This window comes from Anser brachyrhynchus, assembly GCF_964034855.1.
Source record: "Anser brachyrhynchus genome assembly, chromosome: 3".
Classification (NCBI taxonomy): domain Eukaryota; kingdom Metazoa; phylum Chordata; class Aves; order Anseriformes; family Anatidae; genus Anser; species Anser brachyrhynchus.
Window position 1 is genome coordinate 35,603,772 of NC_137696.1, and position 72,089 is coordinate 35,675,860.

Here is a 72,089-nt window from a genome sequence, read left to right on the forward strand (position 1 = left end):
CCCTGAGCGGTGCAGGGAACAGGGGAATGGGGGCTGTGGTCAGTCCCTGACACTTTGCCTCCACTGGCCCTTTACGGTCACTCTCTGCCCCTGCTCCAAGTAGGGTCCCTCCCACAGGATGCCATCCTTCCCAAATTGATCCTGCATAGGCTTCCCACTGGCAGCAGCCCTTCAAGAATTGCTCCCACACAGCTCCATACTACAGGGTCCATCCCCCAGAAGCAGACTGCTCCAGCACGGGTCCCCCACGGGCGGCAGCTCTCCCCAGACCCCCTGCTCCTGTGTGGCCTCCTCTCCACGGGCTGCAGCTCCGGCCCGGGGCCTGCTCCTGCGGGGGCTCTCCATGGGCCGCAGCCTCCTCCAGGCCACATCCACCTGCTCCACCGGGGGCTCCTCCACGGCCTGCAGCGTGGAGATCTGCTCCGTGTGGGACCCATGGCCTGCAGGGGGACAGCCTGCTCCACCAGGGGCCTCTCCACAGGCCGCAGGGGAACTGCTGCTCTGGTGCCTCAAAGCACCTCCTGCCCTCCTTCTGCACTGACCTGGGGGTCTGCAGGGCTGGTTCTCACTCCTCGCTCTCCCAGCTGCTGTTGTGCAACAGTCTTTTTTCCCCTTTCTTAAATATGCTCTCACAGAGGTGCAAACATCGCTTATTGGCTCAGCTCTGGCCAGCAGCAGGTCCTTTTGGAGCCAGCTGAAACTGGCCCTTATCTAACATGGGGCAGCTGCTGGACTCTTCTCAGAAATCACCCCTGCAGCCCCCCACTGCCAAGACCTTGCACATAAACCTGCTATGCTGGTATATCATTAAGCTATCAAGACTGAATCTGAATAGTAAGACAAGTTGCACAGTACTAAAAACAATAATATCAGTATGTTGAATTCAAATGGCATGAGCTGCATTTTAGTCCTGTTGTATGCATCTATATACCATATCTATACATATAGTAGCAGTGGAGTGGATGTTCTCCTTACAGAGCTAAAGTGGTGACACCAACAAGTGCCACAGTTGTGCTTCTAGTTGTACCTGACTTAAGGGATACAAAATGCAGCAGGAAAAGAGCTACATAAACATAAGCTCTACCACACCATGCTGAAGCCTTGAAGCAGCAGGCTATTCTTTCACTGAAGGACTGCATGCTATACAGCCAATTTCATCTTTCATCCTAAGGAAATCATTTTATCTGATCAGCCTAACAGTACATGCTCTAGTCCTCAGTCTAAGCTTGAATGCACATAAATGAGAGATTAACGGTATTTACAAAGCAGCTTTTATTGATCAGTTGGAAAAGAAACTGACAATTCAAGCCACTACTGGCATTTGGAAAGTTACCTTCCCCTGAATAGCTCAAGTGCTGAAGTCTAAATCCTTGGTCCAGTCACTAATGTACAAGTGTTCAGTTGTGTCTAAAAACACCTGGGACACAAAACTACAGGAGCGATAATTGAAAGCATAGTATAAATATTTTGGGGTCATTCCTAGTGACTAGGACCTTCAGATTTCTTTGAAGAACAGCATCAAAATTAATTTTAAATATGGGGGCAGAATCAATACTACAGGCACAAATAGGTTTAATCTTTGAGAAAGTTCAGAATTTGAAACAAGCTTTTCACTCAGCTGTTTTGCTTCTTTTCTCCTGCTCTCCCATCTCTACTACCCTTTGATTTTTCATCTTTCATGTCTCCTTAGTGACAGTTCCAGTAAAACATTCATTTGTTCAGGAAGCTTCACTGAAATGAACCCACTACCATTGTGACAGCTTCCAGCAGCAAACCTTTCTGTAGAAAACTGCTGATTTGGTCATCAGCTGACTCATGCATTCCCTCTGTCAGAAGGGAAGCTGCAGATTGAACAAGTTCTTGATTAGTTGTATCACAAACAGGGCAGCTTTTATTTTTATTTTATTTTTAGTCATAACACTTTCCCCATCTAAAGGGAGTAACAATCTGAAGAGATAAACATGTGAATGAAACTTCATGCACAGCAACTCTTTAATTATTGAGAAATATGATTGTGCTTCATCTCTCTTCAGGAGTTTGAATGTCTCCAAACAAGACTGGACAAGATTTAAATATATTACAAGGGAAGAACATCTTAATTTGGCCCTAGGGATAGCCTGGGTGACTTAAATAATTTGTTTCTAAAAATCTACAAAAAGAGGAGTTCAGCAAAACAAAGTGCAAAAACTGCCCGATTATTAAAGTTGTTAGGTCAGTTTTCTGATCTTTCATGCTGTTTTATTTACAGCCGTAACTGCTTTCCCTTTCATGGAGCAACATCTGATTCATGTTTGCAGTAGCAACAGCTAGCTATTCCTGGCCAGTAAGCCTCTTCCAAATGGGCATGAAAGAGCTCCGGATGGCACAGAAATTACTTGCTGATGTGCTTCTAATTAGTTATGGCAGCTTATTCTAAAGCTAAAGCACTGAACAAAACGAAAAGAAAACTAGAAGAGGTGAAAGGAGGGGTGAGAAAAGAGGAAATATTAGGGACAAATAAGGAGTTTTGAAGATGGTTCCAAATGACTAGGAGCTTGAAAAACAACCATGCCAAGAGGTCCTGCTCCAATTATTTCTGTTGTGATGCGTATATTTTATAGAGTGAATCCGTACTAAGTTGCAGAATCATCACAGAATGCCTGACATTGGGAGGGATTTCTGGAGGTCATTTAATTGTATACTAAGAAGAAATAATTCCCTGAATGATGTCTTTGTTTATAATGCACAGGTGCATCTACAAACCAGCTGACCTTCCCAGACAATACACTCTTATCATTCATTAGTAATTTGAGGAAACAGTCTGACATGTTGCTGGCCCAGGCAAATTAGTCCTTTCACATATGGGATTCAAGTTTTGCTCTGCCTGTACAGCACCTGAGGAATCACTCCTAACACCCAGGCTCTGCACAGCGCCCCCTTGTGATGGGGTTTTAAAAGCACATATCAGCATGTGTGAAAGTCATTCCTTGCCACTGAACTTTCTGTCTGTAAACATTCCCAGGCACTCTGAATTTATTACTGTGCAGACAGCTAGACAGTTCTACCGAATGCACATGGGTTTGCTCCAGAGGCAACTGATCAGTAACTTAACCTGGCTGACCTTGCACAGGAAAAGTTGAGGAGAGCTTCCATTAGCTGAACTAAGGGAGCAGTAACAGAAAACCTAGGGGATTTGGGACAGAAGGGTCTCTTGAATTGTTAGATCTGCCAAGATTACATGCCTGCTTAAAGTTAGATGGGTGAGCATACTGAAGTTGAGTGTACCTTAGAACTCTGCTCTTCCAATGCCAGAAGACCAACTCATGCCAAAAACCACTATCATCCCTGCCCCAGTACTCTGCTTAGGATCCCACAGCATACTTGTATACCAGCTGTTTTGCTATGACATCCAAATAATGTTATGATCCAGATTTGTTCTGATGTCAAAGCACCTCTTCATTTCCTTTCCATTGGTGTGATCACCAAAGTCATGAGTTCTGGCCTTGCTCCTCTTGTCTAACTAGATCTATGCAAGCTACCTTTTCTGTCACTTCTGATGGGTGTAACACTTTAGGAGCAGAAATTCACTCACTCACACTGACCTATGAAGTCACAGACCTGTGATTTCAACCTCCTTAGTATGCAGACATTTGACTACCCACTTGACCCAGGTCCACTGTCAGAACTTAAACAATAGTCACATTGTTTAAACAAGCAGTATTACACTACCACTAGGCAAATGTTCAGTAGATTTTTAGCTCAGTGGTATTAAGTAGATTTGTCTGATTTCAGGGCTTCTGATTCTACTTGAATTATCATTGAAGGCCTAAAGATATAACTCCCTTAAGCACTTCAGAAATATTACAAACAAAACAGATCAATCTATCAGCACCTTAGTCAAATCTGACTATCATCATCCAACCAACTCTACCCAAGAAAACCAGCAGCCAGTGCTGGGACCTTGAACAGAACACATCACTCTGAGTCTGTATTTTCTCCAATTTAAAACTGCTTTTCTGATCTACCCTTGATCTCTCTGCTTTATTTCTTCTCTTTTAACAATCTTCAGAATAAAAGTAAAGGCAGCCCCAGAAGCTTCAAGCAGTTTTATTTTCATTCACTCCTCATCTTCATTTTCCTGACACAACCGACAGTAGATTTGGGCTAACGGCTGTATACTCCTAGGTTATTCTCAGATGCACAAAACAGAAGAACACCCAGAAAAGCAGGGAGGTGAAGATGCCAGTCTACACAGCCACAATGCACAGAGCCTTCAGAACTGAGGATCTCTATATTCTCTTTAAATTTCAGAAAAAGGCAAGGACAGGAAAGACATAAAAGACAACCATAAAGTGATATAAGGACAAATTAAGTTGTCAACAAACTACAGAAGGAGCAGGTGACAGTTAAAGAGAGCATAAAATCAGAGTTTAATACCTTAAAAATATGTATAGTAAATGAAAGAAAACTCATAGCCTCAGAAGATAGGACAGAAAGAAATAGCCAGAAATGAAGAAAGGTAGAGACGAGTCCAGGTATCTCTTAAAGATACTTAAGAGATGGAACAAAGACAGCAGCAGGTTACTTTAAGGTAAACACCTCGTAGGTCCTCACTGCAGACATTCAAGAGATTACATACAATATCAGTGAGAGTGAACGTGGCAAAGAAAAAAAATGTGACAGGCAAAGGGCTAAGAGGATCAATATGGGATGCTTTTGTTTATTGCACCAACTTCTACTTGTCTTTGGAATCACCATGCCCAGAGTAAGAAAGAGTACTTGGCACACATTAAACCACAGCATTGGCCCCTCTGAACTGGTAAAAAAAAAACTAGAAATACTACAACAAGAAATCTTCCCAAACATCCATTTTAAAGTAGTCTTACATACAAGCATTCATTCTAGATGAAGGAGAATGAAAGACACTTTAACCTTATTCCACCTCATTTTCTGAAATGCTCTACCAGCTGTCAGAAGTATAGACTGAACAGTCTGACTTTACAGCCAGTAGCTCTATGGAGTGGTGACATTTGAAGCAAATCAAGCACAGACTCTGCTGGTTAGCTGCCTGCAGGCTTTCTTAGCCGTGATGCACTGCATGCATTCTCCAGTAGAGCCCTTCCCAGAGGTTTTTGCCCAAATTCAAAGAAGATCCAAAGAGAGCAGCTGCTATAAGAGTCAACTTGCTACACTTTCATTCTTTTTTTTTTCCTCCCCTCTAGTTTGCCAAGTGGGACAGAATGTGTTTGTTTTGGCAGAAATAGGTTAGCCATTGGGTCTTAGAGTTACACGGATAATTCCTCTCTTCCTCCCAAAACACTGCATTGCTTGTTTAGCTGGTTAACACAATCATATCAGCTTAGAGGATGGTTACCAAGTACTGCACTCACGACCAAGCAGTAAGAATTAATTGATCAGGTAAAACCAGAGGGGTTGAAAACTAACATAATGCAATCTATCAAGAAGCAAAACTATTTGTAAACCATTTGCTTTAACTTTTTGTGTTTAACACTTGATCTTGTTTAATTATCCGTCCCCCAGACCTCCTTAAGATTCTGGACATCCCTTTACCACCTTTGAAATCATGACACTGACTTAAAGACTGCAAGATCTTAAGAAGAAATCAAAATGTATTTGCTTTCAGCTTCTGCTTTCTCCTCTTTGAGCCAACATGCCAGCCCTGTCTTCACATTTTCCTCTCCTATAGCCAAGGACAGCAACTGCATTTCATTTACTTGGTTTTGAAATGTAGGAAATAACATTTAATCACATGCCTCCAGCTGTCAGATCTTTAAGAAATAAAAGAAATAATATAAAAAGTGATGGACATGGTATTCATCCGGTGCCCAACCTTTACTGTTTCCCCCAGCCTCCATTTTGCAGCTTAATGAATAATAACTACCACTCTTCCTATCTTGGTGACATATACTCATAAGTTCATCTATAAACCCTATAAGTTCATAGAGCAGAGAGAAGTTCTACTATCCTAATTGTACAGCTGGGGAGCTCCCACATACAGAAAATTGCTTTGCTGAACTGGATGAGATTTCTGTACATGATTAAATGCTTTGCTGACCAGTGCCATAAATGATATACCACTGAAAAAATGTGTCTTTTGAGAAGTTTGGTTTCCTGCATTTCTGGCAGAAGTCTTCACCTCCCAGTTAGGCACCTTCCTAGGAATGATATTGGACATAATGAAAATCTCATGTCAAACGTTGAGATTCCCTGACAAGAGCAAAGATGTTCACTGATCTGGTAAAACATCTACTTAGAGAATTAAAATTACAGTCCTGGCAAGATGTATGCCAAGGGAGGACATGGCACCTGGAGTTACAGACTGCTCTCAGGAGCAGGCCACTTCCATGGGGAAGAATTAACAGTCTCAGCATATTTTGTATCCTGTTTCAGCAAACACAGATTACGCCTGCTAATTACTTCCAAACAGAAGTTATATGTTGAATATCAACACTTAAGTTTCTCGTTATGGTCTCAGGTATATTACACAGCTATAATTTTAACGGAAGCTAAAAGATTTTTTTGTGGCTCAGCAGACCCATTGCTTAAAATATTCTGGAAGTAAAAAGTACTGCCATGGGCTGTAGCCCTTGATTTTTCCCCTCTGCCTCTTACAGGAAAAGCACCTGTCTTTGCTTGTGAACCTTGCGAATCAAGATGTCAGGACCTGGATTCCTCAAGAAGTTAACCAGCACCATGTGTTATTTGCAGCCTTCTGTCATGTCTGGTCACACAGCACATTTGCCCACTGCCATCTTCCACAGCAACCTACTACCACTGCGCCAGAGAGGCAGAATGAAACGTAATCAGTGAATACAAAATGATACCCTGTTTAAACCTACCTGTGCATTCTTCTTCCTCTGAGACTAAATATCCAGGTGAAGCTACAGCACAAAAGCAGAATTACAAAGTTCTTCATATACCTCCTGGGTTTCAAACTCTTGCTGCCATCACTGATTCTCCCTGCCTGTCCCACCAGACCACTTGCTTGCTCATCTCTAGTATCCACTCCCCCAGAGGGTTAGGACCTGCTTTCTGCAGCCTCCAGTCTCCTTGAGGAAACAGGTTTAGTTCTTGAAGGGTCTGTTTTCCATATAGGGTGAGGCATTGGTACAAATTTTGTATCTCAAAAAAAAAAAAAAAATCAATACATGTAACTAAGATCTTTGAGGTATATAAGTTTAATAGACAAATGGAGTGCGCTTGGCTACCTAGATGTTGAGTACTTTAAATATTGACCTGCAGAGTTAATCAGTATGAACTGATCGTAGATCAAGAAGGAAGTTAAATAGAGAAATGGACTGTGAAATGCACATTACTTTGAGGTGAGGCTGAAAGCTGTGAGCCTTATGTCTCCAAATGCAGCTCCAGGAGACTCCTCTGTCCAGCAGTCTCTCTGGGCACGTCTGACAGATGCTTGGTTCCAGTCACTAGTTGGGCCCCTATCGATCAGCCTGGCTTTTCATGCACTGCTCAGTACAAGTCTTCCAGCCACACAGCTCTGCCCACCTGAAAGAATCTGTAGCTGCCATTCATCCTTGCAGTGCAACACATAACCTGACCAACCTGACCAACCAAGGTCTGGGAGCTTATCTGCCTCAACTCCCGATCTCTTTGCATGGTAGGAAGCCAAACAAAAACAAAGTCATTAGCAGAGTCTCTTGAATATTCCCCATAGCTGCATTTGTCAACCTTCTCAGGTACAAACCAAAACATTCTCCTCCCTTCCCCTTCCCTCCCCCTAGTCTCTTGTATTTAGTTCAAAAAGAATAAAAACATATCAACTATGACAGCAAAATGTCTGAATGAAATACCTACTGCCACATTTTACCTTATGTACTTGGAAAGTTTTGCCACTCCCAAGCTCTGTACTGGATATTTTTTCTTTGGTCTAGGGTTATTACAATGTTTTCAGCATGGCTTAATTGCATATCTGCAAGGTCATGGCCCACAAATTCAGATGCATTTCTCCCCTCAGAGAAATTCCCTTCCTTGATCAGTTAGGTAGAGAACAAAGAACTCAAAGGCTAGAAAAATGATGCCAGCTAAGAGGGTTGGAGAACGTGATTTAACAAGTCTTCACCATCTTTGTTTCTGACAGCTGACCCAGCAGATGAGACTTGTGGAAGTGTACATATTCCTTGGTGGTTGGATGCTAATGCTTCATGGCAGAAACTGTCTCCACATAATTAGAATACAGGCATATGTGAGCTAGGAAACATCCAGTGGACTAATTAATTGTGGCAGGAAGCACATGCTTCTCCATTTTCTAGTAATTAACTGGCACTGAATCAATTTCTTTTTAAACAACCCAATTTTTTAATTAAAAAAGGTGTTCATAGAAATTCCACGATCAACATCAACTACAACAGAAGTAGTCTTCCAGAAGTGCAGAATGTTGTCAAAGTCTCAAGTAAGTCTGAATGTAATATAAGCAGACAACTGCTGCTTCCTTTACAGATTAAAAAGGGACTACAGATATTTTGCAGATTCCAGGCCAAGAGGTGGGAAATGGTCAGAGTTCAGATTTGAAGGAACTTGTGATTTAGGTTGTTCAGAAATAGGAATTACTTTGATAAGCAGCAGTTACAAATGATTTATTATCCAGATATAGGAAATATCTGGTACAACACATACTGTGCTGGATAAAAAAAAAGTTCAAGTCAGAAATTTTTTCTATAAAGAAACTTGCCCATAAATGCTTGCAGGGAATGCTAACACAATCTCACGGATGGATGGTTGGAAACTATTAGGACTGGCCACTAGGAAATTGCTACCTTCTAAGCCACTTTATTTTTCAATAGTTTTCTCACATAAACCTCTACAGGTAGGAGGAAATAGGACACACAGTAACAATAAGAATAGTGTTATATCAATAAAAGTAATATTTTGCCCACTGTTAGAATTCATCCTTGTTTACCAGCTGCCTCTTTATAAATCATGAGTCATGCTCCTGCTTGCCAAGATCTGACATAACCAGATGGCTTCCTAGTTTCTATAACTACTTGAACTCTGGAAAGAATGCCTGGGAGGAGGGAGAAGGTAGCTTAAAGCTGCTTTTCCTCCTTTCTGCAATTCTCCAGTGCACACACCCAGAGGGATCCTCCGCTTTGACAGAGGTTTGCACACTCACTTGTTGCAGCTGTTGAGAAAAGCCTCAGAGGGCTTAACTCAAGGCTTTGTAAGCTTTGTATTTGCTTTTAAAATGCATTAAGAAAAGGCCACAGCTAAAATCCACATGGGTCCTCTTGTGTAATTGTTGTGTAATTAACCAAGCCTCCCAGAGGAAAGCTGCTGACTTCAGCTTCAAGGTACATCCACAAAGATACGTTCAAGACAGAGGCAGAACAAATATTCACAGATATTGCTGTAAAATCCTTCAGCAGAGCAGTATACCTACATTTTGGGAAACTAGGGTTGTCATTATGTTCTGCTTATTATCACCCAAGTTGATTTAAACACATCTATCTGACTTCAGAGTCGCAACAAAAAGAGCATCCTTCCTTGCATCTCCCTTAATTCTCATTTTTCCAATCGGTAAGAGGTTTCCCCATATATGCAAAGCTTCTTGAAACACAAATAGAAGTCCCTCTGAGAACATTAAGTACTGGCAGCTTTGGGGCAGGTATTGCAGCACTGAACAGACAATCCCCCAAACCTCCTTTGTTTCCCCCATTCATCGCCCTTCCTAAGCAGCCCATCCTGAGAGGGCAGAAGGGACAGAGTCCTGGTCCAGCCCTGCAAACCCCTAACATAGATGTGTTGTGCACAGACTCTTCCTCAAGGACTTGACTCAAGCCATCTCAGACCTAGAAACACTGCTACGCTGGCAGTCAGGAGTACGTAGCTTCAGTGCCCCATACATGCCACCAGTCTGCTTGCAGACTGGAGCAAGACTTGATGCTTGCAGGGTTTTCTTGGTGGCACAAAAAAAATATCATGTCATCTCAACTTGGCTGAGGGTGCAAAACTGAGTGGTATAAAGCAGGTCCTTTAGTTTCCTAACTTACATATGCAAGCCCTCTACACAGGCACTATTTTCAGGAAAGGATCTGAACATTTTATTATAGTTTATCCATGCAGAACACTCGAGTACATTCATCCATTTCTATTTACATATGAGTAGGAAAAAAGCGTTGAACTGAGATGCATTCTTTGCAAAATAAATGTGGAACAATCCGTTCTGGCAAGCCTGTGATACAAAGCTTGGCTGCCTTCTCAAACAGCATCTCCCTGTGGCGGGAGAGACAAAAAAAGCCATGCAGAAAAATGCATGCCCTGCCCTCCTCTTCTTTTCTCCTGACACAATGCTGCTCTAGACATTGGGGGAGGAGAAGTAAAGGCATTTCTCATGCCGTAGGAGAAGAGAAACTTCCTCGACTCTGACATCCAGATTGATGTAATATGGTCAGGTGGAGCTGAGTAGGTGAGCATGTCAGCAATTTTGCTACAAAGAAAGATTTGAGAAAGATGAGAAGCATCAGGATGATGAAGCCTTGAATGGCCATTGATTAGACTGCTCCTGAATTTGAGAAGCAGAATGGTTTCAGAACAATACAACTGTCAGCATTACAGTGGCTTCCCTTTCAGCCCTCACTGGTTTGCTATTGTAGAAATAAATTGACATATTTGCATGTGAAAGGTTTTTATATTATCTATGGGCTCAGGATGGATTAAGAACTAGCAGGGTTGGAAGAAGGAAAAGAATAGACTTCTCTCCAATAACAAAACAATTCCACCCCTCCCTTGTCCTCTTCCTCCTCACCTAAAAGAGGAGAGACAACACCTTCTTCCCAGGTATCAAGGTACAGAGGGGAAAAGCTTTTCTTTTTCCTCCAATGCTCACTCACAGGGATTTTCATTTTGTACAAACATTGAGAAGAAGAGCATAAGATAACAAAGCTCCCATTCAGCAAGTACTCATAGCTTTGGATTTTGCCCACTGGTCAAGCTGGGCTGAACAAAATACTATTTCTTCAGTGTTCTGCTATTTCTACATCACACACACTCATTTTTTTTCAACTCAAGGATGCATGTGCAGGAGAGGTTAGCTCATATGCTATCTCTAACTACTTGCCTCAAACTAGGGATTTAGGACAAAAAACACCTTTGCTCTCTTTCCACACCATACATAACAGCTCAACCTGATGAGCAGGGAAAGCAAGTCCCTTATTTAACAAAGGCATCAGCCACTCTTCTTGAAAGGATATCAGGGTCCATTCTGAGTCTAGACACAGATTATAACCAATACCTCTTTTCTTCCCCTCCCCAAACTGGTGATTTTATAAGGAAAAGCAGACCTGTACACTAAGGAGAGAGAAGCTATCAATAACAGTGAAGGTTTCCTACATTTTAAGCTTTCTAATTCTTAAGCCAACAACAAAAGTTTCTGGCATAAGATGAGAAAAGACAGCACAGACCCATTTTGCAACATTGGGGAGTTAACTAGCTGCAAAGAACTGGGACATCCCCTGAAGAAGGGGACCGGGCTTACTATGTTAGCTTGACAGAACAATAAGACTTTTAGAAACAAACATAAATCTCCAAACAAATCCCACTAAGATAACATTGAATAAAAGTGTAACAGGCCCCTAGAAAAAGCAAGAACTACTCACTGTGTCACGCTAAGAAGCTCCTATGGAGCATTTTTTGATTTTCTCAGTTAGGTGAGAACTGCAGGCTAGGGAGAAAGTAGCAGAAAACAGAGTTCCTGAAAAACCCACCTATTCTTGATCTTCATCTAAACTAATACTTTTCTTAATTATCCCCTCCCAGAGAGATAAAAGGAAGTAGGGAGCTAACTCTCCCCTCCTATATACTGACTTCATGATTACTCCTTATTCACCTTTCAGATGCAAAGGTGCTAACAAACATGCACTTTCCAGGTGCATTTGAATCACAAGCCATTAGCAACCTCTCTAAAAGCTCCTAGGATAATGATAATACAAACAAATCCAGGCAGAGGTTACTGTCAAAAACACAACAGATTGATGATGGAAATAGATAACCCTTATAATAACTCTGTGTTCTGTTATTTCAAAAAATTATTCATTAAAATATGGTGTTTATTGCTCCAGATCCTGTACCATCACCCTTTATTATCTAAGTCAAGCTGTGTACCCTTAGCTAAAAGCACTGTCTTCCACATGTTTTATTTCTCCTGGTAGCCAGCCATGGTGAACTATACATGCAAACAATATTTACTCGGCGACTTGGGGATTTATTTTTCTTTTGTCAGAAATGCTGTGCTTTGTACTGCATGGTTCTGCCTTGAGTGCCCAGCTCCTGCTTAGCTGCAGCCACAGACCACTTGCAGCCAGCTATTGTAATGGCTTGTGACTAATGTTGCTTGAACCAAATATCTGAAAGACACCATGCTGCAGGGGCTACATAAGGCTGTTTCTTCCTCTTTTCAGGAAGATCTTTTTCCATCATGTTAAAGCACACTTGGAAGATTCAGGTGAAAAATGTCAAAACAGTGAGTAGAGAAAGAGGAGGATTTTTTCATTTTTTTTTTAAAGGGGTCTTTTACATCTTGTTTGAAATAACAATTATTCCTACCTATCATCAATAGTACACAAGCCTTTTCTAACGTTTTAGAATAACTAAGACTGGCCCAAATTAACATATTTTGCCTTTTACATGGGCAACACTCTCAAGAAAGGCATGGTCTGTGCTTTGTCCTGTCAAATTATTAAGGCTGATGGTTTGAGAACCTGGCTTAGCCATTTATACAGCACCAATTCTTCAAATGATTCAATACCAGAAACTGGTATTCACCTATCCAACTTCACATAACTAAAAAAAGCACACTCATAGTTTGAAGCCTCTTTCTTGATGGACAGAAAGAGCCATCTCCAAGAGAAAATCCCCCCATTGTAAGTCTAACTGCCTTATGACAACACCCATCTTTCCAATGACTGCAAAGAACAGAGAAACTTCATCTCCACTGACTGCAGTAACCATATGTGCTTCATCTTCCCGGATGAATATTGCAGATATAAAGTAGGACCTGTAGCCTGACCAGGAAAGAGATGTCTTTAAAAACACAGCACCCAGCACTCTATTGAAAGCTGAAAAGGCTGTCTGAAGTATCTTTATTACTGTTTGTCAAATTTTCAATACTTTTGAAGCGTATCCAGCCACCTTGCTGAGGAACCTAATTTCAGTCTACGTTGCAGGTACCTGAGTACCCATACATCTAGAAGAGTGTCCCACTTCAGCAAGGTATGGGCTATCAGTGTGCCAAAGTTTAAGTATTTAAGTTAAATAGACACTCTCTGTTGATCTTCATAGATAACACTCCCAATACCCATACACCCAGACAGCTGCAGCACTTGTTTCAGCACTACTTCACTATCTAGCTAAAATGCAGACAGATTTGTGTTAAGCATACTAGAGCCCGTTTGAAGTTATATAAAGAAAATTTTTGGAACTGACCTAAGAGTTTCAGATCTGACCTTAAGCTGAACCTTCATAGCTCCCTGAACCCAAGCCTTTTAGCAAATTTGGAAACAAACGTCCTTCCATTCCAAGCTTCAGGCTTTTATGTTCCTTTTCTTTCAATTAATCTGAAATCAGAGTCTTTCACATGCAATTGGTGCTTCTCATACAAGCAGTACTGTAACCTTGTGCAAAGGGTACTTTAAAGATCTTGTAGTGTGTGCTTTCCTCATTAAGACAACTCTGGAGAAGGAATTAATTATTTCATAGTGTCTCATTCAACAGCAAGTGACCTGTTTACACAATGAACCCCAGGGACCAATAACTTGCAATTCAAGCTTCACTTATGATAATAAGTTCCATATTTCCTGGAATGAACAGCAAAATCATACATCACTTGCAATCTCACCTGTGTCTTTTAAAAATATATGTTTGTTTGTTTGTTTGTTTGTTTCAGTAATACCCTGAAGAAATTAATGCCATGCATTTCTAACTTCATCAAGGAATATTTCTTCTCCTCCAGGCAATTTTTCACATTTCAAGTCCTTGGGTTACGGACTGGGATAGAAGGAGCAGGTACTCAGACTTCCTTATTGGTTTTATGACATTCCACAAATAAACTAGTATGTTTGATGAAGAAGCTTGATATGAGCTATATGAATTTTGAGTGTATAAAAGAGACTGAACTTGTGATCTGCATCTGTGATGCTTCCCAGCATGAGAGTGAACAGCTCTGTTTTGTGTTTGCTGATGTTCACTCATGTCTAAGTCCAGCCTTTTAGCCAAAGGCACAAGTCTCTCTCCATGGGCGTACAAGCCTGCAAAAGTTACCCTGATAACTGGTATTGTACATTGCATTCCCCTGCAATGTGGTTGTTTTCCTCAAGTTTGACTACTCTGAACATGAAACAAACTTAGAAAGTTCATCTTAGTCCTGGCCCATGGGTCCTGCACAGCTCTACATGTCTAGCACTGGGAAAGGGTTCCCGAGAAGAAACAAGTGTTTCTGTCAGTCAGTTTGAAACCATGCCAGGGCTTTTGTATACTAAAAGGGAAACAGAAAAAAGCCAAAGTAGCAAAGTGACATTTGCTTCAGTACTGCTTGTTTTCAAAGGAAATCGTGTTGGGATAAAGACTGAAAGTGCCTTTCATACAAACACTGGGCCCTGAATTTCCAGAAAACAAGGTACCTCACAAGCCATCTGGCAAAGAAAATCTGAAGTGAAGAAAAGAGCAAAACAGCACTGAATGTTTAGGTTCACCTTCTAATAGGTATAAGCACAAGAAAAAACAAACAAACAAACAAAAAAAAACAAACTCATACACACAAAAATCAACCAACCAAACAAAAACAAACGAACAAAAAAACACCCTCAACTGAATCTTGCCCACAGAGACAGGAAATAATGATGGATAGTATTGACCCTAAACTAGGTCAGCCGCAAGGCTGTAAGTGTCAAGTAACTGTAGGGTTAGACATAACAGGAGACTGAAGTAGTGAATGAAGATTCTTGCCTTCTTTATTCCTTTAGTAATAAGTATCTGTCCCTGGACACAGCAGTTTAAAACTGGCACTAAATAAATTCTTAGCTATATGTCTAGTCTTATTTAGATTGACAAGGAAAGGTCAAAGTGCAATATGTGGTCTTCCATCCCGCAAAGATGCTGCTATTGATAACCATTCCTAGCAACTGACAAGCATGGAGTAGGGCCCCACAGATTCAATTCCCTGGGAAGAGCAAGACTGCACAGAGCTATAGGGTTCAGCTTCTCCCCTCACTCCCTCTCAGCAGCATGACAGTTTAACAGAGCAACCAAGCTGAAATAAGAGTAAATGTGTGTGTAATCAAATTGTCAAAACAGAAGGCAGTGTATTGCCACAGCTACATAATACAGACAACACGTTTGAAGCAACGGTACTTGCACAGAACAGGAGAGAAGGTGAGAGGTATGTATGCTCTGGGGAATGAGTTTGTAGGCTTAATAGCTCTGCAGGACATTCCTGTGTTATTATTAACTATTACATCTCTATTTGTAGAGTGTTGGTTTGATATACCAACAAAGTGAAGTATAAACTTTTCTCATAGAGCCTTGAACCTACATGTCTAATTCCTTCTCTTGGAAAGAGCACTTTGAGGGTTAAGAGTTTATTTCACTCTCCATGTGTATTTTTTGGTTTCTCTGATGAAATTGTTGGTGGATAATCTGATTAAAAGGCACTGTCGTGTCCTCCTCCAGCCACTGCATCACTAAACCTAACACTCTATAACAAAATGTTTGGTAGCAGTTTTCTCTCTCTTTGCTTCCACATGGCCTTTTTTTTTTTTTTTTTTTTTAATTGAATTATCCTTATCTCAACTCATTTTATCCCACCCCTTTTCTTTTGAAGAGGGGGAGTGAGAGTGGTGTAGTGGAGTTTAGTTGGCTATTGGTATGAAAGCACCATGCCAAGGAAGGTGGCATACTTTGTTCTAGTAAAGGAATTTTATCCAGAAATGGAAATAAATCTAGTAATTTAGTCTTGTAAAGGAAACTGTGTAGTTTCCATTACAAGATAAAAGCAGCTGCCATCAGCACATTTTCTTCCATATCAGCACTCTGATGATAAATTCACAGTGGTTCACTGAGATCTGGGCCTGGGTCACTTTTTAGAGATGCAATGAGCAGTGTCTAATATGCTCATTATGGTAACTGTTATCAGACATATTTCTGCATCTTTGCATAGAATGGCATTACAGCCAGTATTATGTTTGTGTGCACGTGAGTCGGGCAGTTGCCAGCCAAACATCCTTAATGTGCATGTATCTTCCTTTGGGTTGGAAGGACCCACACCGATCCCCTCTCTGCTCCAACAGCTTCAGTAGCCTCAGAAGTCTTTTGCTCAGTGCACCTCTCCCCTCATGAGACCCTCATTAAGGTGTACACCTGCAGTGGCTTCAGGCCAGCCTTCTGCTCTGCAGTCGTTAGCTCATTCCAGTGCACTGTGATTGTACAGGTACACAGCAGATGCCATTATCAGAGGTGGCATTTACCAGCAATTAAAACACAATAGCTGTAGAGCTTATCAAGGCATTTCCTTTTCAGAGAATTGCTTGGTTCATTTCCATATTCATGAGCAGAAATAGCCGCAATCCCTGTTGACAAACATTGACACCTAACCTAATGCAGTAGTTACTTTGTACCTTGGGTTATTAATATTATTTTTTTAAAGCTTCCCAAACTTTTCATTTGCACTATGAAATTATGTTTCACAATATTTCAGACATATTTCTTCTTGGGGAAATAAGCATCTGCCACTTATTTGCCCCATAACAGTCCTCTCCTGTACAAGCAAAGAGGGGCTAAGTAATGCACCTGTAAATCCAGCCTTTTGGTATTTATTTGGTATTTGCTGGGAGTGAGGGGTATGCACCTGGGATTTGCTTGCTTTTTTGACACCTCATCACAGATGTTGTGTAACACCACATGTGTTTTCCTCCCCCTCAGTAATCAGCACAGCTGAGAGAGGTCTATTTAACTCTTAATCAGAACATCCTTTGAAGCAGATTTTGTATATTCCATAGCCTTATGGATGTAGTAATTTCCACCGCATCAGTCTTCAATGAGAAATGGTGTCTCTGGGGGAAGTCAGAGCTCTTGTACTACCATGCACAAAAATAGCACTTACTGCTCCTCCGGAAAAGTTTTAACACCTGAAATCCACCACTAGAACTCAGCTTGCACTATCTGGTGGAAATCTAACTCCCATTACACATGGGCAAGAACTCAAGCAACATAGTCCATGTTTTCCTTTATCAGCTATAGGCCATTATGTCTATTGGGTGCAAATTGCTTTTATTCTTATATTTATTACTAAGTGCATCTAAGAATGAATGACAACCAAGCTGCTCTTTCAGAACAGAGAATCCCATTCAGTGATTCTGAGATAACTGGAAATGAAAACAGGAATCTTCAGGTCCCTTGGACTTCATGGCTGGGCTGGGAATGGAGACAGGGCTAAGAAAAAGACTCCTCACTGTTTTTAATTAAAGCCTTAAAGACTCCCCTAGGTCCAGCTGGCTCCACCAAATTGTCATCCTCTGCTTCTCAACAGCGTATCACTGCTGCATCATTTATGGAGGTGTATTTGCTTAAGAATCGTCCTCATTAAAATTCAATTACAATGAAACCATATAATCCCTCATTGTAATAACGTGATAAAAAGTCCTTAACTGCCACACAGAGTGCCCATTTAGCAAGGAAATTAGCTCAGCAAAGAACACGGTCCTAATTTAGCAATTAGGGTGCAGTTTGTATCAGGCTATTTCAATAAGATTGGAAGGCAATTTACAAGGTAGTTTTGATCATTGCAAACTATTAAAGGCGTGTCAATGGTGACCAGAATTTCTAGTGCATGTATGGGAAGAGAATGATGTCTTGCATTTCTACAAGTCAAAAAGCTATCATGAACAGGATATTCTATTTATGGTCATATTTGCTAAACCAATATGCTTTTGCAAAAGAGGATATATATTACAAGAACATGTTACAAGATGAACTGTATTTGTATGGTACAACTCTCATTGACTTCCTTGATTTTTGGAAAGGAAATTTTATGGTCAAATTCTCCTGATAGTATCTTAGAAACATCCAGTGGGATGTAAGCTTTCATAACAGTTTCCTAAAGGAAGTGCCATGGATTCAATTTGGTTGTTCCTGGATCTGAGAATTACTTTCCATCTGCTCTAGGTGACTTTCCCAGATTTTCTTATCGAAAGGAGAAGATCACACATCCAAGACCATGAACTCCATTCATACAAACTAGCAGACAGTCAATGTGATATTCCCTGTCTTCTCTGGAGCTTTTATCATCAGGATTCGTGGTTTAAAAAATAAAAAATCTCTGCAGCTTGCTCTCGGTACCCATTACACTCTCAGCTGAAGTAGCTTTTAATTACTGTGATATATTGGAAGCAATAGATCATTTCAAATCAAAGCTAAAAGTTCTTCTAGAAATGAAGTTAATGATGTGCTCCCAAAGTTTTCAGCACATTGAGGCCTACTAGTACCCTTTGCCAGTGTAGTGGAGTAATAAGTTTCAAAAAAACATTTCTCAAGAGAACTTCAGGACTACATCCACAACTTGGGGAAGTTTCAAGATTCCCCAGTCAAAATTGGTGGGCAAAAGTCTAAGGAAAAGGAATGCTGTCCTGGCATTTAGGCTCTAACCCACAATACAGCCAATATTTATCTGGAGTGGGATTTGATGTGATCAAGACAAACTGATTTTACAGTGTCTTTTCACTAAGTCCTTACATTAAGGCTATTCAGAAGTTGGACTCTTCCCTTATCTTCCCTTTTATAATGTTTCATTGATGATTGTAGTGGGTTTACGTGGCAAGGTTTTGGTAGCAGGGGGCCATAGGGGTGGCTTCTGTGAGAAGGATCTAGAAGCTGCCCCATGTTTGGTAAAGGCCCCACTGCTGACCAGAGCTGAGCCAATAAGTGATGTTGTTTTGCGCCTCTGTGAAAGCATATTTAAGACAGGGAAAAAAACAAACAAACAAACAAACAAACAAAAAAATGCTGCACCACACAGCAGCTGGGAGAGTGAGAGGAGTGAGGAACAGCCTTGTAGGCGCCAAGGTCAGTGAAGAAGGAGGGGGAGAGGTGCTCCAGGAGCTGGAGCAGAAGTTCCCTGTGGCCTGTGGTGAGGACCATGGTGAAACAGGTTGTCCCCCTGCAGCCCATGGAGTACCATGGTGGAGCAGGATTCCACCCTGCAGCCTGCGGAGACCACGGTGGAGCAGGTGGACCTGCACCGACGGAGGCTGCGGCCTGTGGAAGACCCTTGCCAGAGCAGATTCCGGGCCGGACCTGTAGCCCGTGGAGAGGAGACCACGCAGGAGCAGGTGACCTGGCAGGAGCTGCTACCCATGGGGGATCCAGGTTGGAGCAGTTCTCTCTTGAGGGATGGACCCCAGGGTATGGACCCATACCTGGAGCAGTTCTCAAAGAGCTGCTGCCAGTGGGCAGCCCATGCCGGATCAGTTCAGCAAGGACTGCATCCTGTGGGAGGGACCCCACAGCACAGGGGACGAGAGTGACCGAGAAGTGCTATAGACTGACCATAAACCCCATTCCCCCGTTCCCCTGTGCTGCTCGGGGGGAGGAGGTGGAAGAGGGTGGATGGCGGGGAAGGTGCTTTTGGTTTCTTTCCTTTGTTTCTCACTTCTCTAGCTTGTTAGTAATAGGTAATAAATCTTACTATCTCCCTACACTGAGTCTGTTTTGCCCGTCATAATAATTACTGTGCAATCTCCTCGTCCTTATCTCAACCCTTGAGCCCTTTTCATCCTATTTTCTCCCCATTCCTCTTTGAGGAGGGGGAGTGAGAGAGCGGTTGTGCTGGAGCTCAGCTGCCCACCCGCGTAAAACCACCACAAGGATGTGCAGAAACCCATTGACAGCAGCCAGGCAACAGAACAAAGCTCATTCTCATTGTAGCTGTTTCTAACCTCAGCTCACTTCAACCCCATAGCACTGCAGGGAAGGTGGAATGAGAGGGCTTCAGGAATGAGGATACAAATCTGATGACATTCCAAGTGGTTTCTCTTCATGTGCCTTCTAGCCATCTTCAGTCTATATTTAGACCTTCACTTTGGTCTCTTGCTGTTTATTGTGTTATTAAGTGTTAATGGTTCCTTTAGAAGTAAACATCTCTTATTTGTAATAAGTTCTGTGAGTTGTTATCTCATACTAAGTCATACTCTGGCTCTGCCATGCTGTCTAATGAACAAATTATTAGCTTTAATTAATGGAATTAATAGCCTTAATTTCTTTGGTATATTTTTAACAGAATTGAAATTCTTTTCATAATTTATTAGTATATAGGTACAGATTTGTGTAGAAACAGACAAACTGATACATATGGTGTCCTCATGCGTAATACCTAAAATAATATAAAGGGTCTATGTAAGAAACTACTGGTATAGTACTAAATAGGCAATTAAATAAAGCCTTTGTGTACATTTAGCTAAATACATTCTTATATGCAAAAGTATTACAACATCTATAAGTACCCTTTCTGCACAGACAAAATTTTTATATGCAAAAATCTCATGCATGTAATTTCTGTTGGAAGGTAATGCTTATATATTTTCCTTGGTAAAGGTGAGCTGCTTGACAAACACGGAGCTGGTTTAGTAGAAAGTTAGTGCTATATCACTGCAGTTGACTTTGGGTGGGGCTATATTATTCACAGAATTAAAGCTCTCATTTAAAAACAACTGACAAAACAAAACAAAAATATTCCCTTGCCTCTTATAATGCAAACTATACACATCAGACTCTCTGGTTTTCTTCATTTCTCAAGCTGAAACAGAGTCATGAAAAAGTAAATATAAGATGCATCTGTATGATTATTCAAGTTTTGTCAGTTTTGAATAAGGTCACCATGGTTATACAGCACAATTGGAAGAGTTCCACACAAAGTACAGAAAAACAGGACTCTTCAGGTGGGCAGTCTTGCTTTTACACAAGAGAAATCATTTATCAGGGGCTCAATGAATTCCTGCAGCCACTGCTCTAGGGCCCCCAGCTCCCTCAGATCTCTGGTGAGCTCTTGTGATAGCGATTTGTGACTGAATCCTGAGCCTTTGCTTGCTGTCTGGCGAGGTCTTGCAAGGCTTATGTGATGTTCTTTGAAGTATGCAGCTGCCAACTAGAAAGATACAAAACAATCTGAAAATAGTTTATCTGAAGCCACATAATCTATGACTTGTCTCCACTCCAACAGGCTTTTCCTTTTAGAGAAATTCTCTACTCTATCGCTTTTTCTCTGTACTCAGTGGTCAAAGGGAGGATGCTCCCATTTCATCCATTCAGTGACCAGTAGGAACTGACTCATAACAGGATCTGCCAGAAAACAGCAAGACCAGGCTGCTCAGTGAAGACAACAGCAAAGCCAGCAAAGCAGTGCCCTCACTAGCCAGGACATAATCCCACAGTGCCAAAAGGAGAAGAACAATGCAAGGGCTGGTGATGGTGACCTCAAGCATAGGTAACCAGGACACTCAGAAAGTAAGAGAAGAGATTGCAGTGCTTGTTTGTACATCCCATGTCTGCCCTCAGCCTCTTAAAACAGCCCAGGCAAAGTGCCATCCTGGTTTTGCTCAGGGGAGGCTCTATGACTACATCAGGTGCATTTTGTTTCCCCTTGTGTACTGCTGTGAAACGTCAATGCCCTGGCTTCAGCTGGGATAGAGTTAATTTTCTTCCTAGTAGCTGGTATGGTGCTGCGTTTTGGATTTAGGATGAGAATAATGTTGATAACACACCAATGATTTAGTTGTGGTTGAGCAGTGCTTACACCAAGTCAAGGACTTTTCAGCTCCTCCTGCTCCCTTGCGAGGAGGCTGGGGGTGCACAAGGAGTTGGGAGGGGACAGAACCAGGACAGCTAACCCAAACTGGCCAAAGGGATGTCCCATACCAGGTGACATCATGCTCAGCAATGAAACTGGGTGGGGGGATTGCTGCTGGTGCTTGGAGACTGGCTGGGCATTAGTCAGCTGGTGGTGAGTTATTGCATTGCGTATCACTTGTTTTGTATATTATTATTATTATAATTATTCCATTTCTTTTCTGTTCTTTTAAACAGTCTTTATCCCAACCCACAAGTTTTACCTTTTTCTGATCCCTCATTCCCCCTCACCCCCCCCCCCCAAAAAAAAAAAAAAAAAAACTTGGGGGAGTGAGCAAACAGCTGTGTGGTGCTCAGCTTAAGCCATAGCACTCACCTATGAGACAGCTTTGCCTCTTCAGCCTCTGGGCACTACATAAACAAATGCAACGCGTGGACAAAGTAGTACAGGGTGAATTGTAAAGAACTGCAAGGCTAATTCTGCCATAGCCCTGTGATAGTCAGCATCCAAGGCAGCTGTACAGTAGCCCAATCTGCATAATCTACCAGCACATCACAGACAGGGGTGTAAGATGCTGCAGGGTCCTGAGTTTGGGTATTGCCTGCTGAGCCATGTGTATTCTAGTTTCTCCACCCACAAAATAAGGCAAGCAGAAGTGTTTAGAGCATTAATTCTTGGATGTTTGTAAAAGGCTTTGAAGACCGTGGGTGATATATGTCATTGAAGGGCACAGCTGTCCACTTACTGGAAGCTAGCACTTGAGAGGACTTGAAAGGGAAAAAAACCGGGAGCTGGACTAAAGACAAAGCATAGGTTGGAGGGGGGAATGAGAGAAGACATGCAACTGTGGTTCTTTCCTTTGGTGAGATTCATTAAAAAAGGAATAAAATAAAAGGTAGTGGGATGTTGCCAAAACAGACAGGCCTGATTACATCAAACAAAAGACCTTCCCACAGTGATTTATGGCCTAATCTCTCAGCAAGAGTGCAACTTATCAGCGAGTAGCCAGTACAATTAGTGCTGCTCCATGAATCACTTGCAGCGCTGGTTCCTCTGGAGGACTTTCACACACAGTTTATTACAACAAATGGGAGGCTTGCCTGGCCCTCCTTTCACCCGGCCCAGGAATTACTGCTGAAGGCTGAAGATCACATTAGCAGGTTTCTGCAGCCTAAGCAGTGCTCTGCTTAATTGCCAGGTCTAAGCCAAAGGGACACACAGAGGGTACATGAACTGAGAATGGGGTTTGAAACTCCACAAGCAGGAAGACAAGTAATGTACCCAGAAATGGACAGTTAGGTATGGCTAACAAACAGTGCTAGGAAGCAGCATGTGATCTACTGAAAACTAACCCAAGCTCACTTTCTGGGTTTTCCCATTTTAATACAATGGGGCCTGAAAAAGGAACAGTTTAATGTTTTTGAACTGCCAGAAGTCAGTGTATGTGTTTACTGTTAGCCAAATTAATGGAGAATAAATCCTCTGTAACTCATATATAGGGAAACAGTTCTGTCCCCTTCATTCATGCTATTATATAAGCTCACAAAATTGACTGTAATTTAAAAGACCAAGATAATGTCTGGTTTGCTTTCTCCGAGTCAGAGGGAAGAGCTGCTTTCACCGTTTACAGGCTAATGTTTACAAACTTTACTATCCATTATGGTTTCTGAAGAGATATTTTCAATCACATCCCTTTTGTGGAAGAGGTCTACTCTATTTCTGGGGTGCTGTGAGCCCATAATAATGCCATTATTAAACCAGGTATAAGGAATCTCCCTAAGTATAGGGAGTCTCTGGATGATAGTTTTACCTTATGGAAATTAAAATAAATAAATGAAATTTTAAAAAGCAGAACTTCTTCCCACTTTCTTTCAGCTTGCATTAGTATCTAAATCAGCCAATCTGAAACAGGGTCCTTTGTCCAAGAAATATAGCTGAAGAGAATGATTTGGCTTTGTGCTGCATGTGAAGTAGCTCAGAGCAGTGGCAAAGATGAAGGAATCAATAAAAGGGCATCGATACCAGGATGAGAGGGAAGCCTTTCAAACCTTGCAGGTTTCCCCTAGGAAATGTGCTGCTGTTGCTGCAGAAATGATTGTTCATACAATGGTGTTCGCTCTAAGCATGCAAAGCTATGCAGAGTTTATCCTGCCTATTCTTACTCTTCCTTACAGCTTCATATCTCCACACAGTCTGCAGAGTGGATATTATGTCCTCCAGGCACAGAACGGGCTGTCAGCAAGAAGAGAGGCCTTGAGCCCAGTTCTTGCACATGGGTAGAAGGAGCAATTTAGAAGTCAGCAGGATAGGGGGTTTGTCTTCCATAAGAACTATTGCCTAGCAGGTAACAGAGACAATATTGAGAAGGGCGGGCACTGGCAAGACACACAGAGAATACTTACTGGAAAATTTGCCCTACAGGGCTCATTGGGGTCATCTTTTCTGCAGAGGAGGGGGAGTAAATAATATTCTTTTTTTTTTTTACAATTTCCTCCGAGTCACTGACTCTTTACTTGGATCAAAGTGGCTGAGGGGAGACCTCATTGCTCTCTACAACCATCTGAAAGGATGTAGCAGCATGGTGGGTGTTGATCTCTTTTTCTCAGGTGACGGAATGCAAGGAAATGGTCCCAGGTTGCTCCAGGGGAAATTTATATTGGACATTAGAATGAATTTCTTCATGGAGAGGGTAGTCAAGCATTGGAATGGGCTGCCTAGGAAAGTGGTGAAGTCCCCATCCCTGAAGGTACTTAACAGATGTGTGCATGTTGCACTAAGGGACATGGTTTAGTGATGGGACTAGGTAGGTTGGGTTGATGGTTGGACTTTGAAGGTATTTTCCAACCTAGATGATTCTATGAAATGAGTGATTTTTCCTTTGGATGTATGGCAGTAACATATTTTTTTTTCTATTAATACTTATTGAGCAGAAACAAGCTGAATCAAGACACTATAGTTGAAAGTGTGCAAGGACAGGGACCTGGCACCCTGTTTGCAGTCAGCCAGAAAACCGGGCCTATAACATCTTGACTGTGTTTGGAATCTGTATCCACAAAATGGAGAACTCAGTTTCCTTTTTGAGCCTGTAACTTTCCAGGTTTTGATTTTTTTTTTTTTATTTTTTATTTTTTCTTGAGGAGCATATTTTGATTTCAAAACAGGCATCAAGGCAAATGGCAGCAAATCTGCTCTGAGGCTGTAATGGTAAGGTGAAAGGAAAATAAATGAGGTACCTGCCTCTAGCTTATAAGTTTAAAACCATTATTTGTGTGATTTCCATTGTTAGTCAGCATCTGTGTCCAAGTTCTAATTCTATCCTTGAGATGATTGGGTATCACCAGATTTTCAACACTTTTATAAGAGTTTTTCAATAACTGCCTCAGCAAAGCCACAAAAATCAGTGCAACATTTGGGGACACAGAAAGAGTCGGTATTGAAAAGCAAAGCTATGATGCTTGTTCCTGAGGAAATGAGTCATCATGATAATATTCTCTAAATGCCTGACATGAGGTGCTTCCAAGCCTGAGTCCAGTCTCCATGTGTTTGTGTAATTCACACATCCACTGCTGCCCAGTGAGGTGCTCAGTACCCACTTAGAGCAGAATTTGGTTTTGTCATCTTTCAGACCTACAAATGGACATATCTTTCAAATGTCTTCACTAGTAAGTCTGCAACAATAATGACAGTGATGAATTAAGGATAATTATTCAGTAACTTATGTAGCAAAAGAAATAGGGTCCACCCAATAAAATACCAGACCAGCAGAATTAATACAAACAAAAGAAGGACCTTTTCACGTACCTCAAAATAAACTAAACAAACTTGCAGAATATACTGCTGCAAGATATCATAGAGGATAAAGAAATGTTCAAAAAGCAATGGACAAATTTATCAAACCAGGTCACTTGGGAACTATTAACCATCATGGTCTAGACACCATCTTTAATTTAGCAAGTCCTTAAGTTAAAGTTTATTGGCACTTGGGAAGGTGTTATTCCAGGAAGAGGTAAGCCATACTGACACCCTTCTCACATGCATCAGCTGCTGCAGATATGAGTGATGTACAAAAGATAAAAAGGTCTAACCCAAAACAGTTGTATTTCCTAAACTAGGATGTACTAAACATCCTTGTCTCCACCAACTTTGAAAATGTCAGATGTAATATTTCAGTTCTCCCTTTCTGCTGTTAGACAGCTGCTGCATGCATCCTTGGGACTGAATTTAAGTGTTGTTTGATGCCATATCTTGGGCTGCGTTAAGGTCTTGTAGCCCTAAGAGTAACAGGAATTATTCATCATTTGTTCCAAAGCCCAGCACTTGCCAGTTGTGTTCTGTTGTTTTTCCTCCATTGGATTAGGATAAGAAATCTTTTGGCCGTTGGCATTTCAAATGCAAATCACTGAAAAGAATCCATGTCCTACAGAAAAAGAAACAAACAAACGTGGTCCTGTAATCTTCAGTATCCCTAGCCAGCCCACTGAAGAGCAAAGGAAAAGCCATAATTTGTGCTGAAAAGTGTGGAAGAGGCATGGTGGGCAGTACAAGACCAAAATTAAGTGAATTCTCCCTTATTGTTTAGATAACACCTATTTTGAAATTAAAGTCCTATTTTGTAGGCATTGTGCATATGCAGTGCCTTCCATTCATATCATGCTGTTGATCTCTGGTGTTAATTTTTATTGCCTCTGAAGATCATAGTAGGAGGAGGTGACAAGTAGGCCCATCTCAGGGGGAGTTAAAAAGTGCCTTTTTCTTATTTGATTATTTTTTTCCTTATACAGAGAGATGCTAAGCACAGAACTAAGTGAGCATTAAAGTGTGAAATTAATTTCTGATCATCAAATAAAGAGGAGGATGAAACCATATAAGAAAAACTGTAGTCACAGCAAAGAAGGCGCTTTAGAACACCTCATTTTGTTCTCCTCCGTCACTGCCATGGCACCTTCAGGAGCATCAGCTTCTATAAAGCATAAGTTCTTTCAGGCATCGGCTCAGACCATATGGCCTGACAGTGGTGACAATCAGACCTCACTGTGTCTCCAACTCCAAAACCCTTATCTGGAGACAAGAGTCCATTACCAGTGACTATAACAACTATGAAATAGAGACATGGCAGATGGCCCAGATCAAACCATCGTCAAGTGTGTGTGACATAAATTATCTCAGCAGTGATGCACATCTCATTTTGCAAGGGAAGAAGGGCTAGAGCATTTATCACGGAGGAGAGGACAGTTCACAGCCGTGTGGCAATTTCCAGAACAAGTCTGACACCTTCTCTGTGCCAAAGAGGTTCAGCACCCTGCTGCAGATGATAACCCCATTCTTGCTTATAACTAAGCCCAACTCTGGTATACCAGAAATCTTTTATGCAACTTAGGCTGTAAGGCATGCTTCTAGCACTGTCCTAATTTGTTTTCAGTTTATCCTACCTAAATATTTTTATCTAAGAATAAAAAAAAAAAAAAAATCAAGGAATTGTACAGAGCATCCCTGGACTTTTGTAGTTTCTTTTTGAAAATGCTGTTTGTGAGCTTGACCTTCCAAAGCAGTGATTACTTCTGAACACAACAGTCTCAGTCCTTTTCCCTCTGGATCCAAATGAAATGGATAGAGTGATATAAAATAAGACCACTGCAGCTGTGTTGAAACCAATTGCTTATCCACCAGGAAATCAGCCACTGTTTTTTTCAGAAAATGTTTTCTGACAGCTTCCCTGATCATCTCCATCCACCAAGGAATTATGCATCAGAACAATTATCCCCATACTTTGCTGGTAACATGACTGATGCAGCTACTGTTGCTGCTTTGATATTATCCAGATTGTTTTTCCTTTCGTAGCTGCTGCATCCTTGCATGGACAATGGGATCCTGTAAACCCAGGCAATCTTCACACCCATAATCCATTGCCACATTGCCCACTTTGTCTATATTTAAAAAAAACAAGCAGTCTACCACACTGGTCCCACTGAAGAGTATCAGCAGGTCTACCCAGTGTCTGTGCACACACTGTGTCATTCCCTCTGCAGTTCCTGAAATCCAGAGCTCAGAGCTGCCTGCTCAGCTGCCTGACCCACAGGAGGCTGCTCAGGGAGCCCCCAAGGGCCATGCACTGGGGCCCACTAAGACGCTCCCCAGGCTGAACTTGTTTCAGTTAAAGCTTTACTGTGTCTAGCTGTGCAAAAATTTGCATTGATGGCAAACAAGAAACAGTAGTCAATATGAATGAGCACTGGTGATGCTATTGTATTTACCCTCATTATTGCAGTTATCGCTTGATCTTGTGCAAAGGAGGATTCTGCACAACAGAATACTTCCAAAAACTGACTGAAATTAAAATTGTATGAAATCCCAACTAAGGTAACATCTTCTTTCCAAAGATTTGTAAGAGATGATGACATATTTCTGCTAAATTATTAAGCTGAATTATTAAGTGCATGGATATGCTAAGAAAAATTGTGAATAGAAAAGAAATCCACCCAAAATGAGACAAGATGAATAAAACAAGTCAAGGAAGGGTTATATCTCTGCACCATATAAATACTGTTAGAGAACAAGTGACTACCATGAACAGACCACAAAGGGACTAATGAAAATGTGACTACTTAGCAGCCATCGGGAATTCAAGCCTGCCTTCTAAATAGTGCTAACTAAGCCCTTAGTAAACAACTGATGGAGCCTCACAGTGTACCTTCTCTATGTGAGAGTACTATTATCCTGTTTTCAGAAATGAAAACTTCACAATTAAGTTGCTTATGCTGATTTACCATGGATAATAGAAGACTTAAGCAGAGAAACCTGACTTTCTACCTTTACCCTTTTCATCTGCCATGGCGTCCCTCCCTTTCAGATTCAGGTAGGAACTTTCCATGGCTTGGCAATCAGTCTCCCCCATAAGAAGAATGTCACTCTGGTTTTAAATCCAGCCAGAAATCACTCCTGCGAACGACCAGATGCAGATGGACATCGTATATGCAGAATGTGCAATGAGCAAACTATTTAGTCTCTCCTTTTAGGAGCAAGTGCAAAAGCAATTAACAAACGCCACACGAGTTTCCATTTGAAAGGTCATTTCTTGCATGCATAAAGAAGATGAACTCCACCTCCCCTAAGGGTTTTACTGGAAAAGGGCCAGCAATTTCTCATTATTAACTACAATTGCCTTGGCTGTATGGATATTATCAATGAAGAGCCAAGTTCCTCCTGCATAACTTACTGATGCCAGTGAGTATACTGCATTCTAAAGAGTATGGGATATTATTAACAACTTTATTATTCAGGGGCTTCCTTCTTTGATTTTGAGCTTAATCAGGAAAGAGTTTTAGCAGGTTGATGTTTAATTCTCCTTCTTATAAAGTTTTTTTTTTTTTTTTCCTGTAAAGGAGCTATAATAGTTAATGTTACCTTTAAAAATATTATTGTCAAGGTTTTAAAAGCAACCGGTGTGATTTTCTGCTTATTCCTTCAGCTTCAGCACTGAGCCATTGCCTCTCACCACTTGTACTGCACCGATGCAGGGTTCCACACAGAGCTGGCTTCATTTTAATGCTATTTAATGCAAATTTCCTCCAAAGCACTTTCACTGTGAAAGTTAGGAACTCGTATAAATATAATATTAACTATCCATATGCATTTCTTATATCAATGGTATCTTGTGGCTCAATAGCTGATCAGACTTACCCTGCTACAGTTAAATTTATTCATGGCTCTATTTCATCCCTATCCCTACCCCTGAAGAATTTCTTCATTTCAATTCATTTTATTTGTATCCAGGACTTTGCTGATTCCATCAATCCTTATAGTCAGACGACTTAAGCTTCAGATATACTACGTACCTGAATATGCCAACACTGTACTGGTTTCCATGCTGTCTAAAGCTCCTTTTTGCTTGTAGAAGGTATAACGCAGCATAGTTACAGGCTCTTGCTCGGGAAGGAAGTTATAATTGGGATTTGTAGCACTGATGGGGAGAAGTCTGTGAAGAATGTTGGGAATATTCAGTGATTTTCTTTGGCTTCTGATAAGCATCCTTTCGAATTCTCTTTTTCATTTTTGTAACTTGTTTTACCTTTATGCGTAACAATAAATTTTCAGTCTTATGTTTTACAGTTTACACACAGAATCTTATAGCACTGAACTGAACCTGAAGCAATTTCAGGTTAACATAACTACACAAAACAACGTAACCTAAATGGCCAGTGAATTTTAAAAAAGGGTGTATTTTCACAAGAACAAGTAAGCCCTTCTGCAGCAATTCTGTGTATTTTAAAACCAAGCTTCCCCTCATGTTTCATCATCATCTACTTACAATATGAAGAAAAGAAGATGTCTCGCTACCAAGAAAACATTTCCTTCCAAAATCTAGTGGTTAAATATTTAGAGTACACTTCGAAGCACACAAGGTAAAGCTTTTAAAGAGCCATGTGTGGAGAGAGAACAACTTTCTGTGAACTTTAAAGATAGGGAAAAAACAAAATAATTGTTCCTAACCGCCATTCTTAGAAACATTTTCTTTCACAAAATGATGAAGTTTGCTTTGCAACATGTTCTTTTCTCAAAATGCACCATCGAAACCAGCAGCTGAAATTGTCTTATAGACAAGCCTTTCTAGCCCCACCACCTCATCCTCTTCTCCTGTTTCCAAAATAAACACAAAACTAAACATGGAAAGTCACAGTTTGCTGACAATATTGAATGTTTTTAGAACAGCTGATAGAAAACCTATAATTTTTTCTTCTGGCTCTTTGTCACCTTCAAGATGAAGAGAAACATTACTGTGAGCAGAGCTAGATGCATGTTTTTTCCAAAACTAGCTGAGTCTAGACAGAAATTACTTCTGGGGTCTATTTAGTCAGTTTGTTTCCTGGCTGCCACTGCAAAGAAGTTTAATAAAGCTCTGAATATAGGGAGACTGGAGAAGCAAAAGTGAATGCACCTCAGCAAAGACTTGAAGCTAAATGTGGAACAAAAGTGGCCTTACTGTTCATGAAAAAGCATATCTTTAATCAGTCTCAGTCCATGGTCCTCTCATGCCCTGAGAGATGGGCATGATGAACATCTCTAGATGTTCTGTACTTCCTCCTGTGTGCTTTATTTTATGTGCTTTGCTATTTTGAAATTCTGCATGTCATATCTCTCCCCCAAAACCAGCCATCTGAGTTTTACAGAGACTCAAATTAGGCACGTAGAGCAGCATTCAACTCATTTAATGCTCAACATCTGCACGACAGACAGCTGCACTGAAAATGGTCACCCTCTGCTCCCCTGACAGCCATTGGGCACAAGTGACCGTGGAGATTAACTACAATGAGAAGTCCAGCTATAGAAGTCTACATTGCTAACGTTTACATTTGTCCAGAGTAATCCTATCCCCAGGGTCTGACTTAAAAATCCTCCTTTGATTCTGTTCTTGTTCTTCTTCATTTCCAACCCCATTTCAGTTCCCCTAGCTATTGACAGAGGCTGTCTTCTCCAGCTATCTGCCCTGTACTCTCATACCTTGTGCAAATATATATAACCATTATATTCTGTAGGGCCTGGGCATCTCCTGGAACAGAGGTCAGTGATACATTTTCATGAGCAACCTTCTCACAGAGAAAAAGACCCCGCAGCCTCCTGACAGGCTGCTAATGTACAAAATGACTGAGAGGTTTGCCCACTTAACACGCTTCTGAGCTGGAGTTACAATAAACCAGCTACCAATTTCCACTCTTGGTATGCATCATATTCAGGAGCTAAGATGCAAAAATATGGATGAAATATTTCACTGTGATTTGGTGTGATATTTTACTTTCTCAAATGGAACTGCTTTGCAAAATAGCTAATGCAATATCAAAATTACACAATTTAATTCTCACCTGGTACAAGCCACCTGCTCTCCCAGGAAAGCGTGTATTACAAGGACTATTTTCTGCCCAGCACCACAGACCTTAGGATAGAGATTTTCAAAGCTATCTACAGGACACTTAGACCTTTGAAAATTCCATTAAAAATTCATTCTGTAGGGCATTTGCTGCACTGCTGGATTAATTCTTTTGAATAACATTAAGTCCCCTCCAAGGCCTCCACTAAGCTCCTTCAGGACAGTTGGAATGTTAAAATTATAGGACCATACTCTGTAATTATTGCTCCAGGGGTAAATAGGCAAAGCTTGGGTCTACATAGGAATAGATGTATTAACAATGCAAAACTCTGCCTTGCAGGGAAAAAAAAAAATCTTAATTTTCAAGATCATACACCACCTGTTTGAATTCCCCTGCTGGAAGAGCAGATTCCCAAAGTCTGCTGCTTCTTCTGCCTTTTCTGATTTTCTTTGCTATGTGTAAACTATGCTTTCTCCCACATGAGGAGGAGATTTTTCCTTCTTTTCATCTTTCTTACTTGATTTTAAAGTAGCAGTTATAGATAAAAGCTTATTCTCTTGCTCTTGGAAAAAATAAGAATACACTCTCTCTCTGTTTTATCGATATATAAGTATATATGGATAGATGTATATATATAAAATATATGCAAGCAAATATTGTTTAGCATATCTGGGAAGTTTTTTAACAGTAGTACTAAAGAAAAACTTTTTTTGTGTTAAAATAAAAATATTAAATTGTTATTCTCTCTGTATTAAAATAGCATATAAATATTGTTGTTCTTCAAGACTGCAATTCACTTTTGTACAGTAGGACCCAATACCTGCTGTGCATACATACTTTCATTCCTAAAGGTCAAAGTGAGCATCTCTACCATGATGCCTAATTTTTTAGTCTTCTCCTGAAGGTCGTTTCTGTAATTTAGCTCTGAATTCTTCAACGTGCATGACAACTAAGAGACCAATAAATGCAAACTCCAAAGTACAAACTGGCCTCTGATTCTCCATATTATTTCTTGCAGGTTACAAATCTTTCAGAGGAGAGCAGATTTTGGCAAGGAGTGATCTCAGACTTCAACCGCTGAGCTGTGTAAGTGGTAGATGCAGTAGATATTTCTGACCAACCTGAACAATCTGCTGTCCTTAAAAGTGAAAAAGTTTTCTAGTCCAAGGGCATCATTTAGCTTCTTTATGCGTTAATAATGATGCATATAAAAACATGAAAGAAAAATCACTTGGATGCAGCATGAGAAATGCTCAGCTGAGTTCAGGCACGTTGCATATGGGTTAATAATTTGGATGCCCTTCAGAAAGTTCCTTCCAGCAAAGAGTTCTCAGACTCATCTGAAAACTTCATGAACCTCTTGGTCTAGGACTCTCTCCAATATTCTCCATAAAAATTGCTTTTTATATACTGCAGGAATTTTGGTGCTGTGTGGGTTTGGTTGGACAACCCAAATGACTCTCTCAGAGGAAGGGTCTTCCCCTCTCTCTGGGAGGGGAAGACCCCTCCCAGGGCTGCCCCAGGAGAAACTCAACTTTGTGGTCTAGGGGTGACACCCATCAAGAAGAGTCAAGGGTGCCCTCCCATCTCTCTGCAGAGCCTTTCAGACAGAGGGGAAGTCACTGCTCAGGGTTACGAGACACAGAGGATGTTAGGGAAGTATCATTTCAGGATGGCACAAGATTTAGTAGGGGATGCTTAGGGGAAGAACCAAACCGGGGGAAACGGAGAATCCAGGTGATTTGGGATCAAGCATGGGAAAACAGGGAAAAAAAGGATAAAAAGGGCTGGTTGCCTGTATATGGGTTGCTGGCCAGCATGCTTTTCTGGCTATGCACCGCACCTGATTAGTGCAGAGTGTCCTATCTTAAATTCCCTTTCTGTTTTCCTGTCCTGCATGCACATGTCTATGTGGTTCTAAGGGATCAAGGGTCAGAGACTCTTGCATCTGTGGTTAACTGGAGAGAATGCAGGTGTGCACATGAGCACTAACAAATTTCAAGCTGGGCCGCACATGGTCTGGGACATGCTTTTCTATGAGTAATAGGTCTTTACAGCTGGAGTGGGGCTGTGGACCTCTGGAGCTCCTACGTCCAGATGCCAGAAGCTTCGGTGACTGGGATCGAGGGACCAGCTACTGTCTAAGCCCAGCTGCTGGAGGGATTCACATTGTACATATGGTCACAAATGTACAGATGTATATTTTACACACATGGACCTTCCTCCTGACCAGCCAGAGAGGGGAACAGGATGAAGCCCATGGGGCTGTTTATGTTTTCAAGTGCTCACTGTGTCCATCTGTGCTGACAAGCGCGTCCAGCTGGCTGTATACGTGTTGTGTACATGTGTTTGTGTGTGTGCCTACTGGGAAGCCACGCTCAGCCTCAATCCTTCCTGGCTGGGGGGGTACAGAGCTGCAGCAGCCTTGCCTCTGGAAGGCTCCTGGATTTCACACACAGACCTAACAATTTTCATTCATTTTAGTTAACAGGACTTGAAGTAAAAAAATTCATTTTCTGTCCAGGTCACTTCAACCATTACACCTTCTGCTGAAGGTTTTGTCAGCCTAGCTTCTGCAGCACCCACTAAAAATAAGAGCACCAGCACAGTGCTTACACTGCAATTTGTGTCTTCAAAGCTCTTTGAAAATATCTACTAATTAACTCAATTAATTAAAACAATTAGTCTATGAAAACACTACACACTCCTCAAGTCATCCAAGTGGAAAGCATTTCCTTTCTAACTTCCAAAACCTAAAAATATAAGTGCATTGAATTCCCTTAATACCTGTCATTCTTACTCTATGCCAATTAACAGCTCACATATTCCTACCTAATGACCAGAAATAAAGAGACACAGGGTGTGAGAGAGAAGAAAGGCTGTTTTAAGGTATTAAAGGGAATGTAATTAAATATTTGTTGAGGAGTAATTGTGCATAAATTGCGCAACAATTAAGTTTTATATCATTAGTACATCTTAATTAGTGTCTTTTCATGATCAGTGTTTAATTTACTCACAATTGTTTTGCCTTATTTTAAACTGTTTCTTTGTAAGCCTTTTACTTAAACCCATTACCCATGACTTTTACACTTGGTACTAGAATCGATGTTTCTGATATTACTAAATGTCTGCAGGTGCCCACTATGATCTAATTGAGTCATAGCATCTCATTTCCCATATTCAGTGAAATTCTTATTTTTTCCTGACTTCACTCACAGTATATTTTTATATACCTATATGAGATTTAAAAAATGTATGGGCGTAGTGGGCTTGTGCACTTTGCTGGGAGCAGCAGCCTTCTCCTTAAATTTTGGAGGTGAAAGGTTAATTACTTCATGGTGCTAAAGGAAAGCTGGTATTAATAATAGAACAGGAATATGTGAATGAGATCAGAGCATCTTTTGATTCATATTATGGAGCACTGTTAGAACAGGTGCATCAGACCTACCTTGGCTGCTGGAAGTCATTTGGTCAAGTATTGCTGAATTATGCAGGACCAGGCAATTTTATGGATAATAAAACACTGATAGAGTTTTGCATAAACATATTGCCTCCAAGGAGGATGACTGACTTTTTCACTGTCTTCAGAAACAACAAGTTTTTGGCAGCTCCTAAAAAATGATTTCCAATCTGTAGATAAAGCAGCAGTTCAAGACAGAAAAGTCTGTGTCTTGGTCGCAGAGATGGTGACAAATCGCCACGCTAAAAATCTGTAGGAGAACAAGTAATCAACCAACCAACCATCAGAAAAAAAATAAAATCATGCAAGGCAGAGCAATGTGCTCAACTTACCGTGACTAGGAGGATACCTCTCTTTCCACATATAGTTTTCCGTATGTTAACTATACATATACCATTCCACAGACAATATCTCACATTATCTGGCGATTTTTTTGTGTGTTTTTTTAGGTCCTTTTAATACAGAAAATATCTGTAGTCTCGGTTCTTTACTGAAAAATGGGCATGCCTGAGACAAGTTTTAACAATAATTTAAGAATAACTGACAGCATGTAGCTTTGCAAGTCAATCTGAGAACATAAGACTAGCTCTACTGAATCAGACCACTGGTCCATTTAGCCAAACGCACACCCTGATATAGAGACAATGATAGATATACTGCTCAAAATTTCGAGAGAGCAAACAGTTTGGGCTATTCCTACAATCCATTCTATTTATATTTCCAGCTTGTGTTTATGGATCTGGGGTCCATGAATTTGTCTAATCTTATTAAGGACTGTTGTGGTTTAACCCGATCAGAAGCTAAACACCACACAGCCGTTCACTCACCCTCCCCCCTCCTTCTCTGGGATGGGGGAGAGAAATGGGAAACTGAAGCCTGTGAGTTGAGATAAAGACAGTTTATTAAGACAGGAATATAATAATAACAATAATAATAATAATAGTGATAATGATAATAGTATTAATAATAATAATGTGTAAGAAACAAGTGATGCACAATGCAATTGCTCACCACCCGCTGACCGATGCCCAGCCTATCCCCGAGCAGCCGGCCCCCTACCCCGGCCAGCCACCCCTATGTATTGTTTAGCATGACGTCAGATGGTATGGAATACCCCTTTGGCCAGTTCGGGTCAGCTGTCCTGGGTCTGTCCCCTCCCAGCTCCTGCTGCACCCCCAGCCTGCCCGCTGGCAGGGCAGAGCGAGAAGCTGAAAAGTCCTTGGCTTGGTGTAAGCACTGCTCTGCAACAATTAAAACATCAGCATGTTATCAGCGCTCCTCTCATCCTAATCCAAAACATAGCACCCTACCAGCTACTAGGAGGAAAATTAACTCTATCCTAACTGAAACCAGGACAAACACATTGATACTATCTGCTTCTACATCCTCCTGTGACAAAACTATTGTTGTAGTTTCAGTTATTGTTATACCTTCTTGAATCTCATCCTTCAAGAAGGAGGAAATTAAAATCTCTCTGATCTTGGCTGATATCCTTTCAATAACACTTTACGTTTACAAGATTCACGCCAGATTGTCTGAAAACACTTGACAAAGAACTGCAAATTAATGAGATTTACAATAGGCCACATCCTGTTTGCCTCAAGATATCCAATGAAGTAATAGTAAATCTAAGCAAAGATCTTGGAAGGCTTTGTCACTAGCCACTAAGTCTATCCAGTCTTACTGCATTATATTTGGAAGGCATTGTCATCACAGAGGAGGTGTGATTAACTGGTGTTTCAGGTAGAAGATGAAAAAGCACACACAGTACACCACACCCTCAGAGTAACAGAGTTTCTGCTGTAAACAAGACGCTGGTGTGGGGGGGGTGGGAAAAAAAAAGAGAAAGACCAAGAAGTGGATGACTTAGTCATTTTAGGACTGCAAGACACCGTTACATTGTATAGACATGGGAGGCAGTCTTTGAAATACATTCATGGAAGCTGAAATCAAAGACAGGTCTGAAAAGAGCTACTATGGAAGACAAGATGAGATTAGCTCATTTAGCCTCACGAAACAGGAGGGTGAACTGAACACTCTGCCATAGCCTCTTCTAGCCTTGGTTTCTTTTCTGCAACAGTGTGAGAAAAGATCTAAATGCATGAAGTAAATACTCAGGAAGGAGATAAACAATTTCTGTTAAAACAAGAAGATAACATTTTAAATTAAAGGGAAAAAATGGACGTAAACTGATGCCAAAATTAGAACATTTCCAATGAGGTTCTGAAACACCTTTTCCACAGGAATAATAAGGTAAGAAATAATTTTAAGAAGGAGTTCAATTGTGTTATGGATAAGGTAGGTAATGAAATTATCAGTGGTAACTCGAGGCCAGATTCGGTGATCCAGGAATGCCTGTAATTTTAAAGACTTTCTGCTAGTAGTCTGCACAGGCTTATCTTCAGAGAATAACACCCAAGGTTATTCACACGTGGAATGGAAGTCTAAATTGTTCAGTAAGACAGCATGAGCAACTCTGTTTGAGAGGATGATGTGCAGGCAAGAGCAGTGACAGTCTCTTTCCTTTCTTGATGCACGTTCATTGTCCTGTTGCACTCTGATTGCGTCAGTACCAAATCTGATACTTTTAGAATGAATATCCACAGGTATCCTGACAGGTACCTGCTTCTGTAGAGACCTCTGTGAGAAATAGTCTAGTGTCTAGCAGAAACTTGATCCTTCAAGATCATTAAGGAATGTAAAAGCTGCTCATTTGATTAGAGCTGTTATTTTAATGATAACTAAAGAGACATGATGAACGTAAAGACAGGTAGTTCTTTGAAGGCCACTTTATTTTGATTTACTTTGTACTTGAAAACACGGAGACATGACAAAGCAAGAAAATCCAAGTTAGGAAGATATTCAGAAATAAGGAAGCAGCCTAGTTCTTAACTGAGCTATCAGTATAAAGGTATGGTAATTTTCCATATCATATATTATATATTGTCAGTGCTGTAAACATGTGCCTTTTTACACTCTGACAATATCCCCATGCTGACATGTTGACATTTTAATGGCTACATTTCCTGAAAAATTTTCTCAGCCACATTTTCAATTCACCAAGAACACAAGGCCAAGTCTCAGCACAATTTACATATCTATATGCTCAGCAGCCAGGCTTTCCTATAAAACACTTGCAGACATTCTTTTAGAATAAATCAGCTCCCATTCATGTGCTTCAGGTATGGCTATATCTTACAAAATGTGCCAGATCCAGTCATTAGTAATACAACACTTATACCAAGAACTCAGAAAAGTGCAGCACTGTGCTTTTCATGAAAATATGGTTCAGCTAGGGGCCCTGGACTCTTCTGAAAATTGGCCTATAAATCAATCTGATTATTCCTCGTTTATATAGTTCAGTTCCACTTTAAAAGTCAGCAGGAACTTTAACATTGACTTCAATGGGACCACTATCATCAAGTCAATATTCAAAAGCAAGTTGCCAAAGCAGCCTTTTTAACAAGTAGTACTTGATTTAAAGAAAGGAGAACAGGGCGTGCATGAGAAAGTGCAAGAGAGGGAGAGATAATAACCACCAATAGGAAAAAAGAAATAATTTCTGAAGGTGATATTGAAAGAAATGAGAGGGGTATCTCCATGTTTTTCCAGTGGAAAAATACAGTGATTTACTAATGGTTGATGTTGAAACCCCATCATCACCAAGTGGGGTTTAGATAAAACACCTCCACACAGAGGATAATCTTACAGTCATGTCAGGATGGAGGATGGGATAGATAATCTATTTGATACTTCAGTACCTGCATTTTGCAATTCTGTCTATCAACTGTGCTCACTTCCCTCTTTCATGAGGTATATAATCATTTCATTGTACCATGCACTGTTAATCTCTTGCTGCAATTTCTGAAATCTGTGAAATCACTTTTTATGCAGTATATATTTCAAATCTCTTCAGGGTAGATTAGTGGCTCTGTATTATTTTCTTTCCCTGTATGAAGTGTTTGAAAAAACAAGGTGCAGTCACGCAATGTTCCTTTTACTGGATGACTGTACACGTTCGTTTGATTTTTATCTTTCTGAGTATAAACATATCATCACATTCTCCCAGGAACTTGTAGTGATATAGTTGAAATAGCTTCTGTGTATTTTATGAAAGCCATGATAACACTCGTAGGCTGAAACACAGCTATGCCTTAACGACCAAGGGAAATACAATGTTTCTCACTCTCAGCAAGTCTTATTAGAAGGGCATGAATAAATAATCTCAACAATTTGAGCTAAAGTATTCATCCAGCAGCTTGTCCCACTGATGGGCCCATTACTAATACCACCAATATTAATCATTATTTAACATCATGTTTAAATTTGTCATTGCCATTTAGACTACAGCATGATGAGAATAAATTATCAGTAAAACAAAAACAGCCACTTTTATCTTTTCTATTTCAGGATCTCAGCTGATTAAAAACCCTCGTGCATTATGCTTACATAGTGGTTGCAATTGAGTGAGTATACAGTGAGTGACTTCTGAGCTGAGCTCTTATTTTGATTTGTCTGTAGCAACCTACCTTTAAGCTTTACCAGTCCTGACTGTTTCCTCCCAGTGGAAAGTGCATTTATTTAAATCACCCACCAGGAAGGCAATTCTGAGCCTGTCATCCCTTTAACACAGTACAAACTAACTAGCATGACATACCAGTGACCACCATTTGTGAATGGTTTATTTCTACTGGTTCTTCCTTGACAGAGAAGACAAAAATCAGTTTTTTGTCCTTAAACATTCCTGATACTGGACCATATCCTCTTAACAGCTTTTGTTAACGAGGGTAGAGACATGCTTAAATGTACAAAGCTTTGTTTTTAGCAGCTGATAGTGAGGGAAAGAGGGAGAGGAACAGGGGAAAAAAAATGAAGACCGACAAGCCACCTTTCCTCATTCTTTTCTTCCAACTGAAACTGGAATTTTCCTTCCGACTGCTGAGAAAACCAGTTGTTGGAGCCCCAGGTGACAGTCTCCCTGTAGGCAGTCTTTCCAGCATCCAGTACAAGCAGGGTAAGCGACAATCTATCGCCATCCCTGTCCCATAGCACTTTGTGCTTTCCATCATGGCTTGCTCCAACCCTACTGGGCTATTTTGATTACTGATTCTCTTCATGCTGACTGGAGCATAACAGCACACTGATTAACCTTTGTGCATGTATTTCATTGGGTAATCCTGACCGAGTATCTAGGTGACCACTATCTGCTAAGTTTTGGGTTTCCCTAACACAGACTAAAAGCCATAGGACAAGGTGTGTAGGATCAGGGTAGGAGTGGTGATTCCCTGTGCTGGTGGTAATTGCACCCCATGAGAATCCACCAAAATATCAGTATCTGGGCTTTAGGGTGCAAGACCAAGAGGAAAACCACGTGGGAACAAAATCACAAAACAGTAATGGCCAAATATTGCCCTGGCAGCTGTGGAAAAGCCTACCACAAGAGCCCAGGTGAACACTTATGATCCGCTGACAACAAGCGACACCCTCCTACATGGAGTTTGGCTCCACAGCCTGGGGTTTATGAGTGGAGGCCACGATGCAGAGATACCTTCCTTTGTCCTGCATTCGTGGGCTGAGTCTCAACAGCTCTGCACATGGAATAGCAGTCTCAGATCAACAGTTTTTTTCCTAACAGGTTCTCTTACATCTCCCTGAGAACTGAATGGGAGTTTCCTACAGCAACCCAGTTCAGTCGTTATCTACCAATACTCTGTCTCAAGGTCTGCAGAAGATGCTGATAAAACTCGCACACCTTCCTGGGTTTTGCTCAGATAGCAGAAAAGAAAAAAGTAAAAAGATGCGCATGACACGTTTCTCCAATGGAATTTGCTCTTGATTTTTCATTTGCAGTTCCTCCCAAAGGAAGCAGGAAATATAAAGTGAAATTAGCCCTTTGGGAAGAGGTCAGTATATTTAATTTGCACTCTAAGTAACAGAATATTACTCCTCCACAGAACTTGTGCTATTCAGGTATATAATTTTTGGCCTTATAAATTCTTCTTTTAACAAAAAATAATAATAATTAAAAAACTTTCAAAATAGCCATTTCAACACAAAGCTTCTATAATATGAGAAATTGCAGAAAATCATAGCAATATTTTAAAGCCCTCAACAATTTTTCACGGGAAACCTAGAAGATCAGCTTTAATTTCACTGATGTATTTTGTATACTAGCAGTGAATTCTTGCAAAAAGTAGTAATTGATTTATGTTTTTAATCTATATACAATGAGTGTTTTATGGAAATAGTAGAAGTTGTTGGCTACTCCTAAACACATCCCTAGTAATGGTAAATTCTTTTTTAAAAAATCACACACAAAAAAACCAACCAGCTTCTGTTTCATCATTTCATATGAAAATTAGCATAAGAATGAATACGCTGAATGCTGGTGATGTGATGAAAAGCAATCTTAAATCATCTAAAATTGCAGTAGCAGACAGAAGTTATTTGCTCACTTTATTTTTTCTTGTTTGTTTAGCATTCTCTTTCTCAAAAAGTTTAAACTGTCCAGTCAGAACTCAAAAACAGTATCATGCAAAATGTGTGACTAATCCAGAACTATCCTAATGAACTAAAATGAGAGGGTTGGATTATCTGTAAGTAAAAATAAATAAATAAGCATCACCCATTTCCTGTTGCAAAGAACCTCAAGTTCTGCTGAAAAGAACATTCTGGAGAGGCTTAGACACCTCTGCACCATTCACCACATGAACGGAATGGTTTGGTGATGGGTTGTGAACAGATGGAAATGCTTTTAGCAGAAGTTGGTGGTCATCCCAGTATTTATTCTGCAGTCATAAACAAGTCATATAACCAAAGACACAGAATCATGGCTACAGAAAATAACTGCAAATTTGTTGAACAGGTGGGAGTAATAACCGGTGGGTCACAAGAAAATGGAAAAGATACATCAGGTGGGACCCACTTTGGTTTTCTTATGTCTGGATTATCTAGCACGAATGAACTGAACAATGTGAAATACAATCCCACCACTTCACATGTATTTAATTCCAGTCTAGAGAAGAGACATAGTGGAAGTACAGTGAAAGACAGGTTTAAGATTAAAAAAAAAAAATCAGATTAAATAGCTGAAATAAATTTACAACCTAATAAGGATGAGAATGAATTAATGTGCTTCAGTAAGAACTGCTAGTGACTCAAAAATGAACTGGTGAATAACTGGTACTTGGCTGGTGTAAAGGGAATGGCAACCTGAAAGTAATCTAGCACAACTCAATGAGGTGAAAACAGCAAATTCAACACAGAGATACATAATCATGAATGTCACAAAAGGTTCAAAGTAATCCTCCCAGTGTGCACAGTTCTAGGCTGGACCACAGTGTGTCGGCTTTTAACGCTGTTGGCGTAACGCTTTAGGAGAGCTGTGTACTGACTAGAGGAAAACTAGAAAGCAGTAAGAGTGATCTGAGAGTCACGATCTTGGAGAAAAGGCTGTAAGAACTGGATTAGGAAGACAGTAGGTCAGCGTCTGTCTGGGATGGTGCTTGTACTTTGATAATTTGAGGATTTGTTTCAAGTACATAATTTCTTGAGTATCTTCTGCATTTTCTATGATTTTAAATTTATGATAGATCGTATGGTATATTGTATTTACAGAGTTAGATAAATCCATTCATACATGTCTGAGTCTTTTGTGAACAGGATGAGTCTTCATACTGTTACAAAAAATCAGCTATGACAGCGCTATTCATTTTGGTCTTTCACTTACCTACTTTGACTGTATCAGGGCAAAACCCAGACCTTTAGAAAAAGCAAAGTAATATGAGAAGGAAGGAAAGATATCGCTTCCTTTCTGCTTTGAGAAAGCGTTCCATCAGTAAGCTTATGTAAAAAAAAATATAAGTAAGTTTCAGTTTTGACAAACTAGCATGTTGTGATGACAAATAATGTTTCATAGAAAATTACAAACTTTGTTTTGTATTGGCAGGTAGAGGAAGGAACAAAGCTAACAATAAATGTCTTCTGTGACTGTAGTCCATAATTAAAAAGAAGATTAACAAAAACCCTGCAAGCCAAACTGCAGGAGAAAGATTACTCACAGTTTCCTTGCCAGGAGATTTTAATTTTTAGATTCCTGCTGAGCAAGCTGAAGAATCATGAAGGACTAACCATGTTGAATGCCTCTTTTAGCTGGCTGAGTTGCAAAAAGGTTAATAATGCAGGCCATGTGACAACTCCAAAATGGGGACTAATTTCGTTATTAGGTTGCCACTCCTGGAGATATTCCAAGGAGCCCTGTGGCTTTTCATGATCAGCAGAGAGAAGAAAATAGGAACTCCAGACTGAACTACAGTGAGCAGATGCCCTCCCTCTGGTGTTTAATTTAATTAATTGATGTTTGTTGAAATAAAACCAATTAACCTGGCTTATCTCTTTATCAATCATTCTTCTGCTTCCAGCTGGAAAAATGGCATCACGTGTCTTAGGGCAGACAGCAAGAACAATTAAAACCAACCTGTGCTGCATTGCCTGCAGCAGGCTTTGCAAGGGGAGATGAGAAACAGGTGGTTTTTTTTGTTTTGTTTTGTTTTGTTTTTGATGTAGGACAAAGCAGTCAGGCTTTTTACTTTAGTTGTTTTCTGCCTCTGGATCCCCTTTAATTCATTTTAATATAGGGGTGAGGAGGAACTGAGGCATAACATAGTCAAAAGTTACAATTGCTTAGGGTCTCAGGGAGCCAAACGTGATTTCTGTTCTCAGACCCCTGTTGTAGTTAGCAGGAAGCACATCGTAATCCAGTGATAACAGCCATCAAAGGATGATGTTTCTGTTTATGTGTGTGTTGTTGAAGGCAACGAACATGATGTGAAGATATACAGAATCTACTTCTTTTCTATCTAAAATGCTTGTTATCTGTCACAGGATGTAGTTTAATATCACTTGTTCATGATCAAGACTTGCTGATTATTTGTCATCCCTTAAATATTTGCCAACAGATTGATGTTCCAACATTTCTCTAGGCGTTAAAATTTGCATCTCACTAGTTTTACCTTTATAAAGTAGGGTTTATCTTTGCCCATTTCCAATCTTCTGGAACTCAAGTCACTCCAAAAAAATTCAAAAGTGTTTGCTTAGAGAGTGCTGTAGGGACACAGCCCTTGCCCTCCAAAGTTTCTTCCAGTACCGAAGTGTCTGGAGAAATGGAGCTTTCTACATGGAGAATGTCCTCATGCAATAGAAGATGTGTTTGATCCACGCCTCTGGGGAAATTGTTACAGTCTTTCCATCAGCTCCTATGAATTCTGATCAGGTCTCCTATATACCTTAATTCCTTACATCATACACTGTAGAGAATTTGAAAATGATAGTAATTATAGCTGTGAATCTCAACACTTCAATGCACAAAAGCAAAGAAATTTGCAATCTGTGATCTCTACTGCGGTGTTAACTCAGATGAATTACAAATACATTTCCTCTAGGTACAAATTAGTAGCATAAATATTCAATCAAAATCTTGTTAACTGTTCTGTGGCCAACTCTGATGTGATGTTTGCCATTATGTGTACAAAAAAAAAAGATTATTTCCAGTCATTTAACTCCAAGCACCGTTGTTAGGGGTAGCAGTACAAGATCTATGACACATCCCCATGTAGTTCTGATTCCATACTCAAAAATGTACATACTGAATATGCACCCGCATATCAGCATGGCCTTTTTATTTTGCCTAGCTCCGTCTTTACTGTGCTTTTAATGTGTTTGCACTGTAGAGAGGAGACCTGTGTCTCTATGTGGAATAGTGGCTCTAGGATAGGCTCAAGACTTGTTCTCTGTGTGTGCACTTTGTTCTTCTGTGACATTCTTCTTTCATTATTGTTTGTCTGCAGAGTTCTCAAAACATCTCCAGCTCAGGTATAGGAGTTATACACAGTATCTCTCCCTTCTAGAAAGGAGACGGGGACTAGTTTGTGCTTCCAGCAGCTATCACATGACATTTCTTTAAAGCCTTGGGAGTGAGATGGTGATGAATGCTAGCTTTTCATGTTTACCCATCTGCACCCTAGCTGCATTACTAGTAGAAGCACTTGAATCTGGGCTAATGAGTAGCACAAATAGAGTCGCCCATCTAGACCTCAGCTATGGCTAGAAGTGGGCTAGCAGCCAATCCACTGGGTTTGGTCTAAGGCAAGCTTTGGTGCAGGCATTACCAGGCCTGGAGCGCTGTCTGCAACCAAAGAGTAAAAGAGTGAATTTATTTGTCATATTGTCACTTGGTGTCAGTTCTGCAATGGTTAATCTTGTCAAAGCAGGATACATACAGCAGCCCCTTCGTTTGCCATTGATTCAGTAAGTTTTCATAAGTTCAAAGAGTTTTGAAATCTTAGCTGAAATTCAGTTGATAGTTGATACAGTTGGGAGGAAAAACTATGAAAAGAACATTCCCAGTCCCTAAGGTAGGCTGCCACTACACATAAGCAATATTTTTGACCCATAAATATAACACAGGCTTTTCATCAGGTGGAGCTCTTTGGAGCTTCACCTCTAGCCGGACTCAGCACGAGAGAAGCAGAAAGCAGATAGACATGCAAAATGAAAACAAAACACTATGGACTTTATTTCTCTCTCATTGTTGTAGGCAGTCACTGGCCTCACAGAGGGACAAATAAATATGATTGCACATACATTATTAAATGTAATTGCATTGTTACTTATCGGTTTAATTAAATACCTAGGAAAAAAATGTAACAATTCAAGGCACGGTACGAGCAGCAATGACTTTAACCTTTAATAATCATCTTTTCCATTTGCACTGTGGTAATGACCATATTAATTAGTAATGAAATGATTAAATATGAAGAGCGTGAACAATGCCATGAATCTCTGTGCATGGGCACCTTGCGAGGACTAGCTGCTCTTGTGTCAAGCACACCCTGAAAGGTGCAGTCAGGGAGTTTTATTACTGCTGGCTGCAGCCTCTGGGCACTGCAGGGATTTTGCAGCCAGGAGGGCTAAAATAATGGACTGCTGTTTTGGTATATTGAATGATCTAAAACAAACACAGACAGGTTGTGCTGCCATTCTGGAAAATGCTATGACCTTGACAGCCCTACTCCCAGCTAAACTCTGTTCCTTGCTCTTTGGAGACCAAAATCTCTCCTAACCCTGAAGATCACATATCTCCAAGTACAGCTGTTCCTTTTAGCAGGCTCTTTAAAGGTGTATGCACCTGAGTGCAGCTTCAGAGTTGTGAGGGGTACATCAGACTTAGGACATGCCAGATGTATGTTATGCTGTACTAGAGAGAAAAGCAACAGTGTCAGCTGCAGCGTGCTCTTCTCACTTCTCCCACCCAAACACACACAGTCTTTCTCATCAATCCCTTTGTGAAGGCTGCCACCCTCTTCACCATAACAGTTCTTTTCTGAAGGAGTGAAGCTACTTTGTCTGCCTTGAACCCTGTCCCATTAGAGAGGCTGTTCTCAGAGGTTTGGTGCCAAAATAACCCAGTATTAACTTTGCAGGGGTGAGGGAGGGTGGGGGGCACTTGAATTGCTCCAGAGTACACTGACAGGTTCCACAGAGTGGCTGAGGATGGCAAGGACCTCTGGAGGTCCCCTGGTCCAATCCTCCAGCAGGGCCACCAAGACGAAGTTGCCCTGGACCATGTCCAGGTGTCTTAATATCTCCAAGGAGGGAGTTTCCAAAGCCTCTCTGGGCACCTGTGCCAGTGCTTGGTCACCCTCACAGTGAAAAAAGTATTTTCTGACACTCAGGTGAAGCCTCCTGTGCTTCAGTTTGTGTCCATTGCCTCTTGTCTTGTCACTGCACACCACCAAAAAGAGCCTGGCTCCGTCCTCTGCACCCTCCTTTCAAGTATTTCTACACAGGATATTTCTGCACATACAGATATTTATACACAGTTTGGTTACATGACTTCTGCCCCTTTGCATGTCAATCTGTCTAGCTTGGATCTCAAAAAAATTTTGGTGACCAACCCCCTGTAGTCCCACATCGATCAATGACATCTGTCATTGGTAGGGCATTCAGCACAAGTCCTGCATGTTGCAGGCATGTTCTGCTCTCTGTTACCCCTGAGCAATCCCAGGTTCTGTCAGCAGGAGGATGCCAGATTTACACTAACATGACTAGAAACAGGTTTTGGCTCTAGGAAGAGGTTATGTAAAATCCTCCCCATTCTGCAACATTTTTTCCCCTCCTAGGAATCCCAGGCTGTTCAGTGTCACCCAGTGGAGAATAAATCCTTACAAAGAGCAGAGAGAATTTAGAGATCCCAGCAGCGCTTCCGTGTATTGCATTTTCTCATAGGACTGCCACAAGTCCCACTGCCTAATGCCCACTGAAAATCAACAGCAAAAACTCTTTCCTCTCATTACAGACACAAATGACAGGCTTTTAGAATGATTAGCTGGAAATTGCCTTTTCCATCAGATACAAGCCCAGAGGAAGGAGGGTGCCAAAGAAAGAAGATGCTGATACGGGTTTCTTTGTAATGCAAATGTAGGAACATGTTTTTTATCTTCAGACAAGTGCAAGTGCTTCACAAAGATTTTATTTAAGGCCTGTGTTCTCATGCATTACAAAAGTGAAGCAAAGAGACATGCCAGCATTAATGAACTTCCAAGAGCTGTATTATTAATTCCAAGGAAAAGAGAGAAAGCAAAAGAGAGAAAGAGAGAGCACATATGATTTAATGTCAGGCTTATTAACAAAGAGACAAATGCTATTCATGTGAGGAAGATGGTAGAATTGAGTCACATCTCTGTTTACTCTGGGAACCTCATATAAACACAAAAACAGTTCTATCTCCGTCAACATCTAAATCACGCCACTGTGCCCTTACAGATCCTTTTTTCGCTATTTTTCTGACATTTCCATATCACAAAGGTCTGATAGTGGTGGTGACAGGAAGATGGAGTTTAAGGGAATGCATATGCCTACAAGGCACTTGATCTGCTGTGTGCCTGCCTGGCATTTAACAATGATGTAAGTGCATAATGTCATGCCTTCCTTTCATTCACTTTTATTTCTGCTCAGAAACACGTGCAGACTGGGCTCTGCAGAATGGGCAGAGCTTTGCAGGCAAGTCAGGAGAGGTGAAAAGGAAAAAAAAAAATCAGAAAAAATAGGTCATTTCATTCGTATCAGCTTTATTCCCTCACACTAGCAGCCAAGTCTTCAGGAAAACAGAAACAAATGTCACATCCCAATATGTATTTTTTTTCTATACTTCTCCATCTCTGCTTTCACAGCTACCCTATTAACTCCTAGGTGTTGGTTTCCAACTAAGTGAGAAAAAGGAGGGCTAACACACATCTAAGGACATCCAGACGGGGAGGTGACGTAATGTCTTTCCCCAGATGCTCTCTGAAGCCCTAGTTAGCCATGTAACTGACCCACATTGCCCAGGCAGGTAGAGGGGCTCCAGCTGCAAAGCTGGGCCAGCTCTGGGCTCAGAGGAAGGATTAACTGACTTTGTAAGGTCCTTTTCTTTCTTATTTTCACAAATCAGAAATGATGTGAAATTCAAATGGGAATTGACTGATTACTAATAAAGGGAATAGGAAAGCTTAAAATCTTATATCAAGGTATTTTTAGGATCATATGAATCCACAGCTCTTTGGTAAGGAGCTACATATTATATCAGGTCTCACTTTCCAAATGTACCCAGCAAGGTAGAACATCTCCCCTCTTTGCCCATCATCAGAGGCTGCTGCACAGCAGGCGCAGCACTTGTCCTCACTTCTATTTGGCCATTCTTGGGAAGAAATTGATAGGCACACCTCATTTAGGATGTTGGCATGGAAACCTTCACTATAGCATATAAAATTGGTTTTCAAAAAATGCTACATCCTGAGAAGTCCTATTGAGGGAACAACTTTAGCCTAAATTAAGGCACCTCTGAAAAACTTTGGTTTATACATGCTGCTATTAAGTCTTTTTGCGAAGAGCCTGTAAGGAAGGAGATAAAAGGGCCACTTTACTGTAGAAAGAACTGTTAAAGGATTTCTGCAGCCTGAGAACCTACTGATTAGAGGCTTTCAAGGTTGCTCATAATGCTGCATACCTGTTAAGCCAAAAAACCCCTTCATTTTACTAAAGATGGAGATGACCTCATAGAAGCTAATAATTCAAGTGCTCTCTTGGACATGCTGTTTCTTAACAGAACTACTATTCACATTTACCACCCCTCCCCAAACACACACACTGAGAAATGGTTTCCAATGTAGCCGAGCAATGCACACAGCCCTCTTCAAAATCTCTTTCATATGCTCAAAACCAGAATATCATTCTGGTTATTGCACTGGTAAGTGGTCATAACTCTAGGTATTCCATTCAGATGAGAAGAAAACGGCATTGCAGTTTCCTTCCACCATTGAAACAGAGAGGGATCCATTACACATTCTATTCTGCTTCTCTCTGAACACATGACTTACACAGCTTTTATGACATGAAATTCCCCAAAGATGGAACACCCTGCTCTAGGTCTTCAACAGCTGATAAAGCTCTCAAAGGCATGAAATTTGCAATGCTTATGCCCCTTACTCCTTTGACACCAAGTCTTCCAGTCCTCCAAATTTCACTCTTCCTCTCATCTCCCTACCCAGCTGTCCTGGTTCCAGTTAGGACAGAGTTAATTTTTCCTCATAGTAGCTGGTAGGGTGCTATGTTTTGGATTAGGATGAGAAGAGCGCTGATAACATGCTGATGTTTTAATTGTTGCAGAGCAGTGCTTACACCAGGCCAAGGACTTTTCGGCTTCTCGCTCTGTCCTGCCAGCGAGCAGGCTAGGGGTGCAGCAGGAGCTGGGAGGGGACAGACCCAGGACAGCTGACCCAAACTGGCCAAAGGGGTATTCCATACCATCTGACGTCATGCTAAACAATATATAGGGTTGGCTGGCCGGGGTGGGGGGCGGCTGCTCGGGGATAGGCTGGGCATCGGTCAGCGGGTGGTGAGCAATTGCATTGTGCATCACTTGTTTTCTTACACATTATTATTATTAATACTATTATCATTATCACTATTATTATTATTATTGTTATTATTATATTCCTGTCTTAATAAACTGTCTTTATCTCAACTCACCGGCTTCACTTTCCCGTTTCTCTCCCCCATCCCAGAGAGGGAGGGGGGAGGGTGAGCGAACGGCTGTGTGGTGTTTAGCTGCCAGCCGGGTTAAACCACAACACCAGCTTTCAGCACTGGTGGGCTGAGGACCTTTCTGATTCTGTCATGCACATTTCACAACTCATTCATGGTGAGACTTCATCTTGCCTTCTGATCTTCCTGACTGTGCCAAGCAAAACAGCTTTTCCCTTGGTAGCCTACTCCAGGTATTATGCTTTTGCTCTTTTCTTCAACCAATTGTCTTGCCACGGAAGCTGACTGTATTGTAGAAGCCAGGTAAGGCATATTGCACCTATTAATGGCTGTGAAATGGCATATAAGGTGTGGAAATAAAAAGAAGAGGTTGCATAATGAAGAAAATAGTGTCTTAAAAGGCTGAATAATACAAAGGAATCATTCCTCACCTTCCCACCTTTCGAAGGCAGTACCTACAAATGAAAAAGGCAGGATTCAGAACTCTTGCTGAACTTATCTGTTGAATAATTTATGAAAGCCAGTTCTGGGTCTGATTGAACATCTCTGCTAATCACCAAGGCTTATTTGGATATTGCCCAGTGGAACACAAGTGGGGAGATATATATTAAAAATGTAAAGACTGTAAAGACCTTCAGAAGAAATAAAATATCTGCAAGAAACACATGGCTTCCAAGTAATTGGAATGACCTCTGCCTTTGTTCAAACCCCATCCTATGGTAAGAAAAATCCCACCTTTATTGCAGAGAAGGAATGTCTTAATTATCTGGGCTCATTGCCATTCACCGAGACTCACTTCCCACAGCAGGAAATCTCCAGCAGGGGAATGGCGTTATAAAGCCCTGGGTTGGTACCGAGAAATGGAGTGAACAGTCAGTAAAGGACTTGCTGGGACACTAAGACTCAGACGGGAAGTGAAGCCTGTTCTAGTCTATTCATCGCTGATTTGGACAATTGACCCTATTCATTCATCAATTCCTCCCGTCTCACTACAGGCTTTCAAGATTGTCTTCTAACACTTCAACAATACATGATAAAAGATCTTTGCACTAAACAAGATCTTTAGATTTCCTTCTATGCTTAGTCTAATATTTAGGAAGGACATACTTTCCACTGACTGAACACCGATTGTATCCCGGTTTCCATAAGCCATGCCCGTGGCACAGCAGGACACCAGTACATCCAGACTTTGAGAAAGTGCAGCAGTTACTTCTACAAAGCCTGCCTGTCAAAATGCCAAGGTATCAGAAATTCCTTCTTGATATGATAGTACTGGCCACGCTATTATGGGATGGATGAGATGTAAAAGTTTGGTGACCAGGTCAAAAAATTGCTGTCCCCATCTCTCCATCATGGGAGATGCTGGCATCACTGTCACCAACAGAACGTTGTTCTTTTGAACCCTTCCTTCTCTTCTCTTCTCTTCTCTTCTCTTCTCTTCTCTTCTCTTCTCTTCTCTTCTCTTCTCTTCTCTTCTCTTCTCTTCTCTTCTCTTCTCTTCTCTTCTCTTCTCTTCTCTTCTCTTCTCTTCTCTTCTCTTCTCTTCTCTTCTCTTCTCTTCTCTTCTCTTCTCTTCTCTTCTCTTCTCTTCTCTTCTCTTCTCTTCTCTTCTCTTCTCTTCTCTTCTCTTCTCTTCTCTTCTCTTCTCTTCTCTTCTCTTCTCTTCTCTTCTCTTCTCTTCTCTTCTCTTCTCTTCCTTCTCTTCTCTTCTCTTCTCTTCTCTTCTCTTCTCTTCTCTTCTCTTCTCTTCTCTTCTCTTCTCTTCTCTTCTCTTCTCTTCTCTTCTCTTCTCTTCTCTTCTCTTCTCTTCTCTTCTCTTCTCTTCTCTTCTCTTCTCTTCTCTTCTCTTCTCTTCTCTTCTCTTCTCTTCTCTTCTCTTCTCTTTTCTCTTCTTTCCTCATTCTGACTTCCATGTATATGTGTTGGGAATCGGTATATACAAGGCTTCACAGCAAATTCTGCAGTCATATTTTCTTGGGTGGCTGAATACCTGGTGACATTACAGTGAAGCGAGAAATTTTCAAATGGCTGCTGTAGGGGATGGGATGTTATATTTCATGCCTTGATTTCAACTGACCAGCTATGACACCACATTGGAATATGAGGACAATCACCTCATATATTAATCTGGCAAGTCTTTTGCAGAAGACATTTGGAGAAAGATTTAGAGAAAGACACTCTCCGGGAGAGCTGGGAGGTAGAAATGGCCATGTAGAAGTGGACGTGGGGTTTAAGAGCAAGAACAGACATTAGGTGACAACATTCTGGCAGAACTCAGAGCAGGACTTTAGATCAACCCCGCAAATCTGCAAGACTTCTTGCAGTCATGTGCCTTCCAAGAGAATAGACTGTAAGAATACATCCTCAGTGCCCACCAGATGTGAAGGACTATCAGTAAAGATTTAATATCACATCTGATTTTACTTAGGCATCAGAGTATCCTTAAAAATCTGTAACCTTAAACAGGGGTCTAAATACCATTAAAATCCCATTACTGAAATTCTCATTATGTTACCAAGGAAGAGAACACCGTTAATGCTGCAAGCTGAAAGTCTTTGGAAAAAAAAATATATATATGCAGGTGTTTATTGGTTTATTGCTTAAATCAAGTCCCTGCTCAAGATGTGATGGGAGGAAGGAAAAGATAGGTGGAAAAGAAAATTGTGAGTGATATGCATTTGTTCTTCATTTGCTGAAGGGGCCAGCAGATTTCTTTCTTTTTAACCATAGACTTTTACAAGTCTTAAAGCTTCCCTAAAGAGGTTCAAATTTTCTTGTCTATGAAGATTTAATATGCTATTAAGCAAGAGGTGAGTCTTTTTTACTTTGTTCCAGTGATCCTCTTCACTTTCACTGAAACTCTGAACTAGAATTAAATCAGTTAAGTTGAGAGGCAAACTGAAAGATTCTGCAATCTATGGAATTGAATCCCTTTCTTGGGTATTTGTCCACAGAAGTAGGAACCTCTTTATTGTCAGTGTCAAGAACACACACCAAACTACATAACTCTCTAAATGGCTTACAACTGAGAATCAGATTTATTCTACAAGCAAAACTTTCTCTTATTGTACTATTCCTTTCTCCGTTTCTGTACAAACTCAAAACTAGTAGCTTGGATTTTGCTGCTAAAAGCTCACTGAAGTGTAATCAAGCACAAGTAGTGTCCCCAGTTCCCTCCTGAAGATTACTGTGCACTATTTATTCTTCTTTGACTGAACAGAGTAGCGTAAACAGAATGGATCATCAGCAGGAAAGACTGAAGCTTTTTGTTGCACTGGGGTATTTTTATGATTGTGGCAAGCTGATATCACCTAACAGCTTAGAAAGTGAGCACATTCATATAGCTAGCTGCATCCACCTTTCCTAGAGATGAAAATCAATAGCTTCTCACCTTCAAAAGTATAGTTACTTTACATTCCTCCCCTTGCCTTGTCTTATCTCCCACAAGGAAGAAAGGAATCCACAATGAAATTGTTATGCAGATCTATAGTGCAGATACAGCAGTATTACTCCCATCCTCTGCCTTCAGTGGACTTAATTCCTGCTGATGGAAGGACAATATATAGAGGAAAAGAGAAATAATGAGGAAGAATTTAATGGTTCAGCAAAGTTTTGGCCATTCCTCTGAGCCAGGACTGTCCATTAAAGTGGTGCAAAGGCACTAACGGAACGCATGCCCAGGACAGGGTCAACTGCATCATCAGCTGTAAGAATTTCCACACATTTTGACTTAGAATGGGTTTGAAACAGAATCTGGAGGCAAGAACCACTCAAGATACTCAGTTCTAAAGAGCTACAGTGTTTGTAAAAGCCTACAGCTACAAAACTCAGGTCTCATATTTTACCAACTTCTCTGTGTACCGCTCCAATAACACAGGGGTAGTCATGTATATAGCAACATAAAAATGACCAGTCCAGAACCAAATGCTGGACCCTCCAACGTGACCTCTTCACCTGGCAGAGGATAGTGCCAGATGCTTCAGAGTAAAAACAAAGGCTCCACAGTGCATTTATAGAATAACTAACATTGACCGGTCAAGGAAAATTAATATCTTTACACCTTCTATTGCATTGAGAAGTATTCACATTAATTTCATTGACAAAATGAAAGCAGAAGAAAAGGAGATCTCAGGTGCTACTGATGTTAATCTTCTATTGCTACTAGAGCTCAGCTTTATTACTTCAAATTTCAGACCCCAGAAAACTGTAGAAGGTTGTATTGCTCAAAGGGAGCAAGGCTGACCCTTGAGGTCTGCTTTATTAATGAAGCAAATTGGTCTTTAAGATAGGTATTATATCATCAGTGATGATGAAGGGCAAGACCCCATCAGCTGACTGCAGAGTTTCTAGCCCATTATTTATTTACACAGATAATTAATTCCTCTGAAGTACAAACATTTATCAACAATTCTATTACCTAACTCTTCCCTCTTAGTTCTTTGTGGGACTAGGCACACTGACAGCTTCAGTAACCACCATCTAATTAAAGTAATTGTTGGACTGCATTTCTTATTCTGTTTCATGTATAATTATACTCCATGGGAAATCTTGGAGGATTTGAAACAGACTTTTAATCTATTCCACATGAATCAAAAACAACTCCCAAGAAAATAGCTTAATAGCCATGTTTAACAGTGTGCCATTTCATTTGCACCAGAGATTTCACAGCCTCAGTGCTATTCACAAGCCTTTTCAGTCATATAGAGAGGACAAAAGGCTTTTTCAAAAGGGAAATTCTTTCCAAAATCTTTGTACATTAATTAAGTCAGTTTTAAAGGAAAATCTTTGCTGAACTGTTTGGACAAACTCTCTTAGAGCGACTGACAGTTGCTACTCCTGAAGTTTTATGTCCAGTTGTACTTTTTGACTTTGTTCCTCAGCTTTAGCATGACCCATTCACGCCCTCAAGAACTCTCCTTCCTTATTACCTGACACGAGATTATTATCAATTTTGATTCAGTGACAGCATGTACTTTCACCACTTGTTTACAGCACCAGCTAGTTTCCAGATGTCTTATTCTGGCACTGATATAGCAGTTCTTCACCGTAAAGTGTTTCTACTGAAGAAGACACAAAAAAATGGAACTTTTCTAGGGCTGTCACTTTGGTCGTACTTCATGCTCAGAGTGATGGAGTTTGGGTCTAGACTAGACAGATTCATTGGAAAGGAAGATCTCTGAGGTTACCTGTGGTTACTTTTAAATTCATCTGCTGGTGTGTACTGTATCAGGACGCCGGCACAACAGTGATCTAGTTGAGCCCAATGCAACTCCAGAAACACTTCTCATTAATTTCCTTTATGTGATGTGGAAAACAGCACACAGGAACAGCTGATGAGACCCAGGGATCAACTTGGTATGGAGCGAGGTGCTGCTAGGACCAATACTTTGACATTTGAGCAAGAAAGCATTCCTGTGTCCCTTACATTAAACATGTCACACAGAAAGGATACAACTTTTAATTAATCTGTGAGAATCTTCAAATCTACTCTTGTAATTTGAATAGAAGATTGTTCATATTGCCCATGTCATAAATAAGAAAAATCTCCAAACACATTTTTCTTAGGGAAGTATTCAAAACTGTACATTAATTGATTACGGATACACAGCTTTACTTTATAGAGACAGGCAAGGTGAAGCTGTCTAATCCTATAGGTGTGCCATATATAACACACAAACACTTCAGACTAGGAAGCTTTCAGATATCTTTGTTTCTCCTCCTAAGTGTCAGTAACAGTGCCTATACTTATGCTTTAGAATAATAATCCCTGACATTCAGACTGAAACACTGTAGTTTGCCTTACTGGCAGGTTTTCACGTTGGTTAAAATTGCCAGATAAGTGGATATACAATGTTTGTCTTTCACGCTTATCTTATCACACTGTCTTTCTGTGATTACAATGTATTAAATCAGGAGTGGTCATTAGAAATAGAGCTTTCCAAGCTATTTATCAGATTGATTAATTGAACCCTTTTTCCTGCTGTCTTATTGATTTAGCAGCCTGAAGCCAGTGGACAAACAATTTTATAGACATGTTTATTACAGTTTTAGGGGATTATATATGTATTGAACTTTACTATCGTGTCATCTGGGCCCTATCTTTGTGCTAGCCAGTATTTATATAAATAATTTTATGTAGGCGGATCTCAACTGCCATACAGACTTCACATTGACTCATTACAGAAGAAGGAATTTCATCCACTGAAAACATTCAGTGGTTTGTCTGATATTAGCTGATAGGGTTTGCAGCTGACCAAGAAGCATGTTCTTTCTTCTCCCTGGCTGGACAGCCCAAGCAGCATTGTGTGCCATGGAGATGTAAGAGACTGCAGTCGGAGTACATATCAGGCATGTATTTCCTGTCCAGACAGCTGCTTACTGCAGACCTGGGATTGCTCTTGGGCATTATCTGCCACCTGGACAGAAGAAGCACCTAGCCAACATGCAAAACCAGACACTGTAAGATAGGCTGAAAACAGATTTTGTGACTATATCCCAGATCTACCTTTCTGATCACTTTTTGAAGCTTTTCTAATCTACAACTACAATGATACTTTTTGTTTTGTTTTGTTTTCCCCAAAAACTATTGGCCAAAAAATGAATTTTTTTTAAAATCACCTTTTCTCAGCATGATTACTGTGCCTTCACAAAGAACAAAATTCATTGTCCTCTGATATTTCTACATTACAAACAGAGCTTTGCAGACTATTCCCTTGTGTCTTTGTAAGCAAATATCTAGTTGGTAACCCAATTAATTGTCTGTGAATGAGTTTCTATACTAATTCAGTGTTAAGAGTTAGTAGTACTTGTTAAATGGTTGGACATTTTGAAAGCAAGACAATTAATGTTATAGACAGACTACAGCAGATTTCAAAATGACAGCAAGCCCAAGGTGAATTTCCTTAGAGAGTCAGACATAAAAAGCATTTTAAAAACCATTTTGTTTTTCAAACACTCTGTTTATAGAGCAGTGCATTTCTATGGGGTTTTCTTACCCTTCACCACTCTTTATTTTCTGCAACCCCTGAACCCCTTGTAATCCTGATCAGTATGTTTGCTTTAGGTTTGTCATCGTGCTGTGCAGACCGGCAGCTCCCAAGGCCTGGGGGTGCCCAGGAAGGTGGGGGGCACCAAGACAGCCCCAGCTCCAGCTCCAGGCACCTCCATGGGACTGGGGGCAGGCCAAGGCCAGGCTGGGACATGGGTCCAGCTTGGGCCCAGCTTGGCAGGGCCCATGGCTGGGCAGGGCTGTGGGGAGCTGGAGCCAGGCCCTGTTGTGGCCTCACTAGACGGAGACTGATGGCTCCTGGGCCCAGGCAGGCAGTGCCCTGGAGCCTGGCAATTTCACTCCATTCACTGCCTGCAGAGATGATACCCAACAGCTTTTTTTACAGTCATCTGTGACTAAACTCTGTATTGGATCTGTTTTTTTATGAACAAAAGTCATCCTGTGCATGCTGTGCATCCTCACCTAATACCCAGTTGGCCCTAACTAAGCAGTGCTTCAACATGAGATCCCACATCATCCTCAGCAGCCTCACAATATATCTCCTATAAACAGAGGTGATTTATAAGTGTCACACTCAAGTTTTAATCCTCTGATTGAATATTGAAATATTGTTGAAATATTGGAGTAGTGTGATTTTTGAAAATGCTGAACCCTGAACCTTTACTCTTGTTTCCTGTGAGCATACCCTGCTATCCAGCTCCACACCTTAGAAAGTGTGATAGCTACATATACAAGTGACTAAATTTAGTAATCTAATTGCTACTACACACCAACCTGTGAGGAACTTCAGTGGGCTCTGCAGACATTTATTCCTCTGAGCAAGGTTTCTACAACTCTGTCAGCGCTGGGAAAAATCAAAAGAGGGTGACCAAAGGCACCTCACAGCCTGTATTCCCTCAGTTTAGCTGTATATCTATAGTGAATTAGTGCTTCCAGAATGAATTGGCTTCACTGAATACTGACAGATTAATGAATTGTGCAGTGAATCCAATGCATTTCAATGTGTTAGACACATTCTATGTGATACAGAGCTGTTTTCCCATGATTGCTGGTGATCCTCCAAACCCTAGCCACCCGACACCCAGAAGTGATATAATACTACATTACTGGTAGACAATCTAAAAGATTACATGAACACGAACAACACAAATTACATGAATTCTTGAGAAAGTAACTTAGAATTTACATTCACATAACTTTTTTTTTCTTATTACAATTCCAAAGCATCTCCAAAGGATCACAAAGGATCCCACTAGCAGGAATCATAATCCATGTTGCTGAAAACAATATTTTTGGCATGAATAATAACAGAACAATTGTTTAAAATAAAGTAGATCAGGAATCCAAATATAATTTGACAAATTGAAAATTCAGGGGAAAATTGAAGAGACAATGCAGTGGTGTTGAATTCTTTCTAATTTATATGGACAAATGTAGAATAGGGAATATAGTTACAGAATATGTTGAGTGTATTCAGAAGATGACTACAACTAAAGGTCATGAAAGAAAATCTCAAAGACATTTTAATTACTAGATATAAGCTGGATTTTATACTAAGTCATGTATATATGTAAAAAAATAATCCTTCAAATTTTAGTGTCTGTCCACTTCTATCTCTCTGGAGTCTATCCTCACAGCTGAGTCAAAAGGAAGAGCACTGTTTCTTACATTTGCAAGCATTGGAAATCTGCACACCAACTGCAGAATAAATAAATAAATAAATAAACAAACAAAATAAATCTTCCCTTCTATGTTCAGATTTATTTCAATCAATACTTTCCAAACACAGCAAGGCATCATGTCTTTCTGCAAGTTTTCAAACCACTCATCATCCCTACCTGACCTCCTCTTATCACTTGCAGAAACAGGGTGTGAATACCAGCATGTCAGGATTTCTCACACTAGCAATAGAAATAGAAATTGTCATTTCAAAAGATTCATTTAAATAATTAATGGATTGAATGGGCAATAGCACATCTCATCCACCTACAAACTCATACAATCAAATATAAATGGTAGGTGGAAATGCACCTGCAACATCTTTAACACTTGTTAACATTGCCCAATAGAGAAGATGGAGTCAAGTTGAGATTCCGCATCATTCTTCCTTCCTAATATTCTTTATTTCATCCATTGTTTCTTCCATTTTCCCCAGGTAGTGAAGGAGAAGGGGATAAAATATCAAAGGGCTATTGCTTCTTAAGGATATATTAATGTGTTTGGTTGCTTGTTACAGCAAATGTGATATCTGCTAAAGCACCTTAAATATATTTGAGGAATGTGAATACATGATTACTAAGTTATGGAGTGGTCAAGCACTAAGGTTCTGTGACTGAAGCACAATCAGTCACATCAAGCGAAAAGTCCTGATCATCACCGCAGCACTTTGGTATATAGAATCACAGAATCATAGAAACATTAAGGTTGGAAAAGACCTTCAAGATCATCTGGTCCAACCATCACCCTACTACCAATGTCACCCACTAAACCACATCCCTGTGCACCAGGTCCAACCTTTCTTTGGCTACTAAGCTGGTGAAGGACCTAGAGGGGAAGGCGTATGAGGAGTGGCTGAGGTCACTTGGCTTGTTCAGCCTGGAAAAGAGGAGGCTGAGGGGAGACCTCATGGCGGTCTACAGCTTCCTCACAAGGGGAAGTGGAGGGGCAGGTGCCGACCTATTCTCTTCAGTGACCGGCGATAGGACCTGAGGTAATGGTGTCAAGCCACGACAGGGGAGGTTTAGGCCAGACACCAGGAAGAGGTTCCTCATGGAGAGGGCCGCCGCGCACCAGAACAGGCCCCCCCAGGGACGTAGTCACGGCACCAAGACTGTCAGAATTCAAGAAGCATTTGGACTGTCCACTTAATCATATGGTCTGAATTTTGGGGTAGACCTGTGTGGTGCCAGGAGTTGGACTCGATGATCCTTATGGGTCCCTTCCAACTCGGGATATTCTATGATTCTATGATTTCCTTGAACACCTCCAGGGATGGTGACTTGACCGCTTCCCTGGGCAACCGGTTCCAATGCCTGACCACTCTTTCTGAGAAGAAATGTCTCCTAATTGTTTTAATTGTTGAAGAGTAGTGCTCTTTGATCAATTCTTTGTTTTAATTGTGCTTGCTGACTTTCAGTGGAAGTCATGGCTAATCTATCATTCTTGTAGCTGCATGATCAGAGCTTTTCCTGTCTCCAGAAATCTCCTCTCCTTTCCAGTACTTGATTTCTTGGTTGCCCATGTTAGCAATGATGTTATATCCTCCTGTGCTATAAAAATCAGAAGGAAATGTATGTATTTGTAGACTATACTAACAGAGTAACTAGTTCTCTACTATAGAAAGTATCACTTACAGTATTTTTCTTTGTAGGAAAGACCAGTATAAGATCTTAAGTCCAGGAAAATCCCATTCTGATGAAAAAGACATGAGAATTTTGTGCATCAGATTGCAAAAGGTATCATTAACTTTACTAAAAATGTAGTTAAACACTATTTTGAAAATCAAAATGTTTTGCATTTTTTTGCTGGGCAAATTCTAGTCCCTTGGCATGATTATATTTCATCTCAGAAAACTATTGTCAGAAAACTATTGAAAACTAAAAGAATTTTAACTGTATGGGATTTCTGCAGGGGTCTTTGGAGCTAAGCCTTTTGAGCTTCTCTCTGGCAACAAATGGGTCAACAACAGAGAACAGAATTATTTGAGTGTATGAAAATAGTTTTCAGAATAGCATTTTACCTTGCTAAAAAGTCTTATTTCTTTCACCAACATCAAAAAGCAGTTTAACTTAACAAAACTTCACTGCTATTCCAATAAATCTCATGTTCCCCAGTGGCAAACTGGAGTATGGAGAGCATACATATGAAATAACACGAGTTGACTTGTTGACCTTATGTCTTTGTAATCAGAAATCCTGTCTGATAATTCTCCCAGTAAAAGCATAGTAGAGGAAAAGACGATCTATGCCACATGGCTGGAAAGTAATATGACACAAGGTCATAAGGTCTGCGACATTAGATGGCTCTTGCTGATGCAGAAATTACCTGAGAATCTTCATCAGAAACTATCTCAGAAAACCATAGAAAGGAAAGAGATCACAGCTGGTTCCCAAAAGTCTGCCAGAGCCAAGGGACAAGTGGACCATAGAACAATGCAGCTGTTTATGTCCTCATTCTGAACTATTATGTACTATTCATTTGTAATGCATTCATCTCCATAAAAAGAAAACAACAACAACAAAAAAAGTTAATCATTCACAGCTTTCACAACTCAAAGTTTTTCAATGATATTGCCAAACTTATGAAGTAATTTAAATAAATTTACCTGATGTAGGTATATAACTATAGGTAAGAGTACAGATATAGATTACAAAAAATTTGAAGGGACTTTTAGTCTAGGTAATAAGTTAAAAAGGAAAACACACACACACAAAAACAGCTACAGTAAGAAAAAACAAGAAAGAACTTACTAAGAGGCTCCATAACACAAAAGGACAGGATGAGAAAAAAGAAAAAAAAAAAAAAAAAACAGACTTTACAGTTTCACAGATATAGGCATCACAAATTCATGAATGTATAATCCTGTGCTCCCTTTCTGATTTGGCAATAAAATCAAGTTACTTTAATGCAATGATGCCAAGTTTCTAAAAGCTGAAAGAGCTATTGCAATATCTAACATCAGTGGAAATGCTATGATGAAATGTGTTGCAAAATTTCTGGAGGAGCCATTTACTTTTTAAAGAGTAATATTTTTCTTCCATAGAAAATAACATTATTACATTTAGAGAATTTATCAGGAAGGAAAATCTACCATAAACAAAACTGAACGTAATCTCTTTCATAGTTCATACTAAATGGAAAGAAAAATAAATAAATAAATAAATAAATAAACTTCCCAGTAAGGCATTACTCCAATATCAGTCCAGCATATTGTTCATTCTACAGGCAAGATCAGGTGTAAAATTTGTTGGATGACTACCCTGACAGAGTATTTTTAATCCGCTTTTTCATGGTGAAATTAACTTATAACTTGGCCAAAATGTTTAGAAATAATCACTAATTTGATTCCTCAATTTTATTCATATAGATGTAATATGAACCGAAGTATGCATTGCTGCTGTAATCAGTGCTGTACGTTTCAGCTGCCTCCCTGTCCTGGAAGACCATTGTAGTTCATTCTCCTTTGCTTGGCAAAAGCATCCATCCTTTTTAATAATGTTACCTGTCCTGTCCCCTAACCCAGAAACTCAGACTATCCTTCTTAAGCTAAAAAGCCTGTGAAGTATTACCTGAAATTGTTTTCAGCATGTTTTATATGTAGTCATGATTCTGCATGGGAACATCAAGAGGCATTTCCAAAAAAGTTTGGACATTTCACATTGTATAGTAGGAGAAAGTGTTCTGGTCCTTAGAACTTTGGAATGAAGAATTCAATATTTTGGTCAGTTTCCTTTTGGGGGGGCAGATAGGGGGACAAAAACAATAATTACATAGTGCCAACCCAACTACTGCATTACTGGAAGGTGCTGATATAGTACTGCATACATTAAGAATATGTTTGAAGTTGGCAAGAATAAATTCAGGGTTATTACTGGTAGGATTAAAAAGAGAGTGTGCAAATACATGAGACAGTGCCAACAAAGTAAGTACCTGTCAAAGTTTGTGGAGTGAACCTTTGATTGTGTTCCTGAAGCCTTTTCCTTTAATTTTCTTTTTGTTTCTAAATTCTGTGGCTCTAGCTGTAAAACTGCTACAAAGAAAACTGGTCTTAGAGCATTTCCAGCTGCGCCAACAGTTGGAAGAAGAAGATATCTCAGGAGATACCTGCAGTTGAATATCCACATCAAAGGAATTAAAGAGAATTCTGAACTTTCTTTGCTTATAACATCATATCCTTGGCCTTTTCCAAGATATAGCTGTGGAATTGAAACTGTTTTTCTATTATCTTTGCAGTGTCTTTAAACAGGGAGCAAAATCTACCTCTTAATTGGACGGGAGTTGCCATTTTGTGTGTCAACTGAGACAATCTTCCAAAGATAGTCACTATAACTCACACTGTCACTCAAAAAACCCTTAAGCATTTTTTTTCCTTCTCACAGAATAAAGGTTAATCAGAACAAGAACATGCCTTGCCACAGAGACAATCAGAAGGAATTTAATTCCTATCTTTCTATTTTAGTTAAGACTTTCTGAGCTCAGCCTTCAGACTGCAAAACCTTTGGAGCTGGACTCTCCTACTTTCTCTGTTTTCCATAGCACTGAGCACTCAACCAAAGACAATCTATTTAACATTTACCAATCCTCATAGAAAAATCAGTTGTGAGAATGGCTTACAAACAACAGTTTGTTTGCTTCGAAATTCTAAACCCTCCTGACAATCTTGGGATATTTTCAATTTCCATGACAACTGGGACTTCTCCCAGCCCCTCAACTTCCATTTTCACTGAAATTTTCCTCCAATCATATATGTTTTTATCTTTAAGGTGGACTTTAATATCAAAAGAACCATCATAAAATGTCAGGAATTGGAACACTGTAGTGTTAAATAGCTAATAAGCATTTATATCACAAATGACTCCATTACAGAGCTACAATCAGCAGTCTCCAATGTAGCATTAATTTATCAGTGGTTGCGAACTCTGTATCAAAGCATATCTTTCACTTTGAAACCAAAGCAATGCTTCTGGAACTGTGATGGATGGCTTAGCTATACCTCAGCCAGCTTTTCTGTTTTTGAGTCAGAAAGGATGGCTGGAGATGGATGCAAAGGATGGCGGCATCACTCACGCTGTCAGGGGGCACCGGGGGCTCTGGAATGTAGGTAGCTCTTCTCTGCTGCCATCCCACACTGGCTCCATTACACAAAAGCGTTCCCTTGTCCCTGAATGTATCTCCTGGCCTCCCACTCAAGCTGTTTCTAAGTCAAATGTAATTTGTTGCAGTGTACACACAGCATGTCAATGGCAGCAAATGTCTAAAAGCTTCCCAGATATAAATACTGTGGGAAAGGTTTCCTGGACGGATATCGAGAACTTGACGATTTGCATTCAGTATGAGGTGCAAGATAGTTTTATTCACCATCACACTGGAGCCTGACTCCCAGCTGTGGTCTCTTCAGATCTCATTTTGGAGGTTTGCAAGACCTCTGAAAGAAGAAAAGGTGCTGTAAGAAGTGGGGAGGAGTGATTTGAATTGGTGAGTGGCAATCTTCCATGGGATCTGGTACTAAACTAAAACTGCAGAATAACAAAGAGCAGTTTGTGTGACATGCTTGTACGAGACTTATAATTAAATGCTGCTACAGAAATTCATCCATAGCTGGTCTCTCTAAAAAGGATCCTGGCTTGATTTTTATCAGAAGTTGAAGGTCAAGGTCTTTATCTGAGTGTGTTGTTGGACATTGCAACATATGGATCCAGATGGAAGAGCTGGTGTTTCTTGATCAGTCCTATGTAATTTTTTCTTGGTAAACCCTGTTCAGCCCCAGATGTTTAGTGAAAGTAGACTACACATACCCCAAACAAGTAGAGATGATGTTTTCTAACCCCTATCAAAATTCAGTATATGGAAGAGTTTTCTAGACAACAAAGCTTCTCAACAGAAGTAAACACAAATAAGTTTATGAGTGCAGATCAGGTCTTAAGAAACAAATTCTATGGACAAAGTGATGTACATTCATTGGCATCCATGGGACCACATACTATAATTCTGTCTAAAGTCAGTGCAAACAAACAAACAAACAAACAAACAAAAACTCCTCCAACAGTTCCAGGAATCTGGTTTGTTTTCTGGGAGAAATTTTTCCCAGTTTCTTCTGAGTCTTAGGTCTCACATTTGTGACCATGTAATGGTCTGGCACAACTTCCTCTGAGTTAGGGTTAGCTAGCTCGAAGGTCTCCAGAGAGATTGCATTGTGATTGCAGCCCCTTGCACTATCATAGATATCTTTGATTTGTTTTTACTTTTCCAGATAGGTCTGCTGCCATCTAGAAGTCCTTTCATTGCACAGAACAAAGACAAAAATGTAAAAATAAAATAATAAAATAAAATAAAATAAAATAAAATAAAATAAAATAAAATAAAATAAAATAAAATAAATAAATAAAACAAAACAAAACAAAATAAAACTCATGTAAGAGTGGTTTATAAAAAATAGGCTGTAAGATAAGAAAATCTTGAGACAAAGAATACAGAAATAATAAAATGAATAGAAGATAGGCAAAATTGCTATTTTATCACTTCCAGTTTTCTAAAGAAAATTTTGACACACAGAGAAAAACATTTAATAAAAGCAACCGATTTCTGTCTCTCTCCTTAAAAGGGTACATGTTTGTACGCTTAAAGCCAGCTATAACAGAATGTGATTAATTTAATCTTTTTATGTTAGCAAGAGAAGGGCAAGAGATAATTAGTTTACCATCCTTAGATACTCTGAATGACTCCAGCTTGTGACAAAATGTCAAAATTTATCAGAAGCATATTTTTTAGAGTTTCAAAATCTTCAGTCCCACTAGAGGTTGTTAAAATGGCTGTTTTCTGAGGACAAACAGAATAAGAATGAATTTCAGTATAAAGTTAGATTTCCTTTACACAGAAATGATTTTAGGAAAGAGGTTAAAAAAAAAAAAAAAACAGACATAACATACTGAGTAGGACACTGAGAGATGCAATACACATTCACTCCCTTTATAGTGTGTTGTAAACACATGTTATTAACATGAAGATAGATAAATAACAAGCACAGGAGTGAGTCCCCTGTGTCTACAGCCTCCCCTGTGAGAAGGCTTGGAATTAAAAAAGAGTTTACTTAGCATGGTCATGCCATGCATTCAGAGAAAGAAACTGGAAGAGTACAAGGAGAAGCAGCAAGATCACAGCTGGCTTAGGAATAGAAAGCATGCTGTGTAATATTCATTGAACAATATATTTTGCCTTTCAATTTCTGGTTATTTTAAGTACACATGCACATGTATACAGAAAAATATATCCCTCTCCACTGCATTGGTATACAGGAAGAAATTAACACTTTTAACCACTTAAAATAGGTAAGGTGTAAAGCCAATTTGTGAAGATTTACAGTTCTAATCTCCTGTCTTAAATGAATGGCAAAGAAATCTGATAGATTGTCATGGTTTTGGCTGGGATGGAGTTAAGCTTCTTCACAGAGGCTCATGTGATACTGTGTTTTGGATTTTTGATGAGAACAGTTGTGACACCACACCGATGTTTTAGCTGTTGCAGAGCAGTACCTGCACAGAGACAAGGATGTCTCTGCTTCTTGTGCTGCCCTGCCAGTCGGCAGGCTTGGGGTGTGCCCAGAGCTGGGGGGGACACAGCCAGGACAGCTGGCCCTGACCGACCAAAGGGATGTCCCACACCACATGGAGTTGTGCTCAGCGATAAAACCTGGGGGAAAGAAGTATAAGAGGGAGACATCTGGAGTAATGGTGTTTGTCTTCCCAAGAAACCATTACGCCTGATGAGGAGAATTCATTTCTGTTTTAATTAAGGACAGTTTATGTAATCTCTCTATAGGTCTGAGACTAAAGAAGAATAATGAATTATATCACATATATGTTGTAAAAGCATAATCAGGTAACATTGCTATGTACCTGTTTTGACTGTGTCCTACCTTCAGGTCAGAACAAGACCAGGGTACAAATCTGCCCTAATAAAAATGCAGATGTTTAGACCGAAAAAGAACTTTATCATGCTGCAGCTAGCCTCCCAATAGAGACAGTCGGCAGAAATGGAAAATACCAGGGTAAACATCTGTCCCTCATCTCAGGCTCAGATTGATTTCCCAGGCACAAATTAACATGAATGAAATACAGATGGCTGGGAGAGCATGACCTTAGGATGAACCACAACACAAACCAATTGCACGAAGTCAAAGCACCTATTCTCCACTGTTGTCTGGGCTTCCCAGTGAAATACATCATTATTGATGTCCCTTTCTAGAAATCAGTTATTGTGTGCTTGTAGTTCTTCTTTACCTGGCAGCCAGAGACAGAAGGTAGAGATCAAGAGCTTGGTACACTCTGCAATCTGAATAGATAAGCCATACAACAGGTGTAAGACAGAAAATGTCTTCATTCAGTTCCGGGTAAGAGATGATGAAAGCAACATTTATTTATTTATTTATTTAAACTCCAAAATCCCAAAGCACTCAAAAGTCAGGAAAATTAGAGCTGAAAATGGAAACAAGACTTTTTTATTTTTTTTTTTTTTTGGGTTCAATACTCTTTTATGAGTCAGACTCCCCACCCCTACAACATGTTTAAGGAATCCTACATCCAAAGATACCTATCTTATTAAGAAACAAGATTGTGACACAATATGCAGTTCAGACAGTGGATTACTTCCAAAAAAATAATTTAAAATCTACAACTCTTGATAAATATTAAGGATATAAACAATCTGTCAATTTTAACCTCAGTTTATGGGTTAAAATTGCAGGTTTTGGGGGAAATTCTTTTGGGCATTTCCTGAAATATGTATTTCTGATTATATACCAAAGGGTCAAGACTTTCTACAGAAACATATTTAATGTAACTTTTCTTCCTCCCACGCTTATTGTCTTTTTCCTCTAAGGAAAAAGTAAAAAAACAACCACACAAGAAAACATTTGATCAGCCTCACTCTCAGACAACAAATTAAAGCAAAGAGGTGTTATAAAACTTGCTTAAGACACCTCCAGAAGCCTAAATAAAATCACAAGCCTAAATTCAAAAGATAGAACACGCAGAATAAAAGACATCGTTTTAACTCATGATTGCCAGTCCTTGGTAAGGCACAAAAGCAGAACAGCACTCAGAAAAATGTGTTGACTGTTTAAGCTTCAAAGACATTTGGGATTTTAGATAGACAAATCCTAGTTGCATGATAAGTTTGAAATTCAGGGGACATAATAAACTTGTCTTGGGTTTCAACAATGGTACCTACAAGATTAATTACCCTTCACAGCTACTAGAAAGATCAAGGGCCCAGGAGAGGAAATGTTTAATTAGGATGGATAATCTATCTGGGAAGAAATGTGCATGACTGGTTGTCTTCTGCATTAGGAACGGAGGCAATGCTAACTCTCACATTGCTTCATTGCTGATTTCACTGCACTGAGGGGAATTTAGATCTCTTGTGTTGGCAGGATCCCTAAGGCCCTTAGGGGTAGGTATAAAAAGCACAAGAACCTTGGATAAGTTGGTCTGTTGCCAATAAACTAATAAATAATTATATACTAAGGCATTAAATTCCTTCTCAACAATTCTAGAATCACGGAATATCCTGAGTTGGAAGGGACCGACAAGGATCACTGAATCCAACTCCTGGCATGACACAGGACCACCCCAAAATCAAACCCTATGTCTGAGTCCAAATGCTTCTTAAACTCCATCAGGCTTGGTGTTGTAACCATTGTGAACAACATTTGCCAGCTTACAGTCAACTGGGACCTCTCCAGATTCCCAAGACTGTTGGAAAATGACTGAGAGTTCTCACGATAACATCAGCCAGGTTTTTCAGTACCCTGGAATGAATCCCATCAGGCCCCATAGACTTATATGCATCCACCTGGAGAAGCAAATCCTGCACAAGTTCAGAAGCAGCTGGGAGTTTATAGTTCCCACAGTCACAATCCTCCAACATCATTAGTGTTGAATACAGAGGTGAAGAAGGCAACCCGTTCCAAACCCTGAGAAGATCCCTGCTCAGCCAAGCCAGCCTTCTGCCCCACCTGCTTGACTTCCAACACTTTGGAATCACCTGCTCCTGTGCTCTTAAGAGATGGTTCTTAAAAAGTGATCAACACTGATGGACCTCAATGCCTTCAAGAGCAGATTCGCAGGGTACCATACTAACTTGTTCCCTGAGCAGCCTGAAATCTGCTCCCCATATCTAAGGGTGAAGTTTAGCTGGCTGTTTTCTTTTGCCATTTTCTTCATTGTTACTTTCAATGCTAGAATCTGGGGAAAATTCAGAAAAATGTGCTGTGACTAATGCTCAGCACTTCTTTTCCTTAATGTTTAATATTGGTTCTATCTGTACAACATATCTGATTATCAGTGAACAAAAATTACGGTTCTAGTTCTCTACTTTAATACCAGTTATTGTATCTTTGTGATATAAAGAGAGATGCCCATTCATGGCACTGATATTCTTTATAAAAAGCAATTTCTTAAGACTCATAACAACTGTCTAAAATGTTGTTCTTGATATTAGTACTGGGGGAAATTATTTGCTTATATTTAAATTGCACATTCATGGCCAACCCAGAAAAAGAAGACAGATCTCCTGAATATTAATCCTCTGATATAATCACAGGTTATTCCTTTAATTTTAATTTCTTCTTCTCTCGTTTCTCTCTTTTTTTTTTTTTTTTAATATTCAGAGTCCACCACCAGTGCAAATTTTGAATGTGCATTGGAACGATCACAGAGACCCACAGCATCAAGTCTGGACTAAGATGTCCCTCTTACCTTTGTAACTTCACAGCTATTCTCCTCTTATCCTGGCCAAGTATTTCACACCCATATCATCAGTATTTATTAATTACTTTACATAAAGCCAATACAATATTTTTTAAAGAATTTTCCCTGTAGAGAAAAGTCACCATTGAGAAGGCATTAGAAATTATTATAATTATTAAATTATTATCAATCTTAAACTGAATGTACAGCCAAGACTCTGACCTTGATGGTTTGCCCATATCCGGGTTTGAGAACTGTTAGACAGAGGAGTCACAGTTATTATTATAACAACAAAAGCTATCTAGCCCTTAGAGGATCACAGCATTTTGAAGTCTTTTCCCAGTGGATCATCACAAATTTTGGTTCTCTCCTTAAAGAGGAGAACTATTTATCCTCAGTAAATTTGACAAGAAGGGAAAATACAATCACATTTTCTAATCAGCTTAGCCTATAGAATGCTGGCATACTGCAAACTACCAGCTGAATGAATCCTAAGGATGACTGAGATAAATAACACATCCACAAGACTTAAAGCAGTTACAGCTATATGATATTTAAGGAGCAAGAATTCAAGTTTTGCACATTTTCTTAGAGCTCCCAGCTTCAGCTCTCACATTTATCTCTCTTCTGGTTAATGGAGTGGAAAATGGGTCTACATTTTACTCAGGTTTTAAAATTTCCACGATAGAAACAAATTAAAAAACTTTTATTTAGGCTGCCCTATCAATTATGATTTCTCCTGTTCTTATTCCTGCTTTGTCAGATTCCAGTCTGATACGAAACGGATACAAAAAGAGCACCTAAAGAAAGTTTTGAAGACTGCTTGTACTTATTTAGACACTTAATGGCATTAGACTTCTTAAATGAAAGGCAGCCAAAGCAACAGCATCCACTTCTCACATCCTGTCATTATCAATCACTTGACCAAGGCAATCTATAATTAAAGCTGAATAGATTCAGAGAATGCCTTTGGGAGGGTGGGAAGCCACATGAATTAAAACGGAAAGCAAACAAGTACACAGTTTTCACAGGCTGGGATTTCACAAAATAAGACAGAAGAAATTGATTTTCTTTCTTTTTTTTTTTTTCTGAACAATGTAGAAGGAACTTCTCAGGCTTCCATTCCAGTGCCTAAATTTTCCATTTCCTCCACTGTCTGATTCTTTGCCAGTCTCTGTACACCCCTCATCACCCACTTGTAGGAAAGGGAGATGGATCCACCTGGGGTCCAAAAAAAATGTGGGCCAAGAAACTTCACATGTTGCAGGCAAGCAGGCAGGGAGCTGTCTCCTTGCTTACCTTACTAAGAAAGAAAAGTATTGTGACAAAAGTGAAGTTCTCACAAGAAATTCTGAACTGCATTTTGAAGAATTCTCATACAAGATTTGTGCCAGCAAATTGGGAAGATTCCCAATGCCCCATGTTCAGCTGCTTTTATCTTTACCGTAAAATGACCATCACAGACTACTTGAAAACTTGATTTTTACCAAGATGGCAATTCTTCCCTATCTTCCTGTTTCTGTTAAAGTAATTTTTCTCCTTTTCTAGAGAGTTCCTCTTCGGCCTAAGCATTTCTTCCTGAAGCTCTGACATCTGTAGGACTACATCTCTGTTTTCTGACACTGTGTTTTTTTCAGCTGTTCACAGACCAACTTCATGTTCTTCAGATCTCACACATATATTCAATACCCACCCAATACCTTTGTCTTCTTCCACAGTAAGGTTTTTTCAGATCTAAAAGTCACTATATTTTTTGTGAAAATCATCACTTTTGTTAAAACAATAAAAAATAGTACTTTGATTAAAGCCTCATGGACCAGCATCCGAAATTTTCCAGGGCATTTAAGAGTGTGGAAAATACGACATTTAGCCCTCACCGCTGACAAACACTGCCCCCATCCCCAATCCTGAAAACACAAACTGCAAGATTAAGAATATAGATGATGAGTAGAAGTAACCAAATTGTTCTATTATAATAAAATATTGTCGTTTTGAGACTGATCCCACAAGTTCTGATGCCCAGTTTTAAAAAAAATTTGGAGCAAGACCTACATTTTGCATCCTCTGGAGATATTTTGTCACTCCTGCTTCTCTTTCAGGTTAGAGGGATCCTGCTGCATGCCCTGGCTGCTTCTGGTAGCAGCACTAGAGCAGGCTCTCATGTGGCACCTTTGCTTTATCATTTGGTAGAGCACACAGAGATCCCACGGCAGCAGATCATCCTGGAGCCCAGCTGAACATCTGCAAGTGTGTGCCTCCCCTAAGGGAGGCTGATACTTTTCACAGCCACTAGCTCCAGCCAGCTGGAGAGAAAGAGAGAAGAAATGCTGACAGCTCTTCTTGCTGCCAGTGCTGGTACCTGCCTCAACAA

General features: G+C 40.2%; 2 long non-coding RNA genes across 2 annotated transcripts in view; both read right to left on the minus strand.

The window, feature by feature from the left end:
- Positions 1-12,973, minus strand: part of LOC308192130 — a 25,294-nt gene extending 12,321 nt beyond the window's left edge. The window contains exon 1 of the long non-coding RNA XR_013948583.1: positions 11,613-12,973. This is a non-coding gene — a long non-coding RNA (uncharacterized lncRNA). The remainder of the gene's footprint in view (positions 1-11,612) is intronic.
- An 11,432-nt stretch (positions 12,974-24,405) lies between these two features.
- Positions 24,406-44,851, minus strand: LOC308192128. The gene is made up of 4 exons (XR_013948581.1): positions 43,225-44,851; positions 35,153-35,414; positions 29,677-29,816; positions 24,406-26,261 (listed from the first exon to the last, which is right to left on the minus strand). It is a non-coding gene; the product is annotated as an uncharacterized lncRNA (long non-coding RNA).
- Positions 44,852-72,089: the final 27,238 nt, after the last annotated feature.